General features: G+C 31.0%; 6 protein-coding genes and 1 non-coding gene across 8 annotated transcripts in view; 2 read left to right on the forward strand and 5 right to left on the reverse strand.

Moving 5' to 3' along the window:
- Positions 1–4,317: 4,317 nt before the first annotated feature.
- Positions 4,318–5,108, forward strand: LOC149498188 (uncharacterized). Its single transcript, XM_089717606.1, has 2 exons — positions 4,318–4,825; positions 5,062–5,108. The coding sequence occupies exons 1-2, from the start codon at positions 4,318–4,320 to the stop codon at positions 5,106–5,108; spliced, it is 555 nt and encodes a 184-aa protein (XP_089573732.1).
- A 10,708-nt stretch (positions 5,109–15,816) lies between these two features.
- Positions 15,817–18,381, reverse strand: LOC105629477 (GDSL esterase/lipase At5g03610). Its single transcript, XM_012211080.4, has 5 exons — positions 18,222–18,381; positions 17,916–18,113; positions 16,709–16,983; positions 16,287–16,614; positions 15,817–16,189 (listed from the first exon to the last, which is right to left on the reverse strand). The coding sequence occupies exons 1-5, from the start codon at positions 18,277–18,279 to the stop codon at positions 15,984–15,986; spliced, it is 1,065 nt and encodes a 354-aa protein (XP_012066470.1). The 5' UTR covers positions 18,280–18,381; the 3' UTR covers positions 15,817–15,983.
- Positions 18,382–35,323: 16,942 nt separating this feature from the next.
- On the reverse strand, positions 35,324–35,902 carry LOC105629522 (uncharacterized). Its single transcript, XM_012211130.4, has one exon. It carries the CDS (start codon positions 35,793–35,795, stop codon positions 35,475–35,477), a length of 321 nt encoding a protein of 106 aa, XP_012066520.1. The 5' UTR covers positions 35,796–35,902; the 3' UTR covers positions 35,324–35,474.
- Positions 35,903–37,412: 1,510 nt separating this feature from the next.
- Positions 37,413–41,183, reverse strand: URH1 (uridine-ribohydrolase 1). Its single transcript, XM_012211081.3, has 9 exons — positions 40,740–41,183; positions 39,755–39,870; positions 39,593–39,652; positions 38,791–38,973; positions 38,603–38,707; positions 38,213–38,309; positions 38,033–38,140; positions 37,808–37,943; positions 37,413–37,731 (listed from the first exon to the last, which is right to left on the reverse strand). Exons 1-9 carry the CDS (start codon positions 40,840–40,842, stop codon positions 37,623–37,625), a joined length of 1,017 nt encoding a protein of 338 aa, XP_012066471.1. The 5' UTR covers positions 40,843–41,183; the 3' UTR covers positions 37,413–37,622.
- Positions 41,184–53,067: 11,884 nt separating this feature from the next.
- On the reverse strand, positions 53,068–59,446 carry TAF12 (TBP-associated factor 12). Of its 2 annotated transcripts, none has more exons than XM_020677525.3 (8): positions 58,665–59,446; positions 58,327–58,467; positions 57,026–57,529; positions 54,753–54,827; positions 54,450–54,528; positions 54,293–54,357; positions 54,092–54,127; positions 53,068–53,795 (listed from the first exon to the last, which is right to left on the reverse strand). In XM_020677525.3, the coding sequence occupies exons 1-8, from the start codon at positions 59,208–59,210 to the stop codon at positions 53,652–53,654; spliced, it is 1,590 nt and encodes a 529-aa protein (XP_020533184.1). In that variant the 5' UTR covers positions 59,211–59,446; the 3' UTR covers positions 53,068–53,651. The 2 variants fall into 2 exon arrangements, with proteins under 2 accessions (XP_020533184.1, XP_012066476.1); XM_012211086.4 differs by having other exon boundaries at positions 58,327–58,485; positions 58,665–59,443.
- A 9,339-nt stretch (positions 59,447–68,785) lies between these two features.
- On the forward strand, positions 68,786–68,857 carry TRNAD-GUC (transfer RNA aspartic acid (anticodon GUC)). The gene has a single exon. It is a non-coding gene; the product is annotated as a tRNA-Asp (tRNA).
- A 53-nt stretch (positions 68,858–68,910) lies between these two features.
- The window catches only part of LOC105629480 (uncharacterized), a 3,425-nt gene continuing 246 nt past the window's right edge, over positions 68,911–72,089 (reverse strand). Inside the window, exons 1-11 of the mRNA XM_089717874.1 lie at positions 71,880–72,089; positions 71,663–71,757; positions 71,515–71,572; positions 70,838–71,029; positions 70,661–70,737; positions 70,428–70,510; positions 70,288–70,339; positions 70,099–70,167; positions 69,746–69,832; positions 69,365–69,429; positions 68,911–69,255 (exon numbers count right to left, since the gene is read on the reverse strand). The exon at positions 71,880–72,089 is cut by the window's right edge and continues 246 nt beyond it. Coding sequence (XP_089574000.1) covers positions 69,144–69,255; positions 69,365–69,429; positions 69,746–69,832; positions 70,099–70,167; positions 70,288–70,339; positions 70,428–70,510; positions 70,661–70,737; positions 70,838–71,029; positions 71,515–71,572; positions 71,663–71,757; positions 71,880–72,027 — 1,038 coding nt within the window. The 5' untranslated portion in view covers positions 72,028–72,089 and the 3' untranslated portion in view covers positions 68,911–69,143. The remainder of the gene's footprint in view (positions 69,256–69,364; positions 69,430–69,745; positions 69,833–70,098; positions 70,168–70,287; positions 70,340–70,427; positions 70,511–70,660; positions 70,738–70,837; positions 71,030–71,514; positions 71,573–71,662; positions 71,758–71,879) is intronic.

Consider the following 72,089-nt stretch of genomic DNA (forward strand, 5'->3'; position numbering starts at 1 on the left):
CCTAATTGCTTGTAGGATTGTTATGCCACAAAGATTTATTTTCTTTTCACAGTATGATGATTACAATATATTCATGACTTATATAGACACATATAAGTAATTTAATATTTTTTTGTAAATGTTACAAGTTTGTTGCTGTAGTTGTTTTATTTTTGAAGGATATGTTTTAGAGTGATGGTGGTATATGTTTTTCGTTTTATTATTTACTCAATTTATTTAATCTTTAGCGGACATAATTAACTCAAGACTCTTATCATTAAAATTTTGATTGTGATTTCATCATCCATCATAATTATTTTATTCAATCAAATCTTATAAAATGTCTTATACAAACTTGAATTTGTGGCCCTTAATATTATGAAAAGCATTATTTATTTATGATGCTTGATCTGAAATACATCTAGATGCTATGGGTCTTGAAGATACAATCAATGATAGAAATTAAGAATCTAATCAAGATATTACACGGCAATAATTTTTATCTATTGAATATTTGATAATAAATATCAGTTTGTTTTGTTTGGAATAGTTTGAAAGTAAAGTACAATTACCAAAGGCTCATCATGAATGAATGCATTTATCATTACAAAATCGTAAAACTGTAAGTTATTTTGATTTTGCAACATTAAGATTATTGTTTTATTATTATTATTATTATATCTTGATCCTCATAGAAGGTAGTGTGAATTTAAAATTTTAAAAGATAATTCATTTGTAAAATATTGCAAATTAATTGCCAGATGTATTTACTGATCCGAAAGGAGATAATTAAATCCATACTAGCTGCAAATTGCTCATATTATAATTGAAGTCCTGAAGGACAAACTGTCTATGTTAATGAGTCTAAGGCACGCCTAAAGCGTGGTAAACCAATCGGTTTCAAGAATAAAAATCCTAAAAAAAAGAAAAGAAGCAAATATTCAAGATGATCAAGTTCTAGAAAAGTAAATTCTAAAAAAGATCCTAAACATTACTAATAAATTTTTCGAAGAAACTCATGTACCCGAAATCAATAAAAATTATGAGATCTCTATAAATTATGTCATTTCAGGACAAATATATAATTGATATAAAATAAACGTCAATGACAAATAGAACGCTTGAAATTGTGAAAAATGACGAGGATCTTGAGCATAGAGTCTATTAGAGAATATGGACATAAAATTAATTGAATAGAACGACGCATGGACATTTAATTTACTTGAAAAATAATTTTTGAAATTTTAATATGGGCATCAAGAGATGTCAAGCCAATAAAATACAAATATGTATTTGTGCGAAATTGAAATAGGGCCATGAGATATAAAGCAAACTTGTTGCATAAGTTTTTTTTTTTTTTTTTTTTTTTTCGCAAAGAACTAGTATTGATTATGAGGATAAATACCCTCATGTGGTGGATGCAATAATAATTTGATATTTTATTAGTCGACAATTTATGAAATTTCGAAATGCGTCTAATAAATTAATGGTTGTCTATTTATATGGATATCTATATGAAAATTCCTAAAGGATTTAAGTTGCTTTAAGCATAAAGTTAAATTTTCGATAAATTTATTCAACTAATATTATAGGGGCTCTATATGAATTAATGGATAATGATACCCATTAAATATTAAAAAAAAAAAACTTGAAGCAATCAAATCAAGACCCAAGAAATATATTCAAGATTTCTATATGGAATAAATAAATCTTAATACATATAGTATAATCGCCTTAAAAATATTTATCGCTGAGGAAATATTATTTTATGATTGTATTGTATTTATAATATTCTTTTATTGAAAGTCACATGCTTTCATATTTTTGATATTTGTTTTATATAATATCATGAGTAATGTGATCTTTTAATTAATGAATATTTGTTGAAAGAATATTATAATAATATTATTATATGTTCATGAATTTTTTTTATATAAAGAGATTTGAATATGAATTTATTAACATTTGGTTCATGAACATTATTGGAACTTCTAAAGAGCTTCCAAAGTTATAAATTCCTTAAGGGAAGAGTTTGAGATGAAAGATATTAGAAAGATAAAGTTTTGTCTCCGCCTGAAATTCGAGCATTTCATAAATGAAATGTTTGTCTATGAATCCACATGTATGACTAAGTTATTAAAATGATTTTATGTGGATGTCAATGGCTAGGAGGTTACTTGCTGAGAAAATGACTATTTTTCAACTATGCGAAAATTATGAAGAACTTATTGATCCTGAAGTACAATTTCTTAGTTTGATAAAGGCGCTAATGTATCTTGCTAGCATATGACTTGATATAAGCATTTTTAAATTTTATTTGCAAGATATAGTTCTTCTTGAATATGAAGAAATTAAATGGAGTAAAATATATATTTTGAGATCTCCATATTATATGATGGGTATGAGTTACATTATAACTAACATGTCAAAATCAGTTTTGATTGGCTATGAAAATGTAGGTTATTTGTCTAATCCACATTGTGTTAGATCATAAACAAGTCATTCATTCTCATGTAAAGGTACAATTATTTCATGACATTCAAGAAATGAAGTATTCCTACTACTTCTTTTAGCTATGAAAATTTTAGCAACTCATGACGAAAGACAAGAATGTGTTTATTCAAAGTACGTACAGTCTACTTGTCCAGAGAGAATTTCTACAATATTATATGGAGAATTGTGATATTGAAATTCAATCACTCAAGCGATGATATTGTTGATTTGCTCATCAAACACTTTCTACTACAAGCTTTCTATCATAAGTTTTGAAGGATTATTGTACAAAAATTGGAATGCATAAACTCAAAGATCTCAAGATTTATCTTCATCATGGGGAGTAAATAAGCATTGTACTTTTTTTTCCTTTAACCAAGATTTTTCCCGGTGGGTTTTTCTGGCAAAAATTTTTAATGAGACAGTATTTTAATGCGTATTTAATAAAAGAATAATGTACTTTTTTTTTCTTTCACTAAGATTTTTTTCTCACAGGGTTTTTTCTTAGAAAAGTTTTAATAAGGCATATTCTTTAAAGAATGGACATCCAAGAGGGAGTGTTACGAAATAAGTGGATGTCCTATATGGACTATAAATCTGTATTCTTAATTATTGCAAACTTTATCTTCTGATTTGTGAAGGATTCTACTAAAGTTCCACTTATGTAACTATATATGTGTGGTTTTTCATCAATAATAAATACACTATCATATTCTCTCCCTATTTACAAATTCTCTTTTTACTTCTCTTTCTATTTTCTATTATTTCATAATCATCGCTAAAAAATGAGTTTATACATGTCCTACATGTCAATTTCGATAAGAGACAACTTGTGAATTGGTGGATACCATTTACCAAAACTTCCCATGATGTAAGTGTTAGCAATCACAGCTGATATAAGGTGTTAAGTGTGATTATGCAAATTAAATAAAACCTGTTAACGGAAAATATGGTGGTATAAGGTTGTCAAAGGGGTTATAAGGTTGACTAATATTTTCCTGTTTTTCACAACAAGAATATATTTGGTTATCTGATATCTTTGTGCAGCAGGTTCTTGACTTGGTAATAGTTCATACTTTAACCAAATAATCTGGCTTCTGTTGCTATTTTGAATAATTGCATTATTATAGGGATTTAGTGGATTGTATTTGTAAAGGGCTCTCTATATAAAGAGCACTGCGTGTATTGATCATTAATCATATAAAAAAGATAACTGCTCTTTATTAAAAGCATTTTCATTTCATCTGTTCTTTAAAACAGCTTTTTCTATCTTGGTTTCAGAGCATTACGTCCAGGAATTTTATGGCCTTAACAGCCTCTTCATCCCTATCACTGAATGTAGGTAACTTTGTTACCCTTAAATTAACTCCAAATAACTACCTCCTATGGCGTGAGCAAGTCCTTGGGCTAGCCGAAAGCCAAGATCTCTTAGACCACCTTACAAATCCACCACAAACCAATCCAGCCAACTCCGACAAAGCTACGGATCAGGCTATACAAAATTATACTATCTGGCAGAAAGCAGATCGCTTGCTTCGCGGATGGATTATTGGCACATTATCTGAAGAGTCCCTTGGACTCGTTATTGGCCAAGACACAGCATATGCTGTTTGGGAAGCGCTAAAAGAGTCTTATGCCCAAGACTCGCAGGAACGTGAATTTACCCTCCGCCAACAATTGACGTATCTGCGCAAAGAAGACAACGTGGATATCAATACTCATATCCGCAAATTCAAAAATATATGTGACAGCTTGGCTGCCATTGGACGCCCAGTTTTAGAAAAAGAGAAAGTTTACAGTTTATTGACAAGTTTAGGTCCCCAATATGAGACCTTCACAACCACAATGTTGAAACCTCCAAGACCCACATACTCAGAGTTGATTTCGCACCTTCAAAATCATGATCAAAGACGGAATTGGTTTGCCAATTCTGGAAATTCCTCATTTACAGTGCACTCACCACACTTGGCTTTTTACACGCAGCAGAAAAAAACCCCTCAATCTAGCGGGTCTCAAATGGTGTTCGAGAACAAATCCTCTCGGTCACCTTTCTCTTCTGCAGGACGTGGCTTCCAAGCACAGAGTCAAAACAATTATGGCGGCCAACAACATCGTCCCGCCCCTCCTGGCAAACGACGGATGACTGCAACAGAGCGGGAACTGTACCAAAATGAGATATGTCAAATCTGTTACAAGAAAGGGCATATTGCCAAAATATGCTGGTGGTATTCACCTTCTTCCCCGTCAAATGATCTTCCACAAGCCTTGGCGACATTGACATTGGATAACAGTGTAGCTGACCATGATTGGACCTCGGATACCGCTGCCACAAATCATATGGCTGGAAATGGAGGTATGGTGTCAAATTTACAAAATTACAAAGGTAGTGATGAGGTTATTATAGGTGATGGATCTTCAATTCCTATTGTTGGTATTGGTACTTCTCAAATTAAGAAAAATAATCATGTGTTGCCTTTGTCTAATGTGTTATATGTTCCTAGTTTAAAGAAAAATTTGTTATCGGTAAGTCAGTTAACCTCTCACTTTCCTGTCAATTGTGAATTTACTGACAAATCTTTTATTGTGAAGGAACGGAAAACAGGTGCAATGATAATGCAGGGACCAAAGAAGGGTGATTTATACACTATTTCAAGCAATCCAGAAGCACATTTTTCTTTTCGCTTTAAGTCATGCAGTGCCGATGTCTGGCACCAACGGCTTGGACATCCGCAAGTTTCAGCTTTAAATAATTTACATAATAAGGGCCTCATTTCTATTAATGGTCCTTTAAAAATAAAAAATTTGTGTGATAGTTGTCAACTAGGAAAGCTTAGTCGATTTCCATTTTCAAATAGTTCTCACTCTACATCTGCTCCGTTTGAAAAAATTCATTGTGATTTATGGGGACCGACTCCGGTTTTATCTCTTGAAAATTTTAAATTCTATGCTTGCTTGGTAGATGACTGCACTAAATATGTTTGGCTAATTCCATTGCGTATGAAATCAGATTTTTATTCTACTTTTATTGCTTTCGAAAAATTTATTCAGCGTCAATATAATGCTGTAATTAAAATTTTTCACTCAGATGGAGGAGGTGAATTTGTTAATAATGCCTTAACTACACACTTTCTTGAAACTGGAATAATGCATCAAATCTCCTGCCCATATACGCCTGAACAAACTGGTGCGGTAGAACGTCGTCATCGCATAATTCGTGAATTAGGAATGTCTACGTTATTTCATAGTCGTGTTCCTTTGTCGTTATGGATGGATGCTTTTGCAACAGCTGTTTTTCTTATCAATCGGTTACCGTCGTCGTCTCTTTCCTTTAAGTCACCGTATTTTGCCTTACATAAAAAACATCCTGATTACTCCGTTCTACGTGTCTTTGGGTGTAAATGCTTTCCGTATATTTGGGACTCAAAAAAAAAATAAGTTTGATCCTAAATCTGTTGTCTGTATTTTTGCAGGTTACAGTGAGAAATATAAGGGGTACAGGTGCTTTGACATTCATAATCGAAAATATATAATATCCAGGAATGTTGCTTTTGATGAAGAATGTTTTCCTTACAAGTCCAGTATAGGTACAGATGTCATTAATCAAGCTGGTAAAATTATAGACTACTGGACAACTACCCCAAAAACTACTGAGCCACACACAGAGCAACCCATCTCAACAACACCTCTGCCTACACCTGGTATTTTATCACTCGCCACCATCCCACCTCAATTAACACATATGAATTCAGCAAATAGCCCGATTTCATCTCAACCATCGCCTACGTCGCCGTCGAATTCACCACCACAGTCCCTAAATTCACCGGCTGACGTCATATTTGCCCCTCAATCCCAATCGGAATCTAGTGCAACCCCAGCGGATTCAATTTCTTCTCACAATATGCTGATGTTTTCAGATACAACACCACCCAATTCACCTGCAGCTCCTAGTCCGTTCGACGGTTCACAGTCACCCACATCAGGTGGTTCTATTCAGTCCGTACATCAAGAGGAAGTTCGGCAAGCTGGAGTTGTGGCAGAAAACTTACACAATGATCCTTCTGTCTCACAACATTCGATGATGACGCGATCAAAATCAGGCATTGTTAAACCGAATCCCAGGTATGCTCTTCTTACAACTGTCGATTCATCCATTCCAAAAGAACCTCGAACAGTCAGACAAGCTCTGGCACATCCTGGTTGGAAGCATGCTATGGAGGAGGAGATAGATGCTCTTCATAAAAATGAAACCTGGACTTTGGTTCCAAGGCATCCAAACATGAATGTCATCGGGTCCAAATGGGTCTTCAAGGCTAAGCACAAATCAGATGGTACCATAGATCGGTTGAAAGCACGGCTGGTAGCGAAAGGTTTTCATCAAGTTGATGGTCAAGATTTTACAGAAACGTTCTCTCCAGTAATAAAACCAGGTACAATACGTCTTGTTTTGTCTATTGCTTTGGTTCGTAAATGGCAGATTAGGCAATTAGATGTGAAAAATGCATTCCTGCATGGACATATTACAGAGGATTTGTACATGGCTCAACCTTCAGGTATGATAGATTCTCAGTTTCCAAATTATGTCTGTAAACTGAAAAGAGCATTGTATGGTTTGAAACAAGCTCCGCGAGCTTGGTTTGATCGGTTGAGTAGGTTTTTGGTTTCGTATGGGTTTGTGTGCAGCTTAGCTGATCCGTCTCTGTTCATATTTCAGTCCTCCAAAGGAATGATTGCATTGTTAATTTATGTCGATGATATGTTGCTAACAGGTTCTTCCGCTGTTTTACTTGATGGGTTTGTTCAGTTATTATGTAAGGAATTTGCCATGAAAGATTTAGGACAGTTGCATCATTTTTTAGGCATTGAAGTTACTCATACGTCTGATGGTTTACTCTTGAATCAGTTTCACTATGCATTAACGTTACTTGACAGATTTGGTATGATCGATAGTAAGCCCAAGTCGACACCCTTGGAGCTTCAACCGCCAGTTACCAAGGCTGCTGCTTCAGTTGATGCCACTTTATATCGTAGCATTGTTGGTGCTTTACAATATCTCACTCTAACACGTCCTGACATTGCTTTCAGTGTTAACTTTGTTTCGCAGTTTATGCACGATCCGACGGTCATTCATATGAAGTTTGTGCACCGCATTCTCCGCTATGTGAAAGGCACTCTCGATCATGGATTACATTTTACTTCCAATTCCACCTTAACGCTTCAAGGATTTGCTGATGCTGATTGGGCTGGCTGTCCGGTCACTAGACGATCCACCACAGGCTACTGCACTTTCCTCGGCTCCAATTTGATTTCTTGGTGTGCAAAAAAACAACACACGGTCTCCCGATCGAGTACGGAGGCAGAGTATAGAGCCATGGCGCACACGACCGCTGAGCTTACCTGGCTTACATATTTGCTCAAAGAATTCTCGATTCCCATTACAGTTCCTCCAATTTTGTTTTGTGATAATCTTAGTGCTCTCTATCTCACTATCAATCCCGTTTTCCATGCACGAAGCAAACACATCGAGTTGGACCATCACTTTGTTCGAGAACGTGTTGCACAAGGACTTCTTGTAACTAAGTACATTCCTACAACTCAACAGGTAGCTGACATCTTCACTAAACCAATTCATAAATCTGCCCTTGCAAATTTTCGAAGCAAACTTCGCCTCAAACCCCGGCCAAGTTTGAGGGGGGATGTTAGCAATCACAGCTGATATAAGGTGTTAAGTGTGATTATGCAAATTAAATAAAACCTGTTAATGGAAAATATGGTGGTATAAGGTTGTCAAAGGGGTTATAAGGTTGACTAATATTTTCCTGTTTTTCACAACAAGAATATATTTGGTTATCTGATATCTTTGTGCAGCAGGTTCTTGACTTGGTAATAGTTCATACTTTAACCAAATAATCTGGCTTCTGTTGCTATTTTGAATAATTGCATTATTATAGGGATTTAGTGGATTGTATTTGTAAAGGGCTCTCTATATAAAGAGCACTGCGTGTATTGATCATTAATCATATAAAAAAGATAACTGCTCTTTATTAAAAGCATTTTCATTTCATCTGTTCTTTAAAACAGCTTTTTCTATCTGTAAGCAGATATTTTTATGGGTCACTTTTATCCCTATTTTCCTTTTGCAAAAAGTAGACAAATTAATGGAGGATTCAGTGCTTCATTTCCTCAAAACTGCTTTTCAGGGTTTGCATCCCAATATTTCACATTAGTAAATGATAGTTTTGTTAATAAAAATAGATTTTTTTTTTTAATGGCGAAATACTTTAATTTAACCTATGAACTTTAAAAAAAAAAAAAAAAAACAATTGTGGCCCTGAACTTTTAAGTTAACACGATCACATGAACTTCACTTTCTATGTATTTATAACTCTTGAAGTTGATTTACTTTTCAATGTAAAAGATGTAAGATTATTATAAAAAGTAAAACTCACGGAGGCTCTAAAATCAAAAAATGAAGTTTAAGAGATACCATAAAGTCATCTTCAAATTTCATGAAACCATAATGATAAATTTTGTAAGTTTAGAAGATTACATTATGTATTCGGCATTTTTTTTTTAATTCTTTGATAAGATAAGAAGGAAAACACAATATAACAGATATTTTCTATCAAATGTTGCCTACCTCACTAAAAAAAGGTGATAAAAGGGGACGAGAATTAGAGAAAATGAATATTATTTTACCCCTAAAAGTCATAATTCCTTGGAATTATGAGACAATTTTAAAAATTGTCCCTTTTATGATAATAAGATACAAAGGAGATAATCTAAGTTTATTATGATAACTTATTAATATTTTAATTAGAAATTGGGATAACAGTTGCGCTAATAATAAACGACAATTTACATCTCCAATACTAAGGACAAATATTATCCTTAATTTTGGGAACGACTGATGTCCCATATGGGAGATGGGACGGCTGGTGTCTCCATTACTAATGATAACTATTGTCATAAATTTTGGAGATGACTGACGTTCTGTATATGAGATACATCTTACGTCTCGTATACTAAGGAAAATTATCGTTATCAATTTTGGGAACGATTGACATCCTGTATGTATGGGATACAATTCACATCTCGTATACTGAAAACAATTACTGCCATTAATTTTGGAAATTGACGTCCCATATAGAGGGATAACATCTGTCTCCTACACTAATAATAAGTATGCCATATATTAAAAAGAGGGAAATTAATTATCAAAGACATTTTTTGGTGGAATGGTCTACAGTTGGAAGACCTCTTGATTTAAGCGTGTTTGCTTAAGAAAAATCTTAAAATGAGTGATCTCCTAAGAATTTTTTTATTTCATCTAAAATATTGACCATGTTTTTAGATACAATTTTCGTCTAAAATTGAAGGAATGAAATATGGCTTTTAAATTGAAGATAATTATCGTCCACCGGAAAAGGGGACGATTTATTAAAATCGTCTCCTTAATGAGCGTACCCTATTCTATAGTATTGGGAAAGATGTTAATTGTCCCCTGTAGAATAGGGCACACTCGTTAAGAGGACGCTCACAAAGGGACGATGTTGATTGCTCCCAAAAGTATCGGGAATGATGTTAATTGTCCCCAAAAGTATTGGGACAATTTTATTAACTTAAGGAGACGATTTTTAACGTCCTCTAATATATATATATATATATATATATATTGTAGTACCTGATGTATACCTTCAGCCACATGGTCATATATATTAGATCAATTAAAGTAAAAATATTTAAATAAATGATGGTATCGGTATTTTTCATTGGTAAAAAATATTAAAATAATAATAAAGAGTGATAATTTTTGTTTTAAAAAATAGCAAATACTCAAGTCTGTTTACATCAACATAGTTCTTTCCCTTGTTTGGGACACGGGGGAAAATTTTGAAAAAAGGAAAATTTAAAAAATCCTTCCATTCTCCCTTAAATCCTTTATAGGGTGAAAAACAATCAGCAAAAATGAATAGTACAATCATTTTTTATTTTTCTCTTTTAATTTCTTTACTCCTTTATTTTCTTTTGCCTCCTTCCCAAACATAGTGTTAGTTTTACTGCATGAAAATTGAAATAATAGTACGCTTATTTTTTGTGATCGTTAATAATAGCTCAAGCTGCTTGAAATAGAGTTGGTGGATGAAGCTAGAGCTCTGACTACCACTGCCTTGAAGGGCTGCTTACTTGATATTGTAGTTCTCACCTACCGTCTGGATATTATAGATGCTCGTTATTCAACTACCACTTTATACATCAAAATCAACCTGTTAGTTGTCCCATTATTTTCAATCTTTATCATTAATTAATCAAATTAATAACAAAGCACTAACAAAAAATAAAATAAAATAAAAAGCCATGTCAGAAAATTTTGAGCTTTTTGTCTTTCTTTCTATACCTAGACTATGCACATGCTCTCGAGTAGAAAATTAAGGAGCATTTTATATTTACACAATTGATTATTAATGAGAACAGATATAGGTGGATACGCTATAGCATATGCCTAAATTTGAAACATTTTCAACGTGCATGGAACTTGAAAACTGTGCATGGAAGTTCGAATTTTTATGGTAAGCTCTTCTTTTTTCTTTTGTTTTTTTTTAAAAAGAACAAATCTGAAACATGCAAACAAAAATAAATTCGGTGGCAGTATGGCTTTGAGTTGCCATCTTTAGCTGTACCCTTTGTCCAAAAGCAGAAACTTTCTGTTTCCCATCCCTCTTAGTCTTAACAGATATAAATGATTGTAACAAACAATAACTTTCATAATCAATATAATGAAAAATCAAAGGTTTACATTTAACAAAAGACAATAATATTTGTAAATTTATTGTTTTACTTGCAGCCGTCTCTCTTTCATCTCCAAACCTAAAAGCTCTATTGTCTTTTTTTTTTTTTTCACAGGCGGTCACCGGTGAACTCTCACCAATGCTCATCCATTTTTCTTGTTTTGTTTTTATTTTTCAAATAATTCTCAGATTTATATCTTTTGATATAAATCTTGAGTTCTTATTGCTCAAATATTGAGATTTATTGTTGTTCGTATCTTGAGATTTTATTCTCAAATCTAGTTCTGAGTTATTGTTATCACCATTATAACGATTTTATTTACAGTATTTTGTTATTTGGACAGTTACACAGAAAGAAATGCAGATGTTGACATTAAAAGGAATAAATTTGCATGTGATCAGATCAGACTTAAAGAAATATTATAAAGTCGAACAATAGTCATAAATAACTACAAAGTGGAGCAAACGATTATCTATGGCACAAATATTATACTTTATCAACTCAATCAGATACTTCAAATCAAAATTGTGTTTTTTATTTTTTGTATAACGGGTTTATTATTAGACTTCATATACAAAAATATAGAAACATATTGATTTATATCCTATGTCTCTATATAGTTTCCTAAAAAAGGTTTACATTTAGATAAAAAAATATTTTTCTAGTTTGATTTCTTCTAAAAAAAGTTTACATTTAGATGAAAAAAATATTTTTCTAGTTTGATTTCTTCTAAAAAAAGTTTACATTTAGATAAAAGAACATATTTCTGCAATATTATTATTATTATTATTATTTAAGAATTAGAGAAAGAGAACTCCAACTTGAATCTATTGTCAAATCGTATATATATTTTACCACTAGACTATGTCTTGGTGTACTTCGTAAGATACTTTTCCCTCATTGGCTGGGTATCTAAAATCTATGCTTATTCTTAACCGTGGTAAAAACTTTTCTTCACATAATGGCAAGAGAAGAAAAAACTTTTTATCTTACATCTGTTGGGTGTAAATCAATCATTAAATGTATAAATCAACTGAAATAATACTCTCATGAGTCACACCAATATTCAAATTCTATTTTCTATTTTTTATTTTTTATTGGTGAGGTATGGTGTTGGGTTTTTAAGGAACTTGGGGCTAATTTGGAAACTATTTATCTATATTTACAGTTTAATTTTGAATATATTTTTGTCCTTAATTTACAGTCCAAAAAGAAAAAAATAAATTGCAAATTAAGTGTGGTTTGGTTGGTCTTCTCACTTCTATATGGAGTGAAAGGTCTCGAGTTTGAGTTATCTAGACCAAAAGTGTTGTTACCAATTTGGTAAATTTAGGGGATAACTATATTTATTGTATAGGTCGTAATATTATTTCAACTTACCCGTCCTTCCACTATTTATTTTGCATTACAATTTACTGGCAAGCAAAGTTGATTAAGAAGCCAAAAATTTAACATAGAGAGATTAATTCTTCACATGTGCAATATATGCATGCCCAAAAGGGAATTCCAAATTATTTTTTAAAATAAATGATACTACTAAATTTTTAGGACAATTCACATGTAGTATTATTTTTCATTAGGACTATCACTTCGAGAAATTCTTCTGTTTAGTTTGATTGGTAGGAAAGAATATGAATTAAATGATTTACCAGAAAAAAAAAAAAGGGAATGAACTAAATAAAGAATTGGAATTAATTTGAGTTAATTAATAACACATGCCATTTAAGTTGACAACTGAACGATTTTCGATGTGAACTAAAAATATAAAAAAAGAAAAGTCGTGGGCAGTATCAGTATGGATTATACTAATTTTCTTTGTTATTCCTTTAGAAGTCTAATCAACCAAAATAAATTACATCATGTCAATACCGTTAGCACTATTATACTCATTCCATTCAATGATAATTGTCATATTTATATATTTTTTTTCTTTAATAAATTATTAAGTAAATTAATTATATTATTTTTATTTAGAATATTTAAACCTCAAATTTGATTTTTTTATTAATTAAATTCATAGAGATTTTGCATACCAAACATATTTTAGCGGTAAGTATATATAAAACACCTGGTCGTAAACCCAAATTCGAATCCTCTTTCCAATATTCAAAAAAATGCGGAGAGATTTTGGTAACAAAAATAGTAACAGTAAATAAAGTGAGTTATTTTTAGGAATTATAGCAATTGTTGTTGACCATTTGCAAGGGGTAAAAATGAGACAAAATTTATTATTTTTTAAAAGTCACTTATTTATGGATAAAGGGAATAAATTGGTATAATGTTATTAGTGACATCTCTCTCTCTCTTTATTAATAACAAAATCAACCAATGTGAAAAAAAAAAAAAAAAACAACAAAATCAACCAAATCACGGTTGATATAAATTACTTTTTTTAATGATTAAAAAAGTAAAATGGATGATATAAATTTGTTAAGGAATAAAGGTGAATATAGCATTTGAATTTGATTAGCGGGATAAAAAGGTCAGATTTAACCTTTTCGGCTAATTTAACCCCTCAATTTGCTTAAAATGATTAAAAAGATCATATTTAAAATTTTGGGTCAATTTACATCCTAAACTTATTTAAAATGATTAAAAAGGTAGGGTTAATATTTTGGATTAGTTAAGCCGTAAAAAAAAAACTTATTTTCATTGACAAATAATTTTGAGTTCATAAATATATATTAATTTAAATATTTTAAAATTAACATGAAATCCATATATTTTTCATGTTAATCAGATTAAGGTTAGACTACATGTTTTATAAATTTACTATGTTACAAAAATGACTCTTTTATGAATTTAAACTTCAATTCAAAAGTATCGAAAAAATTTGATATGGCATTTTTAGCACAAAACAAGAGTGGAGAAAAGTAATCACTGCTAAATTGAATCAATTTATTAATTTGCAAAAATTTTAAAACAAGTTTAAGGATTAAATTGATCTAAAATGTTAAATATGATCTTTTTTTTAATCATTTAAAATAAGTTTAGAGACTTAATTGGCATAAATTTCAAATCTGACCTTTTTATCCCACAAAATAAATTAAGGGACCAAATTGCCCTTTATTCCATTTGTTAATAATAATTTAAAAATTTTTGACGAAAAATAAGTACTATTAATTGGAATTTGGATATCAAATACCAGCTAATTATATATTAGTCTCTGTATGGTTCTTGAGGCGTGCACGTGATTCTCCTAGCTAGAGATTTTGACAACTTGAAATATCTTCAAAATCAGAGTAATCCTTGTTTAACAGTATATATTATTTATGAGAAATTAAAAGAATATATATAGATAGATAGATACAAATTACGTATGGAATGATGCAACATGGAACAAGAGTTGCTTTCTTACAATGACACTTTCTTGGGACTTTCTAGTGAAGCAAGATCGTGCTCAACAGTTTTTTGTGGTGCCTACTTCCTCACAGTTCAACAAGAGACAACCCTTGCTTGTTTTTTGATCTGTATCTCACATGAGGCCATGCTCCCTTGCTCAGGGGCCAATCCCCATCCCAGGAGGGGATTGGGAGAGCACAGGACCTACCAAACTTTTTTTTTTATTATTATTTAAAAAAAAAAAACAAAAACTCTCTATATAATAATGTAAATATTCTTTTTTTTTTTTTTATGGTAGCTTCCTTAATTAGAGTATTAAATTTTTTTTTTAAAGATAAACTCCATATGTTTATAAAATTCATTATGTAACAACTCTTTAAAATTTTTCTTTCATCCAAAATTATTTTATTATTAATATTATTATTATTATTATTATTATGAAAATTTTAACATCATCACAAACCACTCTTTGTTTGCATGCATGATGCTAGCAGGGGTGGAGTTAGGATAATTATTTTAAAGGGTTAAATAAAATTTTTTTAAAACTTTTAAGGAGCCAAGTGTAATTTTTGTATATTTTGAAAGATTAAAATCATTTTCATAAGAAAATTTTAAAAAAAAAAAATTGTTTGGGGCCACGGCGCTAAGGGAGCTCCGCCCCTGGATGCAAGGATATTTATTGTAACCTTTTCATTATCTAGTTAGGAAAAAAATAACTTACGCTATAATTATAAATATTAAATTAAATATTTGACCACTGAATCAGTAGTCTAATAAATTTTTAACATTTTAAAAAAACTTTATTTCACATTTCACAAAAGAGAGAGAAAAAAGATATAAATAAATAATTTTACTTTTCATATGGTGAGGAAAAGTAAGAGATGGGCCTTTCATTAGTCCAAGTTAACCCAAATTCTAACATGTTAGATCCAGTAATTTTAAGACTTCAAACTGTTTGAGAAGTACTGAATGTCAGTAGTAAGTGGGGTTAGAAACGATTGTATGTCCATAACATAATGGACCTCGAAGCCCAAATCCTCTGCTACCAATATAATTGAAGCTTCAGTAATGAACTTCAGCCCAGATTCAAAGGTTTCATTTCTTATACAATTAGGAGGTTTAAATTGTAATTTAAACATTGCTTTTAAGTACTATAAGAGAAATTAAATATTACCAATATTTCAGAAATAACAATTAAGTAAAAAGAAAAATAAATTTAATTCTTTAAACCACGAAATAAGATCAATTTATTATGCTAACATAAAAAGGAAATTACAAAAACGAATTAAGAATGAAAGAAATGCAAAATGCACTAACATTCACAGATTAACTAGAAAAAAAATAAAAATAAAAATTCTTCTTCTAATATTGTGGTTGTCTAATCAAAGTTTATGAAGATCTGATTGCATAGCCATGTACAAAGTTCTCCATCCTTCTTGTGTAGGGTGCACATAGTCCCAGAAGAAAGCAGCATCAGGGTTATCACAAATTGTATACATCTTTTTCCCGTCTACTACATCACCACAAGAATAAGTACTGTTCGTACCCTTGCAACATGGTATCAATGGAGTTGCAAACTTTGTAGTTCCTGAGGATCAAACCGGTTTCATTTAAGGGATACAGAGTGCCGAACCGACACAAAATAGATAGTTATAATAATAATAATAATAAGAAATTGTGGTTACCTGCAGGCTGCTCTCCATTCAACACATTCTTGAAAGCAACATAAAGATCAAGAGTGACAAAAGCGTCACGATTCGCTGTCTGATTTAACTTAGCATTTGTTTCATTGTTCAACTTAGCCACAAGAGTCTCCAACACCATGTTGTGGTAGCTGACAAGTCCATTTCGGGTTTCGTCGCACTCTTTGAAGGAGCCGTCCATGGTGCTTTGAGGAAGACAACCTAAGGGGGCTAACTCGTTCACGGCAACTCTCCTAACTCCCAGTTCATAGATTCTCTTCATGTTCAGAGCAAGCTGATCCACCACTTTGTTAATGAAATCCATAATACCCTATTGATCACATCAATTAATTAATAATTTATTCTCTAATACCACGCATCAAAATAACACTGGGTTATGCATATTATATATATATGTATCTTACATCAGTATTTCCACCATGGTCGATAAGGTAAGTAGAGTAATCATTGCCTGCAAGAGACAAAATGGCTAAAGAGTTGTTTAGATCTCTTTGGGAGTAAATTTTTTCGTTGATCAATTGCTGGAAAAAATCAATTTGGGTAGTCATGTTTGGTTCTGGGAACACTGTATCAAATACTCCTGTGCCTCCATATGCAAAATTAGCTCCAAATATCAATCTATCCATAGCATATTTTCTGAACTTGAATGGAATTGGTGATCTTATCCCAAGAAACCTAGCTGCACATGCAAAAAAATTATTTATTAGGATTGCTTTAATTTCAATAAATATATATTTTATTTGATAGTTTTTGATGAAATAATAATAATAATAACAATAATTTTGCTTATCAAGAAAGAGTAAAGGTGCTTGTGTGAGCTGTTGATTGTTCCAAGTGGCTTTAGGCACTAAAATCTCAAAAATGCTTTCGTAGGAAAGCATTAGCATTTAGCACTAAAGTTGGTGGATTATAACATGTTGAATTGTTACTTTATAAAAAGAGATCACCACTAAAGACTTTTTATAGTCATTATTTTACTATTAAATTTAATAGAGAAAGACTTAGGGATTAGGAGGAAAGCTTTATTAATTAATTAATTAATTAATGTCTCAAATTAATGTTAAAAAAAGTGAGGAAACTTCTACAATCTTTAATTTATTTATTTTTGAAAAGAAACTTCCATTATCTTATGCTTCAAAAACCAAGAAAAATCAAAGAATGAAGTGGTGTGTGTTGTGCGGTAAAAGTAGCTTAGAGCAAAAGAATATTCCATTAAAAAAAAGAAATAAAGAACACTGAAACTTAGCTACAATTACTAATAAATTAACAAAAATGTAGAATCTTTAGGCCATGTGAGGAAGTAATATTAATACTGTAAAGAAAGACTGAAAAAAAAAAAGAAAAGAAAGAAGAAGAAAAAGAAAGTTGGTCCTCAACGTATAATATACGATTTTGCAAGAAAAGCAAAGTGCAAGACTCAGTAGTAATCATCAAAAGTCGGGCAAGCCTGCTTACAAGAGGAACCCACCAGTTGTTACTTGCTTATATCTTTATATATATATATATATATATATATATAAATATATATATTATTTATCGAAACAAAATAAATAAATAAAGTTTAAAAAAAATTAAATCAGATTATTGAAAAAGAGAATGAGAGAGACCCACCCAAAAAATCAGTAAAGACGCGGCCATTGGAGTACCGGCCGGTGGGTTTTCCGGGGTAGGTGATGCCATAAGGTTCTTGCCAAGAACTTGCTAAGGCTTTCATGTTGTTGCCTGTGTCTACGTATGAATCTCCGAAAACAAAGAGCTTTCTTGGCTTGGGGCTAAAGCAGTCGAGACCACCATGCACTCCTCCTATCACTATCACAAACAAAATTTTAAACTTTCTTGAATCAAATTAATTAAGAACCAAGAAAATAAAATGATCGAAATTAATTATTAGTTGTAATTAAATGTACTTATAGAAACCTGATAATAGAAGGAGAAGGAGAGAGCTGGAGAAGAGTAAGGTCTGAACAGTGGCCATAAGGGAGGAATTTGTGGTGTTTAGCGGTGGAGAGAGGGAGGAAATGGTGACAGGTGAAGAGAAAGGGTTGAGCTTACTGTTTTCATATATAGTTGTGAGGTCAGATGCGGTGTGCGTTTTAAAGTACGCTAGGAAATCGGAAGGGTAGGACGTTTTGGACTTGGTAAAAATATTGAAATTATTTTCAATATTTTTTTATTCTGCTATTATTCTAGAATATTAACTGCCTTTGAAATCAAATCTCATGTTTCAAATTAAGATAGATATCATCAATATCTATAATATCAAATTTTCAAATATTCACTCCTTTATTTGAATGGATAATTAAATTATTTTTTCAAATAAGAATTTCAATTTTTAGTTAACAACTAATTATTTTTTAATTGAAAAATATTATTATTGTTATAAAATAATAGGAAAACAGGGAGATAAGTAGAGAGAGAATAGGAAAAGAACACGCAAGTGTATTTATTATTAATGAAAAGTCACACACATATATATATATATAGTCACGACGTAGAACCCTAATAGAGTTTTACACAAATCAGTAAGATAAAGCTCGCAATAATTAAAAATACAGACTTCTAGCCCATATGAGATACTCACTTATTTCATAGTACTCCCATTGGATGTCTATTTTTTGTTGGCTCAAGGGTCAATTTTTAATCTCGGATTTTGATGATTAATACAAAACGAATAAATTTGAAATTATGTTATTTGTGCTAATTTTATTTTATGCAGAATTTCTATGGAAAGGAATCATACAAGGCAAGTCCTACATTGAGTGTGAAGTTTTCGAAGAACCTAGTAGCTAGGAATTTAGGAAACTATGTAGGATAGAGAGAAAATCCATATATGGGCACAAAAATCTTTTTCTCTCAAAAATATTTTTCGGAAAATTAGTTTTCTTCAAAATAATTTATTTTCGAAAATATTCCTTTAAATCAAAAAGATTTATTTTCCTAAAACTAAAGAGATTTCTTCTCTAATGTTTTTGGTAATACAAATCACTCTCTTTTTGGAAATATATTTTGAAAGATCTAATGCATTTAAAATTATTTTCTTACCTTAAAAACGAAAGAGAATCTCTTTGGTTTTAGTAAGAATATCCTTCCGCAAAAATATCTTTCCAAAATAAGCGCTGTCGAAAATCTTTTCTAAAGGAAAGTGAAAATCGAGTTTTATTTTCTTACCAAAAAGGGATGAAATAACTTTTGGTAACAAAGATTTTCAAATCTTCTAAATAAAGGAAAGAAGATATTCTGATTTCAATCTCTTTCCAAAAGGCAACAGCTACTTTGCTTCCTATATAAAGGAACGTTCACGCCTTAAATATTTGGTGAAGTAAAAGTTTTTGTTTTAAAAGCACTCTCTCATTGAACGATTTCTTATCTCTCAAAACTTACTCTCTATCCCCATTTTCTATTCATCTCTACTCTTAACGTTTTCAATATTTGAAGTGAAAAGAATTTTTTACAATTACTTTTGAAAAACAATTCTGTGTTCTAATCGATCTTCTAATCTGATAAAATTGTTTTTCCTGTGCTTATATTATACATCACTCTTATTTTTCAGCAAATATAACCATGTAAATCGAGAAAAATCATCGATAAACAAAAGAACATACTTATGACCTAGGCTAGAAACAATAGGTGCAGGACCCCAGACATCAGAGTGGATTATTTGAAAAGGAGCCATGCTTTTATGTTCAACAGAAGCTAAAGGCATTCTAGATAATTTTCCTAAATTACAAGTAGAACAAGGAGTAAAATCAAAACTAGAACAAGGTAATTTGAAGTCTTTTATTATTTTGGAGACAGTCCTACGATGAGGATGACCCAAGGCAGAATGCCAATCAGAAAACGAAGGGACAATGGCTGTGAGAGCAGATTTGAGAGGTGATCTGAGGGAGTAGATACCATCTTCACTTGGGCCCTGCAGAAGAATTCTCCTGGTAACCTGATCCTTAACAAAGAAACAGTGAGGCCAAAATTCAAAAAAACAACAATTATCAGTGGTGAATTTTGGTACAGATAAAATTTTTTGACAATTTTGGGAACACATAAAGTATCTTTCAGGAGAAGTGGACCATGAGAAGGGATAGTAACTGTACCAGTATGTGAGATTGGAATCCAACACCATTTCCAACATGAAGATTATTAGAACCTTGATACTCTGCAGGGGTGCTTAATGATTGAATGTCCGGGGTGACCTGGTAATTAGCAGCAGTGTCAGGGTGCCAATTAATTTCTGACAAGGAGGTGTTGGAATAATTTGCTAAAGGTGGTGGTGGTTGTGGTAGTACTTGATCATGGGGTAGTAGGGAGAAGGTGGTGGCGGATATGATGCAGGTGGTGGGCAGTTATATGAATAGTTGGCCATTGGTTGTTGACTGGTTCGATTTTGAATGGACTTTTGATATTGCCGTTTATAACGGTGATGACATTTGTCTGCAGTGTGGTTTCTTAAGCCACATATTTGACAAGGGCCTTTGGATTTGGAATTATAATTTTTTTGCCAATTGGAATTAGAATTTGGCAATGGGAGCAGAGGTGGGAGGGAGTTGTTGTTGAATTGGCGAGACACCATATTTGCTTGAGGTGGTTCATGACAGCTTTTTAGAAGGATTTCATGAGCAACATGCTGTCCATGAAGCTCATGGAATGGAATGGGGACGAAGATTCAATGCAGTAATGATATTATGATACTCAAGGCCAATATTTCTATAGATGATGGCATTGAATTCAGCTGTTGAAAGGGGTCGGCCAGCAGCATGTAACTCATCTTTAAGTGCCTTGGCACGTTGGAGATAGGTAGAAATAGATAGGTCATTTTTCTTGAGCTCTTGTAGCTCAATGTGAATTTGAAGTTGTCGGTTTTGAGAGACAGAACCAAAGGCTTTTGCTAAAGCTTGCCAGACATCCTGAGGGGAACTTAACCCAACAATATATGGGAAGACTTCTTCAGAAAGAGAGGAGTGAAGCCAAGAGTGTAAGAGTTGATCTTGTTTGAACCAAGTTGTGTATTCCGGATTAGGAATATCAATAGCTGGGTTGGATGGAGATTTAATTATTTTTGAGGGTGGGGAAGAGCCATCAATAAGATGGTTGAGATTATGATAGTTGAGAAGAGGTTGAAACTGCGTTTTCCATGATAGGTAGTTTGATGATTTTAATTTGACTGAGAACGAATGCTGTGCATTAGTGGGATTAGAAGAAATTTGGTTTGATGAATCAACCATGGTGCTCTGATACCATGTAAATTCAGAATGGAGAAAGAATCTTTTTTTTTTTATGTTTGATTAATGCTTTTTCCACGAAGTATCGTGACTATTAAATAGTCAATTACAAAGGATTACAGCAGCTACAAATTAGGAAGATTATATTCAAAAACAAATCACAGGACTAGCAGGAATCAAGGAAATAACAAATTACAAAAACAGAAAATATTTACAGCATTTGAACAAGTGTATGTGATCACTGAGAGCTGACTAGTTCTCAAATATCTTAACAATAAGTACAATATAATTATAATATAATATAATATTTTCTCAGCCATAAATATCATTAAGGCAATTATACTGTATGTATTGAGATTTCTTTATTCCATATTGAAATCTTAAATATATTTCTCGGGGATTAATTTGCTAGCTTCGAGCATTTTTCAATATTTCATTGATATCATTATCCACCAATCCATATAGAACTCTATAATATTAGTTGAATAAATTTCTCGAGAATTTAACGTTATGCTTCAAGCAACTAAAATCCTTCAGGGATTTTCATAGAAATATCTACATCAAGTCAGTATATAAATAGGCAGCCATTAATTCATTAGACGCATTTAAAATTTTCATAAATTGACATAGTAGTCAAATATCAAGTTATAATTGCATCCACCATATAAAGGTATTTATCCCTATAATCAATGCTAGTTCTTTGCAAAAAACTTGTGCAACAAGTTTGCTTTATATTTTATGATCCCATTTCAATTTCCCACAGATTCATATTTGTATTCTATTGGCTTGACATATCTTGATGCCCATATTAAAATTCAAAGTTTATTTTTTAAGTAAATCAAATGCCGCATGCGTCGTTCTATTTTGCTAATCAATTTTATCTCTATATTCTCTAATAGACAGTACTCAAGATCCTCATTTTTTTCACAATTTCAAGCGCTATATTATATCATCGACATTTATTTTATATTGGTTTTATATTTTTCTTGACATGATATAATTTGTAGACATCTTATAATCTTTATTGATTTCAGGTACTTGAATTTCTTTGGAAAATTTATTAGTCATGTCTAGAAATTTCTTCCACAATATGCTTTTCTAAAGCTTGACTATCTTGAATATTTATTCCTTTTCTTTTTCTAGGATTTTTATCCTTGGAATTGATTGGTCTACTACGCTTCAAGCGTTCCTTTGACTCATTAGCATAGGCAGTTTGTCCTTCAAAGACTTTAATTCTAATAGGAGTATTTACAACTAGTATATGAGATTTAGTTATCTCCTTTTGGATCAATAAATATATCTAGCAACTAATTTGCAATATTTCGCAAATGAATTATCTTTTAAACTTTTAAAATTGCTTGTATAAGGATCAAGATATAATAATGATAAATCTTTTCCAATCAATTATTCTTCTAGCTACTTATTTTCTCCCCCAAATGTCAGGATCCATAACAATTAGCAAATTTGGCCATAAATAACTTCATTATTTTGAAAGTTCTAGATAGATAGATATAAATTCATACCCGACTTATTTTCTAACCTCTTTTGAGGACTCATCTTAGTGCGTTGTGGTGGAACAAATAAAATATATGCCGGACATTCAAAAATCCATGGATGGGTAATATTTGGTTCCTGATCTAAAATCAATTATAAATGGGATAACTTATAATAACTTATTGACCTAATACGAGTAAGTGCTACCACATATAATAGTATGCTGCTCTACAAAAATAGAGAGCTCTGTTTTCATAATAATTGCCTTAAAATTAATTGCAACCATTTAAAAAATAATTCTACTAAATCATTTTTGAGCATAATAAAAGCAATAATTGGTTGCCCTATAATTATTTCAATCGACACATACTATAATCATTAAAGGTCTGATGTTTAAATTCATCATCGTTCTTAAGATAAATTTTCTTGATAGTATAATCTAGAAATTATGTGCTTAATCAAATTATTTGCACAAATAATCTTGCAAACTTCAGATTGCAAGCTAACAATAATATTTACAAACTTCAGGTTGTAAGTTAATAATCATGTAACTATCTTTTGGATACACCTATCATATGTCCAAATAAAGTGATCAATAATTTTCCTTTATATATTGCAAAAAACACAAACACTTCAATTTAAACTCTTGGTGATCGCTCAATAATTAATTTACTTTGAGAACAAACCAAGTATGAAAAATTCATTGGATTTAAAGAAACTTCTGATTCTTCAATAAATATCTATATAATGATTAAATTTTTTCTTTTTAGCATCATCATTGATCGGGATGGTCCTACTGATCATGCCAAATAATAAAGTACTTGAATTTGTAAACTTCCGATTTACAACCATATTTATTTCAATCATTATCTTCATATGATATACATTTTAATAAATATCTTTGCAATAATACATTATGCATAAAATTCATTCCTTTAAGTAATAATATTTGCTCTTCTAGAGTCTTTAAATATTTTTTTTACTACCAAAGCCAAATTTACCTTTCAATATTTTTGGTGTACAACAAGTACATAATCAATATTCATATATGTCATATTATTTGTCCACTTCTAGTGGTAAAATTTAGTCTGAATTATGTGACCACAATAATTGCTAAGATCATTACTTTAAATGTAATCTTATTAATATTCTCAATGACAAATATACATTTGTCATTATTCACACCCAATATAATATATTATTACATTCACTTCAGAGAATGCATCAAATCTAGTTGGATAGACATCGCTACATCCATATATATGTTATTTCATTCACTTCAGGGAATGGAGCAAAATCCAGTTGGGCGGCCTCGTGATCTTTATTAAGATCTCTTTATTTTGCTCAATGATAAAAAAATATGAAATAAATCCAAAATTTATATTAAAATCTTCTCTCTCGATATTGTTATTTCAAGAGCATATTCAAGTTATAAATATCATTGGCAATTCTGGATCAAGGGATAATATAACTCCAAATATCAAGAATATTTTAATTGTATTTAAAATAAATCAATTCTCAAAATTTGTAGCATATGAAAAATATATACTAATATGTAACAATAATAAAATACCATATGAATAATATATATCAATATATAACAACAATTATAATAATAAAATAATAACCTTAATACTACAAAATTATAATCACTTATAGTTTTAGAAGCTTTGCATCAATAAATACATCCATTCATGATGAGACTTTAGTAATTTTACCTTTCTTTTTAAATCATTCTAAAGAACAAACAAATATTTAATTATCAAATATTCAATAGAAGAGAATTATTTCCTTTGGAACTATTTCAATTAGATTCTCAATTAAGTCTCCAAAATCTATTGCATTCAAATATATTCTATTACTTTATATTCATGATAAATAATGCTTGCCCATATAAACTCAAATCATGAAATTAAAAATCAACAATGGAATGACATATATAGCACAAAATACTTACAATAAAATATATGTACTGAGAAATACGAGAATGAAAAAAACCCATATAATAAACTTCTTTTTAGAAGGAAACCCGTGTAATAAACTTTGATGCTATATATTGGATTAACAAATTTAAAAAAAATATTATGGTTACAATAACGTAAATTAATGATTCAAATACATATAGTTGCCAAATAATTGTTGGCCAAGAAAAAGTGTACTTTGTGGCACTATATAGTTTAGTCTAAAAACAAAATAAATTCATAAGTTTAGATAGGACATGGCTATGTAAAGTGGTTTTCTATTCGGCCTATAAAAATCAATGGTTAATCTTTGTTTTCTCGCCTATAAAGTGATGTGAAATATAGTTGTATCTTTTTCCTGAACTAACAAAGCAATGACTGTGAAATAATATATCAAATTGTTTATAGCTAAATAATTTATGTTATTTTATAAAGCCAAAAACAAAGATAAAAAAAATCGTGACTGCTTTCCTTAATATAAAATTATTAGCAGAATAACATCACATATATTTAGGAAGAAAATCAGCAACTAAATCAGCAACAATATCTTTCATCATAATTAGTTTATTTGTTACCATAATTAGATATGCCTTTTACTATATTAGACTATGATGTATACAGAATTCATATATGAAAAATAATATTCTTCTTGATTCTTCTTAGCAAACATGGTATCAGGGCAGTGTTATGATCTGGGACCAATAACTTAGTGCTCATCATCTACCCTTTACCTGTAAAAGCCACAACCGATTTCCAAACCCCAATTCCTTAACCTGAAAAAAAAAAAAAACCAAGAACAATGTCAGAAAAATCAGAAACCTCAAATTACACAGGAAATCAGACACCACCTGATGATTAAATCCTCCAGTTAGCCAGTCTTCTACGAAATGGACTGGGTAATCAACAAGCCATTGAATCTAATTCTGGCAATCTGTCAATTGGATTCAAACTCAAAGGTGATAATTATCCGTTATCGGCACGTCTCATGCAGATGGTAATTGGTGGGAGAGGAAGAGCACATCATCTCATCGGAATGCCACTAGAAACTTCTGATCCAACATTTGAGAGATGGGAATAATTGGATTAGAATGTTTTTATGTGGATTATTCAGAACATCGAATCCAACTTAATCAACAATGTTGCACAATATCCAATAGCCAAATCCCTGTGGAATGGGTTAGCAATAACATATGGAAGTGGTGTAGATTCTCTTCAAACATATGATCTACACCGAAAAGCAAGCACAATCCGGCAAGGTCAGGAAACTCTAGAAAATCTTTGGAACAAACTACAAAGCATGTGGATGAGTATAGACCGAAAACAACCAAATCCTATGAAGGATCCAAAAGACATCATCAAATTCAATAAATTTATTGGAGAACAGAGACTATACCAGTTCCTTACTGCCATTGATGATAAATATGTAGCTATCAGGAGAGATATCTTGAAGTAGGAACCTCTTCCCTTAATAGAGTTTGCCTACGCCATTGTTCGTAGAGAGGCCGTTAGGCTCCAGATTCTGAAACCGGCAACCACCAGCGACGTAGACACATCATCGGGAGGCATAGGGATGGGACTGGCTGTCAAAATAATAGGGGACCGAAGCAGATTTGGATCGCTTGTGGGACGGGATCGCGACCACTCAGATTCCACCGAAAAACAGTGGAAACAATACTCCAGTGCACACATTGTGGGATGAAAAAACATACCCGAGAAACATGTTTCCAGTTGGTGGGTTATCCTGATTGGTGGGAGGATAATCACAAACCGAATAAAGGTAAGCGGAGCAAGGCGGTTGCCACTGTGGGCATCCCGGAGGCCACCGTCAACAACGGCAGCGGCCAAGAGAGAGATAAAGGGATCAGCAGTTCTGGGCAGCAAGGGTTTGCTACAATGGGAGGCGGTGTGAACCCTAGCAGAGAAGAGAAACTAGGTCAAGGAGAGAAAGGAAAAATAACGGACTGGATTTTTGGTTGCGGGTCTACCAACACAATGGCACATGATCCATCAGATATTATTGGTCCAGTTTTGCCCTCAAAAACTCATGTTCAAACTGCAAATGGGGATTTGTCAGAAGTTAAAGGAGAAGGATCAATTGTTATTAGCCCTACATTAAAATTAAAAAATTGCCTCTATGTTCCATCATTGTCTTGCAAGCTTTTGTCTATAAGTCATGTGACTCAAGAATTAAATTGTGTGGTCCTAATGTGCCCACATTTTTGCCTTTAGCAGGACATTCATACGGGGGAGATCATTGGGCGTGGTACTGAGTACGGAGGTCTCTACTATGTTGATGAAGTGGATCACAAGAGTACTGTTTTGATGGCTCATGGGACTAATGATCGCCAAATTTGGCTATGGCATCATCGGCTATGTCATTCATCCCTTAGTTATCTTCGTTTTTTGTTTCCTGCACTTTTTAAGAATAAAGATACTCATTTATCATGTGAGACTTGCATTTTGGCAAAAAGTCATCAGGTATCATTTAGCCCACGTAACACTAGAGTTAAACCAATTTTTTCCTTGATACATTCTGATGTATGGGGACTGCTTCATACCCAAATAATAGTGGTTTTCAGTACTTTGCGTTGTTTGTTGATGATTATTCTCGCATGACTTAGGTATATTTTATGAAACAAAAGTCTGAAGTGCATGACAAATTTGTTGCCTTTTTTCGAATGATACAAACTCAGTTTAATCGACAAATTCAAATTCTTCGTTCGGATAATGGTGGAGAATATGTGAATGGTGGCATGAAAACTTTTTTCCACGAAAATGGTCTAATCCACCAAACCTCCTATCCTCACACGCCTCAACAAAATGGAGTTGCAGAACATAGGAATCGCACCCTTCTTGAAATGACCCGAGCAATGATGATTGAATCCAAGCTACCCAAGTATTTCTAGCCAGAAGCTCTTGCCACATCAGCCTATCTGCTTAACTGCCTGCCTACAAAAATTCTTGATCACAAAACACCACTTTAAGTTCTTGAAACCCAAACCGACATCCCACAAGCCTTAACCCTACCACCACGAGTATTTGGATGTTCAGTTTTTGTCCACATTCTAAAAACGAAACGGACTAAGCTAGATCCCTATGTTGTTAAATGTATTTTTGTGGGATATGCACTTCATCAGAAGGGGTACCGGTGCTATAATCCTGATAATCGGCGCATTTATGTAACCATAGATTGTGACTTTCTTGAGACAGAATATTACTACCTTACCCAACCTAGTGCTCAGGGGAAGAACAATAGTGACCCACTAAGTTGGCTAAGTGGTGTGACTCTATCAAACAATTCAGATGCAGAGGTTTTAGATACTTTGGAGATTCCTTTTGAGCCACTCATCAACCAGGAACAGACCAATGTCAACATGCCCCCTAGTGATACTCCTTCGAATGATGTTCAACAAGAGGTAAGTGAATCACCTGTCTCAACTGTACCTACTTTTGTTTATAATGATGTTTTACAAAATGTTAATCCCATCATGGAAGAATTAGAGGAAGATAGTAGACGTGTTCTGCCCCACAAAAGTACTAGAGGTATTCGACCAAGACGATACTCACCAGAACATGTTTCAAGAACTGCTAGATATCCTGTGGGAAATTTAGTAAGGGGATTATCTCAGAAGCAGCAAAAGTCTTTACTGCAACATTGTACAACGAAGAAATTCCAAGAACCACGCAAGAGGCCAAACAAAAAAAAGGAGTGGTGGTTAGCAATGAACGCAGAAATGGATGCTCTTGAAAAAAATGGTACATGGGAAAAGTGTAAGCTTCTAGCAGGAAAAAAAACCAGTTGGGTGAAGATGGGTCTTCATCATCAAACATAAAGCTGACGAAACCATAGAAAGATATAAAGCTCGACTTGTGGCAAAAGGATATACACAGATGTATGGAATAGACTATTCTGAAACTTTTTCTCCAATGGAAAAATTTGATACAATTCGAGTTTTATTCTCAATAGCAGCAAACAATGACTAGCCTCTTCATCAGTTTGATGTAAAGAATGCCTTTCTTCATGGAGATTTGAAAGAAGAGGTGTACATGGAAGCTCCACCAGCTTTCTCTAGTGAATTTAAGGGAAATGAAGTTTGTAGACTTTGGAAGGCAATTTATGGACTTAAACAGTCTCCACGGGCCTGGTTTGGGAGATTCATAGTAGCAATGAAGCAGTATAGTTATAAGCAGAGTAACTCAGATCATACTCTTTTCTTGAAGAAGAGAGGGACCCTAATCACATGTCTGATAATTTATGTTGATGATATGATCATAACAGGGAGTGATGTGGAAGAAATTGCAAAACTTCATCAAAACCTATTCAAAGAGTTTGAGATGAAAGACTTAGGTGGGTTGAAATATTTCTTGGGAATAGAGGTTTTGCGGTCTGACAAAGGAATCTTTATATCTCAAAGAAAATATGTTCTTGACTTACTTACAGAAATTGGGATGGTCGATTGCAAACCAGCGGATACCCCAATACAAGTCAACCATGGGCTTCGAAGTGTAACAAATGGAAAATTGGCAAATAAAGAACGGTACCAATGATTAGTTGGAAAGTTAATTTATTTATCTCATACTAGACCAGATATAGCTTATGTTGTGGGAGTTGTAAGTCAATTTATGCACCAACCACAGGAGGATCATATGGAGGCAGTCATGAGGATTATGCGATATTTGAAGGGCACACCGGGAAATGGGATCATATTTAAGAAAAATGGACATCTGGATATTGAAGCGTACACTGATGCAGATTGGGCAGGAAATCCAAATGATAGAAGATCTACTTCAGGATACTTTACTCTGGTCGGTGGGAATCTAGTAACTTGGAGGAGTAAGAAACAAAAGGTGGTGGCGCTCTCCAGTGCTAAAGCAGAATTCAGGGGAGTTGCTAAGGGATTGCAGAAATTTTGTGGATTAAGAAGCTGATGACTGAAATTGGTTTTCCCCCAAAACTTCCAAATATGCTAAAATGTAATAACAGGGTAGCAATAAGCATCTTCGAGAACCCTATACAACATGACAGAACAAAACATGTGGAAGTGGATCGACACTTTATTAAGGAAATTGAAGGTGGCATCATAGAACTTCCATTTGTTAGATCAGAAGACCAACTAGCAGATATTCTTACAAAAGTTGTGACAGGGCTAGTGTTCAATGAAGTGTTGTGCAAGTTGAATATCGGGAATCCCACTATTCAACTTGAGGGGGGAGTATTAGCAAAATAAAATCACATATATTTAGGAAGAAAATCAGAAACTAAATCAGCAACAATATCTTTCATCATATTTAGTTTATTTGTTACCATAATTAGATATGCCTTGTACTATATTAGACTATGATGTATACATAATTCATATATGAAAAATAATATTCTTCTTGATTCTTCTTGGCAAACAAAAATAGCCATATACATACATATAAAATTAAAATTATTTATTTTCGTTCAATAACGGATCTATCTATTATAAATTAATTATAGTAATTATTTTTCAAAAATATATAAAATTACCTCATGAAGTCCAACAATCTTGTATATACGAATCTTGACTTTGGTTGTCGCAAACCATAAGTTATCCTGCGATTTGATCAAAAGAGCGATGCAACGAAAATCGAACTGATAGAACGAAATTGTGCTGATAACTTGTTATAAAATCTTTATCGTCAAATAAAATTTTTCTCGCAAATTACACTTTTAACTCTATCCATAAAATTAATTATTCTAATAGTTGTAAACTGTTTTTTTGCCAGCAACTTTTCATCAAATGTTAAAGGAGCAATGTTATGCCACCAAACTTTATAAATAATAGGAATAATATTTTGACCAAATTATAACACTAAATCCAATTTGAAAAGTTATTTTTCAAACATGGTCTTTATATTTTGATTGACATTTCACAATTTATGAATAAAATGTTTTGGTATTTAGCTGATCTAGGTTTTATTTGTTTCCGTAAAATAACTTGTAGGAAAATATTTTTTACAATTTTCCTTTGTTTTGGGCGATTCAGGTAAATAACTTCTCATCTTAAAGAGCGTAAAACATTTTTCGGACTTTGACAAACTTATTATAACCTTATAAATCCATATTTTGTTAATTTATTAATCATCGGTAGCCACTACCACCACTCACCGTTCACTACCACTGGCCACCTTCAACCACCACAACCGGCCATCACCCACAACCGGCCATCACCCACCACCACCACCGGTCGCTTACGACTTTCATAATTTATCTTTTCTTTTTTTGCATTATTCTTATATTTAATAATAAAATTTATAAAATATGAAATTTATATTACTAGTATTTTTATTTTTATTATCTTATGAGTTAACAATCTTAATATTTTTAATTAATTTTCAAATTGCAACCAAACAATGGAAAATAAGTCATTTACTATTTTTCTTGAAAAATATATTTCAAATGTAAGTTATTTTCTGGAAATAAATGGATGCCTAATTGCAAAAGAAAACTTTGGTGTTTTTCTGTTCATTTCTATTAAAAGCTATATACCATTGTTAAATAAAAACAAATGTTGGATTTTTTTTTATTATTCATTAACTATGCAATTGACTATAAATGAACTTATATATTTTCTTAACCCTAAACTTAGTTTTATACAAAAACATATCCTAAAATATTCATTTGCCTAATCTTATTTTTCTTTTGTGCAGGGTATTTCTTTTATCAATAATATGAAGTGAAAATTATGAAGTAGCAAACTTTGTATGGAAACAAATCTATTGTGATTTTACTCAATAATATGAGGAGCAAAAAAACTTGCTAACTTGTGAGATATTGGAGAAAAATTAATTATTATGTATGAAAATTTTAAGATATTACATAAAAACATTAATTATTTTAGTTAAGCCTAGCAATGGAGAATATTATAGCACATCTTTTTGTTAATATTTTCAAAGCTAACTGGTTAAAGCATTGGGAGTGTTATACATGGTTAACCTATCTTCTGGCTTGGTTCACAATAGGAGTGTTAAAACTGAATTTTTTTACAAATTAGAAAAAATAAAAAAAAATTACAATGCAAACAAAGTCTATATCGGGATCCAAACAAAAAAAGTTTCGTTAGTATATTTATAATTTGAAAATATTACAGGGTTATGAAAATTAAAATAAAACATAAAATAACAACAAGAAGTAAATTTTTTTTTTTCATATTTATTTATATTCCTTCTTATACCCCAAACTAGTCATAGTACCACGCTTCCCGCACAGGTATTTATAAATTGCTTGAATTACTTTTCATTATATGATGTAATATTTTGAAAAATTTTTAATTTGTAGCTTCATGTTAAAATCTAATTGAAAGTGTTTTTGATAAAATGCTAGGAAATAATAATAAATAAAATTTACTTTTACCATTTATTTCAAATTTTATTATAATCATGTGATATATTAAAAGATCAGCAATATTTTGGATCAATATTTTCGTTAGCTTAATAGTGTCTCGTGATGGAAAAGAATATTAAGAAAATAGATTATGAATTTTTTATATTTTATATATTATTTTAAATTGCCAAAAAAACACAGTTTTTTATGTGAAAGAATTCAATTGCTACTGTCTTTTTATGCTAAATTACTCTTTTATTAATTCTTTAAATAACAATGCTTACGCAATGGAAGTAAGAGTAAAGTTAAAAAATATATATACTCCTAAAATTTTTTAAAATAAAAAAATAAAGTAGAAAAAAATAAAATTTTTGAAAGGAGTAATATATATCTATGATTAGGATTGGGTGAAATGCTTGAATTCAATTCAAGTTCAAACTTTGCATGGTCTACTAGCATATGTTTGAATGATTATTTTATAGTTAGTCTAGGATGTGGAAGGTCAAGAGCCTTCAACTTTAAAAAAAAAAAAAAAAAAAAAAAAAAAAAAGAATTTTAGATATATTTTAATTGATCAATATGCAAGTAGATTAGTAAAAGTAAACAAATCTATATATATACACACGAAAGCTGAAATAAATAGAAGGTTTAAGGCATTCTTTTTATTAAGCATTTTATTTTAATTTTTTTTTTTTAGAAAATTTATAATTTTTTTTTATTTTTCTATATTTTGATTGGTCAACTTAATTTTTCAATTTAATATGTAGTGTTGGTAATTAATAACTTTTTGAATCTATAATCTTATCAAACTATCTCACCTAATCAAACTAGAACTGTAAAATCTAGCTAAATTTTTTTTAATTGAATGCATTATATAATCTAATCTCTACCTCTTAAGTAATTCACAAATAATTACCTACTGCCATACTGCGAGATGGGCCATCTCCTTGGCACTTTTCATTCTTTTACGCATTCTTGGTGTTTGATTGATTAAAATTTGGATGGCTATTAATTCTACACTAATGTAATGTAATTTTTATAATGATGACAGTTTAACTAATGGGTATTAATCTTAGTTTTAGACGTTTTTTAAACTTACAAGTATTGTTTCTATTGGTGAAAAATTCTACTGGTACACTGAGAAGAAATTTATCAAGTCCATTCAACTACAATAGCCAGAAATTAAGGTAGAAAAGTTGATAAATCGATTCAAGCCAAACTGTATGTTTTCACACTAAACTCTTTCGTCTGCTTCTTGCTGGCTTTTGCAGATGAGCTTCTCAACCATGCTATGTCTCTCTTGCCAAAACCAGCTTCTGTGATGTTGACGTTATTTAATGCTTATGCATCATCAGTAACTATTTGTCTATCAATAGCCCTTTTTTATATTATTTGTCAACAAATCAATTATATGTACTTATTTTATCTCCCTAATTTTCTCCCCTTCCATCTTTTTTTCTATATATATCACTTATTATGTCCACGTTTCTTTGAAACCTATACTTATATTAATTACAATAATTTTTAAACTCACCAAATTTAAATTTAAATATCATTAGTTCAATTGGAGTTTAACATTATTTGTGAGTATTATACAATGATATAAATTGGTGTAGTTTTGGGTGAACATAAATTAATTTGAGAATCCTTCCAATCATAATTTTTTTAATTTATTAATTTATTTTATTGTTCTATAATTTGATTCAATGTTAAATATATTTTTAAAGTTTATTTATGATGAAGATATTTTATAGTTTATTATGAGTTTGAAATTTTTAAAAATTTATTTTTATTTTTATTTTTATTTTTATTGCACTTGATTGGGTATACTTTTTTTTATAATTAATTTATAATTAATAGATATATATAATTATAAATTTGAAATTAAACTAATTTATAATTAATAATTACATAGATAATCATAACTTTAAAATTTTTTATTTTTGATCTGCTGTTGAGTGTTTTTAATTAATAGTATACATATAGATAGCTGACTTCAAAATTAATTTACTCAAAAATACATATAGAAATAAATTTTACTCAAAATACTTCCAATCATTTTTATTGTTAGTCTTAATTTAAAGATATAAATTAAAAATCCTAACAACATAATTCAATAAAAGTAATTATTCAAATGATTTATAATATTTTCGCACGAAACGCAAAATCACGATTAGTTTTATTTATAAAGATCAAGGATTTGAAACTGAGAATCTCTATAATTTGGAAAGACTTTTTCTAAACATTATCCTCAATCCGAGCATGAAAACAGTTGAAACAAATTGAGTGATAGACATATTTTTTTTTCTTAATAAAAAAGTATCTACAACATATGTTAGTTTAAGAGTGAGCATTCTGCCGATTCGGCCGATTTGAATAATATTTTTAATTGAAATTTTTTTTGCTTTAACCGGATTTAACTGAATCGTTTTAACCGAATTAATTTTGATCATTAATCGAATCGAAGTTAAGGAAATTGAAAAATCTAATTAACTCAACTAATTTAACTGAAGTTTGTGATTAACCGACTTCAACCGTATTACAAATTAATCTGAATTACTAATCACTACTTAATCAAAATAAACATTGAAATATTTTTAATTTTTAATTTTATTATCTAATTAATCAAAATGACATAGTTTTGAGAGTTGGTTAATTTGATTAATTCGGTTTGATTAATTTTTAACCAGACTTTTAACCGACCACTGAAAATTTAATTTTTTTAATCGAACATTTATTCACCAAATCAAATTAGTTGAATTAGCCGAACCGAATACTCACCCCTACGTTAGTTACTGTATTTGGCTTGAAATAATTTTTTTTTTCTTTTCTTCTATATTAGTTATTTATTTTTTTTCAATTTTCAGTCGATAGATATTTTTAAAGAATTTAAAGGAAAAATTATCATTGGTAAAGTTCAATTATGACGTGGAAAATATGAATGAGATTTGGGATTTGATATCTGTGAGTTCATGTGCATGGAGATAAACAAACATTATAAAGTTCCACAAATTAAGAGGAAAATGGTATTAAAACATAAATCTAATGATAAAACAACGTATAATTTATGTGTACATCGAGTGATTAATTAATTTTGCTTCCAATAAAATACAATTTCATTGAAAATACAAAGAAAAGAAATACAAAATAAAAATTAATTAAAATACCTATTATTGAAAGGGGTAATCTTAATAACAAGGCCAGGGAAAACATCATCTGGGTCATGAATGTGAGGATTTTCTTCAACGATGTATGGATCTCCACATTTTTCACTAATGGAATGCAATGTTTCTCCTTCTCTTACCACATATATCTCATCACAACCCTTATTTACAACAAAGCCATTCTGGTTTTTCATCACAAATTCACTTTCACTAACTTCACAGCAACTCAAAATCATCAGTATTGCCATTAACAAAGCACAGTACCAAGAAATCTTCTCTGCCAATATAGTTGATGAAGAAACACCCACCATTTTCTTGATTCTTGGTTTTGGTTTTAACTTTTAGAAGCTTTTGCTTAAAGAAATATTTATATGAGGGTATTGAGGTTTCTTGGTAGATATCGGTGAAGGAAAAAAGGGATAATGATTGGTTTTTGAAGTGGGAGGTATAAGCTTCTGGCGGGAGTTGAGAGGAGTACTTCAGTGTGGTTGGTGATTCAAAATAAGAAGAGGAAAGAGTTGGTTAACTGCTTTTATTTAATGGGTTTGGTTCTTGGTTCCTTTCTCTCATCTTCAAGTTTCAACAATATTGCCTCCATAACTTTGACCTTCTAACTTTCATGTATAACAGAAAAAAAATAAATCTCCAGATTAATGGTGTTAAAGTCATCAGCGAGGGCTATAAAATTTTTATGTTTAGACTTAAAAGTCCAGTCAACCAATAATAAAAATAATAAGAAGAAGAAGAAGAAGAAGAAGGTTCTTCTTATATATAAAGATTTATAAACAGAATGATATTTTGATTGATAAAAATATAAAAAGATTGGGAAAATTGAGTGTATTTATTACTCATATATAGTTTAAAAAAAAAAAAAGTTAATAGTAGTTGATTGTTATTTTAAAAAAGTTAATAATAGTAATTTTCTCAAATTCTCGCACACCAAATTATTGCTTGAATTTGTGCTTTAGGGTAAATTGATCGTGAATTATAAGTTCATGGGATAAATTGAACCAAAAAATTAATTTCATAGCTTTTTGTTCTTGAATAATAAATTTAGGAAAGCAAATTAGGTTTTATTCCTTGATTTATTTAAGAAAAAATATAGGGATTTTGCTTATCTTAGATATGAATTGTGTCGATTTATTGAAAATATGATTTTATTTTTGTTTAAAAAAGAAAAGAGAAAAGAATAAAAAAAAAGTTTTATGTGTTGATTAACAATTCAAGGTAATAATATAAAATAATGAAGTTAATGAATAATTTTAATTATTTTGGTGAGCGGTATGCATGAATCAAAGTCAATCTGAGGGTTACACTTCAACATAAAAGTAAGTAAGGATAAGGACACCATAGTAATTATCTTGGTGAGTTTGTTTACGTTACCGCGGTGAATTTTTGTATTATTGGTTTTGCATTTTGGTTGAAGAAGGTGGGCCATCTACGGATTGGTTATTCGGTTTTATCCCTAAGGAATTGAGGCTTTTTTGTGTTTTTTTAGGGTGTTTCCGACGCGTGGATAGTGATTTCACGATTCTACCCTTAGGACATGTATTGACAGTTTTAACCTGTCAGATCTCATTTGGAACCATTTTACCCTTATTATTATGAAGTTGGAGAAATTAAAATGTGAAGAAAGCAATTACCACCATGGAACCATGCACCATCATTTCCGTTGTAAAGCTTCATCTTTATTGTAACTGTGTACTGCTGAGTTTATACATAGGGCTGAGCCCAATGACCAATCGAACAATCGACACTGTTTGGTCCGGTTAGGTTAGCTTGCTCGCAAGTAGTCCTGCTCTAGGTTTACTTCAGTCCAAATCAAAGTTTCAAGGTAGTTCGACTCAGTTTTATAAAATTCAATCAGTTATGCTTAAAACTGAATCAATTCTATTAACAAGAATCAGAAATTATAGAAGAGACCATGATTAGAAAAACAGAATGTAACTTGCATTGAATTTAAAAAGTTAAACATTAATAAAGTGAAATGTTTTCGCGCACACAGGTAAAGCGTTTGAAATGATTACATAAATGGAATTGTTAGCCTTTTTCCCCAACACCACCAGAAGGTAAGACAAGATAACAGAGGGCACCTTCGACACTACATTTTCGATGTCTAGCATCTTCAAATAATTCTCTCATGGTTTCATTACAAGGTTCCTGATGTAATTGAGGACCTCATCCACGTCAACTGTCCAAGCAACTGCAACTGGGGAATATCCCGACCATGGGTTGCTCGTATTCCATCTACATCATAATTAAAGAAAATGTGAGGCAACCCAATAGTAAAACACATCAATGAGCATCATAAGTTTGAATGTACTTTTTAAGTCCTTGGTCCATTAGTGTATGTCCTTCGCAGATGCCCTGTGTCTCGACTCTCACAACTCCCTTCTTGTATGTGAAGAGATCAGGGCGAGCTAGTGCCACGAAACTCACAGGGTCATGAAGAAAAATGCCTGGAACAACAAGCAGAGAGTAATTTCATTAAAATACACAAATTGGCAACAAAACATGAGATAGAAGAATTACAGAATTGGAAAGTTACCATATACACCATCAGACTTCACATGCCAATCTCTATAGAATTTGCACATGTCACATAGTATTTGAGCATGCTTCCCTTTTGATTGCCTCAATTCACTAAGATCATCATCTGCAATATAAAGAAATTATCACAAAGAAAAGCTTCAGCTTGAACAGAGATGCGAAGAAGCTGATATTAGACCTGTAAATTTAACTTGGGTTGTGATATTGATTCCAACAACAACAATGTTTGCTCCGGATGTAAAGACCACATCTGCTGCTTCTGGGTCACCATAAATCTGCAAGTCACACAAGTGTCAGATTTGATGCACATTTTTTAGTAAAAAGGTTGTTCAAGTTAGCTAAATAGAGTAACCAAACAACAAGTTGCACAAAGCAAAAAGTTGAAGTCCAATTGCTCCTCTCAAGCAATGAGTGCTCTTCTATCTTAAGAGGCAAGTGATAGGAGAAGTAAATTTATCAACTATGACTGACTGAAGGAAGAGGCCAAGTCATAGAAATAATTGCTTCCTACCCAAGCTCATAATAGTTGCAAATATCAGAGAGATATCTATTCTATATTAGCACTTACATTTGCTTCAGCAGCAGGATTTACATTTCCAAGTGCGAAGAAAGCACCTCCAAGTACAACTATCTTTTTCACTTTGCTCGCAAAGGAGGAGTCCCTTTTTATGGCCTAGCACCAAACATGACAGTTAGGGTTCATATTTGTGGGATCCTGAGGGGTGAAGCTGGCAAGAATGGATAATTTAAGCTTACCAGAGCCAAGTTAGTAAGTGGTCCAAGTGCAAGTATACACACTTCACCAGGGTACTCAGAGACCTTATCAACTAAAAATTCAGAAGCAGTCTTCTCAATCTTTGTTGCTTTTGGAGAAGGTAAAAAAATTTCCCCCAGTCCATCAGAACCATGAACAAAGTCAGCAACTCGTGGTGTTCCCCCCTTTTAATAAGAAAGCACGGTTAGGAAATATGAAATAATTACAAGTAAAAATGGAAGGGTCAACAAGGTATGCACTATTATTCACGAGATATAAGCTGAATTATTTTCCAAGATGACTGATGCATAATTTTTCTTTTTGCAACCACTGAAGACAAAACAAACAGGGTGTCTAGGAATATAAAAGTTGTTGAAATATGTATAAATAAGTTGGTAGTAAAACTCTTTCCTACACCGAGAGCATGTATATGGCCTCTCACATGGCGTAAACTCCACTTATATGGTAGGACCCCTTCATGTGAAAGGAGGTGGACAGACACATGGTGTAGTCAAGAAAATTCCCAAATTGTATGCACTATAGAAAATGAAAATTTTCATTAACTTAAAAGTAATAGATAACTAGCAACTAATGAAGTCCCACAACACATATGGACTGAAAATGCAAATTCCCACAAAGATACAATAACTTGGTCTGACAAAGAAAAACAGAATAACACATTATATAGAAGGAAAAACAAAATCAGATCAAGTCTAATTCCAGATGTACCATATCTAGTCACAATTAGTTATGAAATTGAGATGGTTGACAGAGTATAAGCCGATGATGCATTTAAATAGTTACCTTTAGAGGCTCAGGGCTGCCTTCTGCCACTGGAACTCCTGGACACCCTGCGATCTCACACTATCCTTTTGCACATTAAAAAAAGGAATTGATCATGAACATGTTTCGAACATATGAAACGTCTGGAAGATGGTAAGATGGAACTAATTGAAGTACACATACCAGAAGTAAAGCATTTCGTGTGGCGTCTGTTGTTGTAACATTACCAAATATTGTTGTCAAGCCCAAGATCTCCAACTTTGGAGATTGAAATGCCATTAAGATTGCCATACTATCATCTGCAGATCAATTCTTACAAATTACATAACCAACTCAACCACCTATATCAGTTTGTAGAGATAGGATACTTTCTAATGTATGCCAACCGATGGCTCATTAATAAAGAAACAAGTTAATAAAAGGGAGTCTCGTTGTTCAAAGGATTACAAGTTACAACCTTTCGGAACCCCTTATCCTCTCGCAACAAAAAATATCTACGTATCTAATTTCATCCTTTTGATTCTGGTTCTGCTTAAACAGTTTCTGCACATTATGCATTTGTAATTATGACTTCAATTTTTAGGAACAAATTTCTAATCCCATCAAAATTTTCATCCTAACATCTCCTTACAAATTTGTAAATAAAAAAAAAAAAAACAAAAAAAAGTAAAACTAAAGAAACTAGAAAAAATAGAATACTGAATTTCCACTCAACAAGAAAAAGTTTTTTTCTTAAAAGAGAATCAGCCAAATTTGAACCTTTTCTTTTTCTTTTTACATCTAAAATTCAACTCTGAAAATCAAAAAATTCAAAATTCTTCTAATTTTACTTTTCCAGCAACCAAACATAGATTAACTCAATTACAACTCTCTTCTCCAGAAAATCCCTAGTTTCACACCTAAAAACACAAAGAACCAGAAAATGCCAAATTAAGAAAAAAAGAAAGAAAAGAAGCGAAACAATCACATTGAGAACTTAAAATGCTAAACTCCATAGACGAAGTCTATAAATTACAACGATATAATCAGAAGAAAAAATAATAAAAAAAGATCAATAGATGGGTACTTTACAGGCTAATTAATATCATTTTCATCTCTGCATTCTCGAAATTCCCAGAAAACAAAGTTTCCAAAAATTTTTCAAAAAAAAAAGAAAGTAGAAGCTTACCGATCCCGGGGTCAGTATCGATAATGAGCTTTTCAGGCAGAGAAGCAGAGCCAGAGAAAACGCCGTCGTTTTCACCATTGAATTTCTCTGTCAAACCATCCATATTACTATTCTCTCCAACAAACAGACTATGGCTGCTTCTCCTTACACAATGAAGTACCAAGCAATCAAAGCTTCACCTGCAACTATATATCACTGTACATAAACATAAAAATTAAATTGAAAAAAAGAAAATTGTCAAGTTCCAGGCGACGATAAGTTTGATGGAAAACTGGGCAGGCACCTAACTAGAAGACGGGACTTTTGAGCTCTGAAAGTTGGTTTCGTAGAGGAATATATATCTCTCTGTGGAACAGCTAATAAAAAAGTGACAGGCGTCTGGCGTGATATTCCTTTTGGATCTGAATCTTCTACTTCATTTTCTCCTCGATTGCCTTTTCGGGTTCGAAATTACAATTTGTATATTGTAAGGCAAAATACAGTTCCGAAAAACCGAACCACCAAACCGAATCAATATGGTTCCGTTGGATTTTTTTATTTCAGATTTACTTGATTCAATTTCTAATAAATTTAAAAATAAACTAAATTTATCAAAAATAGTGATTCAATTTCCGTTCAATTTATATCTAATAAATTTTCAATCCCTTTGATTTGTATTCATGAATTTAGTCAAAATAGTTGAATATTCACCCATTAAATTGCAATTTTATTTTTATTTTAGGTGGATAGTTAATTGATTATTGAAATTATAGATTATGTGTAAATCACCTATCACCGTCCTTTTTATAGAGAAAAGCTTTATGAGTTAAGTATTAATTTTTGAAAATTAACTCTCTCTATTCCATTTTGTTTGCTTGTTATTCTTTAATTAGATATTTATTTGTAAAGTTTCTAAATTTATATATATATATATATATATATATATATATATATATATATAATTAATTTTTTTATAATAATTTTTATAATTATTAATTAAATTAAAATTTTTTATTAATATCTTAATAAATTAAAGATAAAAAAAATTAATTTTAATTGAACTAATTATTAATATATGTATTTTATTAAAACTCCGGGAAGAAGTTAACAATAGAATGAATCGTACAATTTCAATGAATTAATTGATGGACAACTGAATTTTCAAGACTTTTTGTTTGACCAGCCGACCGAAGGAAGAGTCGCCAAGAATACGGCAGCCCGCTGCTTTGGACCACCAGGGAGAAGGGATAGATGATTTTAGATGTGGAAAAGACCGTTTATGATTAATGATACCAAAATTATTATAATATTTAAATTAGTATTGACTTATATGTTTGTTAGTTTTATTATTATTAAATATTTTCTGCATTGCACATCATTATTATTGATTGTTTACTCATTATTTATACTCATTAATTTATTCTTATATAATATAAAGTATGGTTTATAATTTTCTTATAGGAAAATTATAGCCATACCCTTTTATTTTACCTAAAGAAACTACTTTACCTTTATATTTTTAGAAATAAACTACTATATTCTTATATTTTGAACCCGTTATATTAAATTATCATTATGTCTAATATTTGCAATTTTATAGTACAAGTCAAAGGAAAATTTAACGGTCTAAAGAAAGAGAAGGAAATTCTTTCCCGAAATACTCTCTTCCTCGTCTGCTGGTTCTCAAATGTCATTCATATCGTTTTTCAGTTAATTACAATTCTTCGATTAATTACAAAAGCAGATAAAAAAAACTTGTGTCTTTTACCTTCCTAAAGCAAATATAAAACCAATAACCATAAACAAGCACCAATTTCAGAATTGAAAAAAAAAAAATAAAAAAGCAAAAAAAGAAAACAAAGCATCAGATTAATAAAAAATGAAAAAGATAAAAATTCATAAAAATAAAAAAAAAATTCATGAAGACGCCATGGAAGCACCGGTGGCGACAACAAAGGAACTGGATTTTTCACACTTAATGGATTTAAGTTTTGTCCATCAAATCTAGATGATGAAGAAGAAATCTTTTTGGAACGCTTCCAAGAGAATTAAAATCGCTTTTAATTTAATGATTTCAGTTTTGATGTTCTTCTTCCTTTCAATTGCATTTGTGATTATTGATTAATGGGTGGCTGTTTAAGTGATGGGTTTGGATTGAAATAGAAAAAGAAATATAAAGAGATAGTTTGAGAGATTAGAGCAAAATGTTTGAAATCGATAATCTTGAAAATCGATATGGAGATTAGGCTTTGAGGAAGTTTTGAAGGATGAGAAAAGTTAGAGATTCAGATAGGTTGAATTAAGGTTAAAACAGAATCCTAAGAATCATATCTGTTATATGATTCGTCCTTCATTCTAGGCTTTTTATAACTTTGTTATTTATTTGTTATTAGTTAGGATTTGTTTAGTTTGTTGAGGTTTATAAGGCCACTGCTGCTGTATATATATTGTACCTTCATGATAGCAATAGGATCAGATTACAATTCATATTGTTCAATATTTCTTTATGGTATCAGAGCTTTAAAGTGCTCTCACAAGCCAAAGTTTTTTTTTTCTTTTTCCTCTCCTCTTTGCCATGGCTGCTCCAGTTATCAATGCTGATTCTTCATCCCAATATCAGTCTATTTTTCAATTCAATCCCACTGCTCAATTACCTATCAAATTGAGTGGAAGTTCCAATTTCACTATTTGGAAAGCTCAAATTGAGATGCTCATGTATGGTCACAACTTATACGGACATCTTGATGGATCAACTGCAGCCCCAACACAAACTCTTTCCACTACTAATCAACCAAACCCAGCTTATCATCAATGGTTTCGTCAAGATAAGCTCATCCATAATGCACTTTTGGCATCTGTTGATCCTACTATTGCATCACCTGTTGCTCTTTCACTTACTGCTCATAAAGCATGGCAATCTTTACATACAGCTTTTGCTAACAAATCTCAAACCAGAATTCTCAGGCATCTCTTCCATCTCAATTTTGGAGTTTTGCTTGTACCCACGCTGTTTATATCATCAACAAGTTACCCACCCCTGTTTTAAATGGAAAATCTCCGCATCAGCTTTTATTCTAAGCAATCCCAAATCTAGCCTCACTTCGTACCTTTGGTTCATTGTGTTATCCGTGGCTCCGGCCGTATACCAAACATAAACTAGAAGCTCAGTCCACACCATGTGTTTATTTAGGTTTTTCAACAAAATATTATTGTCATCAGTGTTATGATCCGATTTCATCTAAAATATACCTCTCTCGTGATGTCTTATTTTTTGAGAATAATTTTCCTTTTAGTAATATTTTCTCTCATTTAAAATCAAATTTTCAGCTTTGTAAATGGGAGAATCTTACTGAACATAATTCTGTCACAAACACTGCATTACCTCAATCTACTGAATTATTGCCTGCTATTATTTCGATGCCGTCTGCTCCTGTTTCTGCTGCTCCAATCAGGTCTGTACTTCCAGTGTCAGGTACTTCTACTTCTTCTTCTGAAACTACACACACTCACAGCCCTCAACCCGCCTCACCCAATGAAACACCAAACGTTCAAAGTCATCATCCAGCCCCACCTGTTGTTCCTCCCACCATTACAAATTTTCATCCTATGGTTACCCGTGCTAAAAATAATATCATTAAACCTAAATTGGTTCATTCTCTTCTTGCTTCTAGTATGATTCTCATACCTCCTACTACCTATAAACAAGCACAGAAATATTCTCACTGGAATACAGCAATGAAAGAAGAATTTGATGCTTTACGTCGTAACCAGACTTGGGATCTTGTGCCTGCTCAATCCTCTCTGAATATTGTTGATTGCAAATGGTTATATCGCATAAAATATAAATCGGATGGATCAATTGACAGATTCAAAGCCTGGTTAGTTGCCAAGGGCTTTACTCAGAGACCAGGTATTGATTTTCATTCCACTTTCAGTCCTGTGATTAAGCCAACAATTGTCCGTCTTGTTCTTGCTCTGGCCACTCAAAATAATTGGCCCCTTCATCAACTGGATGTCAATAACGCCTTTCTTCAAGGCACACTAGATGAAGATGTGTATATGAGACAGCCACCTGGGTTTGAAGATTCTCTTCGACCTTCTTATGTTTGTAAGTTAAAAAAGGCTATTTATGGTTTAAGGCAAGCTCCAAGAGCATGGTACACTACTTTCACCAATTATCTTCTATCTGTGGGTTTTAATCGGTCTAAGTCGGACTCATCTTTATTTATCAGGCACAACTCTAGTGTTCTTGTTTATGTTCTTGTTTATATGGATGACATTATTGTCACTGGCAATAATATAAAAGGTGTTCAACATGTGATTAATGGTCTTTCAAATCAGTTTTCTCTAAAAGATCTTGGTAGTTTGCATTACTTTCTCAGTGTTGAGGTCATTCCTTCACCAAAGGGGTTGTTTCTCTCTCAACAGAAATATGTTTTGGACTTATTGCTAGAGACTAATATGCAGAATTCCAAAGGGGTTTCTACACCTATGAGCTCCAATATTGTTCTCACAGTGTCTCTTCCAGAAGATATTGTTGATGCTTCTTTCTATCGGCACATTGTAGGTAAACTTCAATATTTGTCCTTTACCAGGGCAGATATTGCTTTTTCTGTTAATAAACTTGCCCAGTTTATGCATTGTCCTTCTAATGATCATTGGCGGGCTCTCAAGCGTTTACTACGGTATCTCCAACAAACTGCTCATTATGCTCTGTTTTTATCTCGACAAAGTGACAACAAACTTCGCACTTATTCCGACTCTGACTGGGCTGGGGATCCTGTTGATCGTACCTCTACAACTGGTTATGTTGTCTATATTGGTTCCAGCCTCATTTCCTGGTCTTCTAAGAAGCAACGGGCAGTGTCACTATCTTCGACAGAAGCTGAATATCGTGCCATTGCTGCTGCCTTGGCTGAAACAAATTGGATTACGAATTTATTACAAGAACTGCAGTTTCCTCTAGCTGCAATACCGCATATCTTCTGTGATAATATTGGTACTACCTTTCTTTGTGAAAATCCTGTTTTTCATAGCAAAATGAAGCATATTGCTATTGATTTTCACTTTGTTCGTGACCAAGTTCAAGCCAAGAAAGTTCATGTTTGTCATCTTCATGCTGCTGATCAGGTTGCAGACTTGCTCACTAAGCCTTTGCCGCGTCGGGCCTTTGATCAGCTTTTTACCAAGTTATCAGTTGTTGCACTTCCTGACAACTTGAGGGGGTGTAAAACAGAATCCTAAGAATCATATCTGTTATATGATTCGTCCTTCATTCTAGGCTTTTTATAACTTTGTTATTTATTTGTTATTAGTTAGGATTTGTTTAGTTTGTTGAGGTTTATAAGGCCATTGCTGCTGTATATATATTGTACCTTCATGATAGCAATAGGATCATATTACAATTCATATTCTTCAATATTTCTTTAAAGGTCAGTTGTGACATTTCGCATGGATTTAACATTTTAAAATTGCAAATATTCAACGGACGGGCAATCTAGTAGAATGATCTCAAAATACAAGGGTATAGTAGTATATTTTAAAAAAATAAGAGTAAAGTAGTTTTTTTTAGCAAAAATATATGGGTACGATTATAATTTTTCCTTTTTTTATTATATTGTCGAGATTTTTATAATTTTAAAAAATAACTTCATGTATAATAATTTTAAACTAAAATTTATCTCTATTTAAATAATATCCATATTATAAGCGAATAATAATATTTTAAATTAATTTTTGCAGGATAGGGCGATATTAAAAGTTAAATATATTTAATAAAATAATTATAGATTATAAAATAAAAAAAGTTATTATTAATTTAGGATTAAACTTCAATTATCATCTCAAATTTTATTAAAAAAATGTTTGGGTAGAAATAAGCAAATATTTATGTATGGAATTTGAGCGTTTCATTCATTTTAACGAAATCAAAAAAGGTAGGTATATTTATATAGAGTTACTTTACTAATAGAAGACTATTTTAAAAAATAGATTAGACAACATAAACTAATAAATATTAAAATTTCTTAATATATGTATGTATGAGAACTATTTAAAATTTTAAAAGTTGTAATTATGTGTTTGTACATTATTTATTAATTAGTTATAAATAAAATTAAAACTAAATTAACAAAAAAAAATCTCTAAAATTCAATAACTTAAAAGTTATAAATATCTTTTTACATATTAATTATTTAAATATTATATATTTTTAAATTAAATTTTTTTGATTGACTATAACTAAAGTATTTTACGGTATCTCCAATTTTGTTAAGAATATTTTAGTAAATTATATTATTCATCTTCATCCCCACTTTTATATATAGTTTTGATTGATAGTATAAATATTAAACATATAACATTTATGTAAGTGATACATAATTTAAAAAAATTGAAATTATAGATAAAAATTTGAAGATGAATTATTTGAAAAATAATTCTACACTTATAATTATATCATTAATTTTCATTATATGATGAATACAATTGTTTAAATTTTTATAAATAATTGTAAAATATAAAAAATAAAATAATTTAATCGAATCGAGTTGACTTGGTCTGACTACGATTTAAACATCAAACCGATTTAATATCCTATCCGATTTTGATTTAAAAAACTTTACCTTGTAATTAAAAAGAATATTCATATGATCATACTTTTTTTTTTTTTTTGGGAATAGATCATACAATGATTTTAAACACTTGGGTTGATCTTCAGTGTCTATTAATCTTTTGATTATTTAATTTAAGGCAACTACTTAAGATTTGGACAAAGTATATTACGTTGATAAGACTAAGATGAATTTTTAGAATACATAAATGGATATGCGTTGCGTGGATAATCCTAATAAGTCAAACTAAATGAAAGTCATCGTCGGTTGGTCATTGGAAGTCACCTTTTTTTTTTTCGGAATAATTTTTAAATTTATATCTTTCGATGTGGATTTAAATTATTATTGTCCTTCTATTAAGATCATAATTGAATTTACAAAAAGAATATGGAGCCGAACAATGACTATAAATAATCACTAAGTGGAGCGAGCAGTCACTTATTCCATATATATTATATTCTGTCAATTCAATGGGATACTTCGAAGAATATTGTATCTTTTATTCTTTATATAAGTGGTTTATTATTAGATCTTTTATACAAAAATATAGATGCATGTTGATTTATATTGCATATTTGAATATAATTTCCTCTTAAAAAAATTTTCAGACCGACCAAAATAACATTGTTGGTCAAACAACGGTCTTTTCCTTTGAATAACATTTATTGAATTGGTGATAATTTTTATAATAAAGAAAATTCAAACTTAGAGATCTCGCACTTTCTATATTTTCCATAAAATGTGAAAAAATTAACCGGACTATATTTAATTGACAAGTGAATTACTATCGAGTCTCCCATTATAATCTAATACATTAATTAGGATCGTATTCTCTATTAACCATATGATTTATTTAAGAATGTCGTTATTATCTTTAATGTATACATATGGGCTGTAAAATTGCCTAAAAAGGTTAATTATTATTTATTATTTTATTATATTCAAATACACTAGCCAGGGCTCTGTATTTTAATATATTAATTTTCTCGAATATTGGTTGCACATTTTTCTTTGATTTTCATACGTTGTAAGTAAACATAATTTCATATATATATATATATATATATATATATATATGAAACTTTTGCTATTATAATATCATGAAATAACTTATATTACTAAAAATCTAATAGCATTCACAACATTGAAAAAAAATATTTAATAAAATAATAAAAGAAAAATTCAATAATTAAATAATTTATTAATAAAATAACATATTTATAATAATAAAATATTATTATAATTTTATAACCAAATTTTTATAAAAACATAATTACTTATCAACCAATTTGAATTTAATTTTTTTATATAATATAATCCTATAAACTATCTATATTACTAAAATATAAGAAAACAGTATTAGCTGTTAAAATAATTAATATATTAATCATTTTTGAAACATCATTTACTTTTGATATTTTTTAATTTTTGCTAAAGTTTACGAGTTATAATTAATTTTACTTGCTTTTTAAGGTAATAATTTTTTCAATCTATAATATTGTTTGCTAATATAATGAGTTTATAATTTTATATTTTATTATATATTTTTAGTGAGTCTTGTTTTTTATTTTATATTAATCAATACTTTTATAAAATATTTCTTAATAAATTACATTTAAGTTACTTGTAAGGAATAATTATAACCAATCAAATTAAACATTTATTAAAATTAATAATTAAACATATCATATTCCTATTATATTTAATATGTACCTTATATAGTATAATATAACCGATCAAAACTAAATTACTTTTATTTTTCAACCAATAAAATTAAAATTCTTAAATATATTATATTCTTATCATATTTTGTTTTTAGTGTTTTGACCAAGTCAAAACTCTATTCTATTAATTGGAGGTAACAGGTCCGTTCGGCAAAATTAGTTGTTTTAGTAGCATTTAATTATTAGCTGTTTGAGTAGCTTTTCATGAAACGTTAAAAATTAAACATTACATGAGTTAACTTTTCACAAAACGCTACCTTAACTTTTAAAAGTTAATTCAAACGTTATGTTATCGAACACTGTAAAAAGTAGCACTTAGTATTTTGATTTTTTAAAACACTAAAAGCTACTTCAAAAGCTGTTACCAAACACAGCTAACATAAACATAGTATTTATATTAGCTTTTAGAGGTTGATAGTATTTTTTATGAAACGTTAAATACTCTAATGTTTAGCTTTTAATTAAATTTTTTTTAAACCATACCATTGTTTTTTTTCTTGGAATTTGGCAAATTAAACAATTAGTGTCGTTTTTGTCATTTTAACTTAAACAGTTAATTTTACTAAACACTTCTAATTTAAATTACTATATAAACAGCTACCAGATAAAAGTGTGTTCGACAACGACTTTTTAAGTAGCTTTTAGCTTTTTAACTGGTCAAAATACTATATGCTATTCTTTATAGTATTCGGTTACATAACGTTTCAACTAATTTTTAGAGGTTAAAAGCAGTGTTTTATAAAAGTTGACTAATGTAATATTTAGCTTTTAACATTTTATGAAAAACTATTCGAATAACTAACAGTTAGACAATACTAAAACAGCTAATAAATACCAAAATAACTAATTTTACCGAACTGACCCAAAAGCTTATAGCTAACAGCAGCTAACAGTTATTAAAACAACTAAAACATTGCCGAATATATCCATGACTTATTTCATTTTGAATTCATATTATAAATATTATTTATTATAGATAGATAGCTATATGATATTTAATATATTAATCAATATTTTAGAGCATTATTTATAATTTTGGCATTTTTTTTTACTCTTTACTAAAATCTCCAAGTATATAATTAATTTTATGGTTATATTTTTTGAGAAAAAAATTTCTTCCAACGTGTTATATTGATTTAATATAACATGTTATATCAAAATTTTATATTTTCTATATATTTGTAATGAGTTTTATTTTCTATTTTATATTAAATAATAAATTTTATAATATATTCTTTAATAAATAAATAATAAATTGTATATAAAATGAAGTGCAAATCAACAAGTTTATATATTTTTACATAGTAAATCTAATAATAAACCACTTGTACAAATAATAAGAAGTTAAAATCTTATGAAGTATTTGATCAAGTTGACAGAGCACGATAATTTAGATTTGTATCAAAAGAAACAAAAGAAAGACAAAGGATGACCACATAACTCAGTAGTGGCGCCTGCGGAAAAAAAAAAAAAAAAAAAGAGGGGTTTTTAAATTTTTTAGAGAGGGAGGTAAAAACGGCTTTATCTCTCTTTCTCTTTCAAAGATTTGCAGGAATTAATTGTAGTCAATCAAATTAAGAATTTATTAAAAATAATAATTAGGTATATTATGTCCTTACATATTTAATATGTACTCTCTCCGTCTTATATATATAGGCTCACTTTCCTTTTTCATCTGTTTCAAAAGTGAGGTCCTATTTTTTTTTTTTAAAAACATCATTTATGATCCAATTTCTTAACATATCCCTATTTAATGTACTACATTCCCGATTCATACCCATCATTTAATATTATAAAGAGATGTTTTGAAAAAAAAACTAAACAAAAGATATAATTCAACCATATTAATGAATTTTTCTTAATCAATGTGAACGTCAAACTAAACTATATATACGGAATGGAGGGAGTATCTTATATAGTATAAAATAATCAATCGAAATTAAATTACATTTTATTCTAAAAAAAGATCAAATTACATTTATTTTTTCAATCAATAAAATAATAATGTTTGAGATTTTATTCTTATTATATTTAGTATATATATCATATAATTTCATATAATTTCTTATTTTATGTAATAGAAGTTAAATTTAAATAGAAAATAATTATGACCAATAAAATTAAAATTTTTAATGATATTTTTGTCGATCCATAAATTCAGCAGGATTATTGTTTGGTAATCCTACTATTTCCTCTCCTCATCCTAATCCATAAATGTTCTCCCTATTACTCTATTACTGATTAATTTTAACAGAAAAATTCAGTAGTGTGATGAGAATAAAATTGAAAAATTATATAATGAAATTTAAAAATAGGGGTAGTAAGTATTTTCTATTTTACTGATTAATATTTTAATTTTCAAACTAGGCTTTAGCGAGTCTTTGATTGGAAATCTTTTAGCATTGGTATAAAGAATCTACTTTTAATAGAACAGAAGAAAACATATGAAGTATTATTCTATTTAAATAAAGACAAATTGGCCCTTAAAAATCTTATTCAATGCGTGATAACAAAGTGAAATATTTGTTAATTAACACAGTTTTTTAGATTTATTCCAAAATAAAGTCAATACAAATATTAAAATTAAAGTTGAAGATTTTTTTTTTATAATTAAGCCAAAAAGAAAAAAAAAAAAAAAAAAAAAAAGAATTCAACTCTAATCTAAAATGCCGAAAGTAGCAATTTTGAAGTAGAGGAGTAGTTAAAGCAGATTCATTGAAGAGACCACGTAAGATCCACATTGTCCCGCTTATCCAATCAAAAAACCATGTGCATACACATGACAATTTTACTATTATATTTTAAGTTTTTTGTTTCTTAGCAACGAATACTGCCATTATTGGACAATAAAATATGAGCAGATCCAAATAAAGAGATTTAACACCATCATCCAGTCTTATCAATTATTATTATTATTATTATTTTTTTCTTTAAATTAAAGAGAACGTGATCCAGTAGAGCAAGTTTCAATATTTCATCCTTAAATAACAAGTTCTATTAATTTCACTCTTCAATGTTGTTTGAATTCACGTATTTAAATTTTTAAATGTACAACATAATCGAAATGATTTAAGATCTATAATGTTTAAAACTTCATATGAATTTCATTTTAATCCAAATTAATCAAAGTTAAGTTCATACACTAAGATAGATGAATTCAAGCACAACTTGAAGATTTTCTAATCAAGAAAGGAGGCTTCACCATCATGGCCAAAAGTTTAATGGAATAATTAATTCGTTCATTCTCTATATTGGATAGCATTTAGTCATAAGGAAAATTAATATTTAATTACAACCAAAAAGTTTGAACAAATTTCCCATTTAGAGAATATGTAATTTCTTTTTCTAGTATCATACCGTAAAATTTTAGACTTTTTTATATGTTTGTGTGTATATATATAACAAATACATAAATTCTCCATTGAATTTTATTACTTAATTACATAAATTCAGCTATGAGGGAAACAAATTGTACCACTAAAATTATAATTTTGGTAAAACTAAATTTTTCACATTAATCACAATAATATTTAGGTTTGTCAGCTTTTATACGAAATATATTGATTTAATATGTGGTCAGCACAACTTTTGAAATAATAATTTTCATATATTTCAACCATCTAATTAATATTTAATTGATATAATTTTTGCAAATTGAGGTGCTTAATAAGTATAATTTTATAAGTTAAAATGCACAATAAATTTGTTTAATAGTTGAAGATGCCACAAGATTAAAATAACAAAATTAATAAAATTCAAGGGTGAATTTTAAGTGTTCAGCCTCTCTCTTCTCTATATATATCACACCTTAATCGATAAGATGGACCCTTGGGGCTACATCCTAGGCTGAAAGGGGTGTAGCAAACTAGCAACTTAAGTTCTATCAAAATGCTAAGCAAGCGTACAGAGTTACAACCATAAAGACAAACTCTTTACCGTGTTTATTTGATCCTTCTTGACTTCAAATTCAACTAATAAATATTACTAATAAAATAATTTTCAAGTTTAAGGGTGTAACTGCAATAACTTCTCTCTTTCATTTTCTTTTAAATAATCCAAAACAATGTACAAATTCCTTGCTAGCTACTGCAAAACCAAAACCTTATAAGCAAGCGTGCCTAATATATAGCACACAGCTCAAAAGTAGAAGAAAAAAGGGCAACTGATGAGAGATCCGCCATGCAAACTTCCTGCTCCCACTCAAAAAGTTGGTAGCTAAGAAGTAATTCAGTAATTGATTTGGACAATTTTACATTTTCACGTTCTCATCCTTGTGGCAGTTTTGATGGGATAAAGAAAGGATACACATCCCTTGTTTCAAACAAAGCAGACAAAAATGCATGGTGATATCTTATCCTGGATTCTCTCAGGCCAAAATTCTACCTGCCAAACTTCAGATAACTAGACCTACATGCTAGAGACAGCAACATTTGCAAAAATTGAAGACACCATCACTTGGAACACATTATAAAAAATGTGAAACTATCCAAATCATGGTCAAATACACAGCGTTGTGTAGGTGTTATCACATAACCAAAAGATTTACCTGACCTCTCTCGGCAAAAAGTACCTTGTAGGCAGCACCAACAGCGAACCTTTCATGTCACTTCACGGGTTTTTAGGTTAGGGGTGGGCACTGCATTTGCAGGTGTCTTTGTCAGGTTACTCTTTGCATTTCCAGTAGTTTGTCCACCAGAGTTTTTAACATTTCCTATCTCAGATGCCAAGATCGATTTCTTTATCTGCCAAAATAACATCGAAAAAGATTAAGTAAAATAATGACTGTGAAAGAATGTAAGATTCAGAAATTTCATCTTTTCTACATATACTAAACAATAAACTCTTCTCCATCCACCATGCAGTCGAAGATAGACTTGTCAGTCTATGCATAGCATAAATATGCAGATATTCATACACACACGTATGAATGTATTGATGTATATTGATTCATACAAACACTGTAATGTGTGGATGCATAAATATTAACAAAACTACACCTTTATCTACATTAGCAAAAGAATGGTAAGAAAAAACTTACAACTCCAAGTCGTTCCTTGTGGATATCACTTGTAAGCTGTAAAACCACCAAAAATAGTAATCAACAAAATGCAAAAATTGAGAATTGCTTGTTCATCAAAAACATTTTCAATTCTCTTCAATTCATCAGTGGAACCCAAAGATACATTCTCATGCCACATTTCCACTTCCAATGACAACACAGACCCAAGTAAGTTCTTACCGGCTTTCGGTAAGTTTTAATCTCATCACCACTAAATCCTGGAAGTGTTATATTCCAATTTCTTTCTGTAGCAAAATGTAAGAATGTCAAATGGTTAGCACTAAAAGTAAATGAAATTAATATATAAATAATAGAAGACTCTTCCTGTATAACTAACCAAGATGTAGAAGTATGTCCTTTGCTTCCAATGTATCAGATTTTCGATGCTTGGCTAAGGAGCAACCAAATGTTGTGATCTGGAAAGAAAATTTAAGTGGTAGTTTAGGTGTGATCTAAAGAATGAAAAACAGTTTGAACAAGATTAGAGTGGCAAGGATAAGGAGTTCTACGAATGGTGAAATTCAAAAAATCAACCTGTAATTGCTAAAAACTTATTTTGGATTTTTTTAATTCCTTCCTTAGTAATGCAATGTATTTCATAATTCTACCAAAAGTTTAAATGCAATCACTCATGACTCACCGACTCAACAAATTCATCAGCTATATCAGCAAGAATGTCCTCAACTTCAGGATCCAACTTCTCAGATGGATCAATCTATCAAAGAAGCAAGAAGGATCATATTAACAACAGAACAAAATTTCACAAAATGACATATAAATTCTACATGAGAAAAAACATTAATAGTCACATTCTAAGTAGAAAGCAAGTTCATTTTGAGGTTTTGCATGGCACAAATTAACCAATGCCTCAGTGTAACATCAAGCTTTTAAACAAGACCAATGGAACTTTATCCTTCGGTACAAAACCTAAGACACAAAATGTTTTACTAGATCACTCCAGTCTCATATTTAGAATTCTTGTATTATGTCCCCTGATATTATATCCTTATACCTTATGTAACTTCCTATTTAGTACTACTTACAGTCTAATCCTAATAGAACACGACAGAGTCTTTAGGTCTCTATAGACATTTATTTATACCTAGAAATTTCCTAAAGTTCTGATTAATGGATTTATGAGTATTTGATTTCAAAGGCCTGTATGCCTAGTTTTGCTCCGTGCCTTTCTATTCTCTTGGTTGCATTCTTTCCCTCTGATACTACAACACATTAAATACAGTTCACAATACTCTGAACCACCATGGATTTCTCTATTATTCTTATTGTAATCAGTTCTAACTCAAATTCTTTACCTAATCTACCTTTTTCTTCAAATCTTGCACATGAAATTCATCACTGGCTGGTAGAGGTATAAATGAATCAAGTCGAGTTTGAGGTCTTGTGAGACACAGATTAGAGTTCGAGATCTACTTGAGCATGATTCAAGCTTGAAAAGTCAAGCTCGGGCTCCATTGTTAAAAAAGAGCCAAGCGCGAGCGAGCTCAACAAGGTTTGTAATGCAAATAATTTGGCAAATAGAAAAAACAAAAAGGAATAAAGAAGGCTTTGGTCCACAATTGCTTTTTTTTTTTTTTAAAAAAAAAAGCAACATAAAGAAATCACCTCAACAGGTACTACCAATTAATTAACCACACAACCATCTGGGAGGTGGTGGTGTTTTTTTTTTTTTTTTTTTTTTTTTTTTTTTTTTTTTTGAAATAATGAATTTTATTAAAGAAGAAAAACTGAGCACACCAAGTACAAGCAACTGGAATACAAAATAACCACAAACACAAAGCTATGGGAAAGCAATAAAAATAAACCGCTTAGTTAATCCTAGTCCAGCAAGGCAAAGAGCCTGGCCACAAAATCAGAAGTTTCATGACAGCAGATCTGGAAAGAGAGTCTGCAAAGCTGTTAGTGCTTCTGGATATAAGAGTGAGAGAGAGACTGAAAGTGCTTAAGTAATTCATCAATATTCAGCAGTCTGTCAGTATTTCCATGGCCTTTCTGATTTATTGAGAACACACGAAATAACAGAAGCATTCAAGGTTTAACAACAGAAATGATATCCACAACAGCTTTTGGGAGCAGCTATTTGGAAGGAGAGAAATATTTGATATGTTGAAGAAAATTAAAAATAGATCCATGAAATAAAGCCAACGCAAATCCCAAATCGCACCTAACGAATTCAGCAAAACAAAAACCTAAACAAAGGCCAAAATTTCCACAGAAACGAAACGTGAAAACCTCAAAATCCATAAAGTCAAAATTTACAAAAAAAAGTACCAGAAATTCATGGGGTTTTAATTGTTCATTGCAATGACTAATGGACCGATTAGGGATTGAACTGAGAGACTGAGCTCACGTTTCGCATAAACCGTGCCACGGAGAGATTGAGCTTTGGAATATGGCAAATGGCAAAGAGGCAAGTGTGGAAATGATGCCAGGGTGTTTATGGTTGAGAATGAAATTGAGAACCCTACTTCAAGACAACAGAGTTTTGATGTAGGTTCACTTAAAAGAACTAGCTTGCAAGCCAGATTCCAAAGATCGAACTTGGCTTGACAGGCTTATCAAACGAGCTTTTTCTGAGCCTAACAGAGGCTCAAACAGCTTGGTCCACTTACACCCTAACAACTGGAGATACTCCTATCACAAAAGATCCAAATTTTTATGCAAAACTACTATAACAGTGCAACTGAGGCAAAGTTTAACAACTAAAACTACAAGCAATCTAATGGGGATGCTAAAAATTGATAAGAAAACTCTAGTTAATGCGAGGCTCTAACACTGTAAAGAAATCTTTTTTGTGGATCATATTAGAGCATCATAATCCTTAAAACATAATCACAACAATTTGGAAAAAGCAGCATGGATTCTTTATAATTTGATATAACCAAGCTTGTTCACCTGGCTAACTAGCTCATGGATACTTCTTTTGCTAAGTATCCGATTACCAGATTCCTCACTTTCCATATTAGTTGTACGACTCTGGGCCACTGGCTGTACATTGTTAGGCTGTACTACTGCTAAGGAAGATGGCTTCAGGTTTGCTGAACCTTGAAGAGTGAGCTGTTGTGTTATGGACCGTGGACCCCTTGATGGTGGAAGATGTTGCCCAAAATGTTCTGATGGTTGATGGGATGGCAAAGGCTGCTGTGGCTGTGCAGGTGACATGTGCTGCTGCTGTGAAGTGGCAGGCAGGGAATGGTGTTGCTGAGGAATATGTGACCTTTGTTGCGGCACAGATGGGGAGCTTATTTGTGGTCTATATGAAGGTGAAGGCAATGGAGGCTTGCCTTGAGATCCAGATAACCATGGCTGATTAGAGGACTGCATATTTTGAGATGCAGTTGATGCTGGGGAACCAGAAGTAACTACTGAAGGCCTCATAAAACCATGCCCTTGCAAATTCTAGACAAATTAGTAACCATTAGAAAAAAGTTGAAAAACCTAACTCTCATCCTTTTTTCGTAAAAGCAAGAAACATAAAATCAGTCAATAGATACTACTGTTGCCATCATGATTTAAGTGAAGTACAACAGGGATGTTTTCATCCATCCCAAAGCTTTCCATGACACCTTTCACATACCTAAGACTTTAAATCAATGAAAAGAGAAGCAGTGAACTAAAGATAGCAACTTTAGCACAAAATGTCACATCATTGATAATTTCATTCCAATTTCAAACCAACAACAATTATTGACAACAAAGCATCTATAAGTTATTAAAAGATATGAAGATAAGAATCCAAACGGCAGTGAAGCTACACCTAATTTGTACGGTGGGGAGCTGATCAAGCTTTTTGGTATGACCTGTGAAATTCAGACACAAACTTCACATCTGCTAACCAAATGCAAACGCTGAAAATATTGTAATATCATTTCTTAGTAAGGCATAAATGAGGCTCATTGTATTTGGTTAATAAAGAAAAACCTAAGTAAGTAAATTGCCAGGCCTAAGCCAAATTCAAATAGCAAATTATTTGATTATTTCTTTTAGCAACTCAACTAATTATAAAATCTGACCAACATGCATAGACTCACTAAATTTAAGGGCAAAAAAAAAAAAAAAAAAAAAAAAATCAACGTCTTAAAATAAAAGGCAACTAAATTTTATATAAAAAAATTAGATACTAAATAGAACCACCATTCAACAAATATTAAGTGAAAAAAAGAGGTCAAACAAAATCCTCTGACATGGGTACTAACTTGAGCAGAAGGGGACTGGTTATTTGGGGAAGAAGTTGGCGGTCTAATAGATGATTGAACAGGTCTCTGTTGATGATGTGCAGGAATACCAACTGGCCGAATCTGAGAACCCGAACTCATTGATCCTGTCATTCCCATTCCCTGCATCCCATGCCTCACCTAAATAACTCAAAGAACACAATAATAAACTAACCAACCAAAATCACACGTTGATAAATTAACCATGATGAAATGTAATCTAATAAATGCATTTTCAAGTGTAATCGTTTACACTAAAAATGCATTTGCTTACAAGCTTGCCAAACACAGCCTAAATCAATAACTTATTACTATCTCACCTGTGAATTGCTAGCATTAGCAACAGATTCAGGCACATTGACAGTGCCGCGAGTCAATGCACCAAACTGCTGACCAAAAGAAGACGAGAAAGGAGCGGGAGAAGGGGTAGGGTGAGACGCGGGAACACCAATAGCAACACCGCCTCTTTGTTGTTGAGAAGCAGAGGATGATAAAGAGGACACGGACGAAGACGGAAGAGAAGGAGACGGAGAAGCAGCAATCGAAGAGAAATGCGAGAAATGTGAATGTGGATGAGGATGATGCCATTGTCTATGACTATGTAGGGTTTGGGGCCTTGTAGTTGGCTGGTTAAGAGAATTAGACGTTGAAGGTCTTAATGAAGGATTAGGGTTAGGGTTTGTAATGGGAGTTGTGGTTGGGGCTGGAGTTGTGGTGGACGAAGGTGGTTGTTGTGATGCTGGTTGTTGTGGTTGTGGAAGTGCCGATGATGGCAGTTGCTGTGGTGGTGGTGGGTCGGTAGGCTGTGAAGCTGTGGCTGTGGTGGCGGTGGTGGTGGTGGAAGGAGTAGGGGTTGGTTGGTCCATGAAGATTTTGCTATAGTGGAGGGAAATAAGGCTAAAAACTAATAAGAATGTCGTGTAGCTTAATTTTTTATCAGAATTAGCTTAATCTGGATTTTTGAATTGAGGCATTAATAGGGTACTGTATCTGGATTTGGAATTTAACCTTCTCGGCGGGTTTTTCGCCTACAAGCAGTGTGACTGTGAGCCCGGACAAGTTATGCACTGCACTGGGATGATGACTTTGGGCAAGCATAATTGGATAAAATTGAAAAATCTAATTGATCTGAGGCAAAAATCTAAATTCGGGTTTTGCGTTTAATAATTTTATTTTCATTTTGTTTTCCAACCAATATTTATTTGGTTTAATTTCAAAAAAAAGGCTTCAAATATATATCCAATCAATTTATATTTTAAAAATACCTAAACTCTTATATTTATAACAATAAAATGTTTTTTTTTTATGCAATTCATCATTTTCGATCCTTAGATTGCCACCTATTTAACACGTGGCTTTTCTTTTAAATGAAAAAAATACAATTTTTCTCTCTCTTTCCATGTCAGTCCTTAAGGTCCCCCCTCTCTCTCTCACTTTTCTTTTGGGATAATCCGTATTAAAATCAATCTCAGTATCTACATCTCTAAGCTTATTTTCTTGCAATTTTTGATTAGCATACAAAAATGAGATATAGGCTTCCACAATGAAAGATGCATTAAAGCTTTTGACTTTACAACAAATCTAAAAGAGAATCCAAAAATACAATCCCAAGATTCAAGAAAATAGTTGAGTTTAGACGTTTAGCCTGTATACAAGGAACTGAGGAGGATCCAATTTCAAACCTTAGCTGCAATAACAACAAAGAAAAAGGCTTGACTCCAAAACCAAATCAAGATAGCTCTAAATCAAGGATTTCTTCAACAAAGAACCCAAAAAAATAAATAAAAATAAAACAAAAAATTTATAAAAAATTAGAAGGAAAGATGTTGTCTTAACTTCAAAAGAAATTTCAAGTGAAAATCCAAAGAAATTAAAAACTCGAAATATAAAACTCAAATGTCAGCTTAGCTTCCAGGAAAGATGTTGATTTTGTGTACTTGCCCCATTTCCAAAAAAATCTGAGTGCAGGCTTTAGCTACCTGTGTCTAGAAGTGAAGGCGAAGAAATCAAGTGGGAGGTCACGACAAATCCTTGATCGGCAAAGCCAGAGTTGCTAGAATTTTGGAAAGTAACAATGAAAGATGAGAAAGATACATTAAAAAAAAAAAAAAAAGAAAAAAGAAAGGGAAAGTTAGTGTATAAGAGAGAGAAAGGGACCCTAAGGGCTAACATGGAAAGAGAGGGAAAAAAGTAGTATTTTTTTCATTTAAAAAGAGCAACGTGTTAAATACGTGGCAATCCGTCGATCAGAAATTGAGAATTATGTGAAAAGTCCTTTATTGTTACAAATGTGAGAGTTTAGATATTTTTTAAGTGCTAAACCTATAAAAAATACTCTCAACTTTTCAATTCGTTACGAAATTATTTTAATTTGACCTTTGTATTTTGGACACCTGCAATTTTAAAACTTAGATATATTAGCACTCTATTTTGAGATTAGAATTAGAAATTGAAATAAAATAATATAAATGTGGGACTCACAATATGAATTGGTTAACTTAACCCAAACTCAAAACTCCCCGTTTTGAGCTAACCTAATTTATCGTAGCACGTTCTCTACCCCAACTTCATCTCCCTCAAAGTGAAGCTTCTCTTAGAACAAGTTCTCCATTAAATTAAAGCTCAAACAAGAATAAAATAGGTAAGGGTTGAGTCCAAAATAAAAGAAAAAATAGGTCAGACCTCTGTCAACCTAGAAAAGCTTATTAATTGGAGAGAGAAGCGTCAAGAGATTCAAAATTTGAGATTGAAGCTTGATGATGAGATTATCTCAGCGAACTCAGCACGTAGAGCAGACGTCTCATATTCAAGGTAGGAGACTCGCGTGAAAAGGACGATGAATGTAATTTTATGGGTTACACCAAGCTTTTCAAATGAATCGGATGGTACCACTTCTAATACTTCCTCAAGAAGATTGAAGGTGGAACAATCGAAGATCTAATACCATCTGTTTTCTATCCTCTCCTTTGTTTTTGCTTTTTAATTTTGCGTTTTAGCACTTGTATTTTTTTTTAATTATTATTGATGCATGTTGTATTGTAAAATGCATTACAGTCGTAGCAGACGGAGTGGTTGGAAAAAGATACGGATGGGAAGCATTTTTTGTTTATATTTTTATTTTGTCAACAAATTAAAATTTATCAATAATTAAAATTTACGAATAATTAGGTTGTTCAAATAGGGAGTTTTGAGTCATTGGATTAAGTTAACCAAAGTCATATTGTGGTCCCATATTTACATTATTTTAGTTCAATTTCTAGTTCTAATCTCTAATAGGATGCTAATATATCTAAATTTCAAAATGAGGATGTCCAAAGTATAAAGGTCAAATTAGAGTGATCTTACAATAAGTCGAAAAGTTAAGGGTATTTTTGTAGATTTAACTATTTTTAAGATACAAATTAAAGTTGATACCGAATTAAGTGATTATGTATATATTTCTAGCCCTTCCAGTGAAATTAACCCATAGTTATTTATATTCTACTTCCTTGATAATTTTTGATGAAGTCTAAATTATAAGTTTTTCAAGTAAATTTAATTATTTAATTGTATTATGTTTTAATTGTGGCACTTCATTTTAGTCAATTATTTTTATGTTTATATTCTTCAATAAACTTAAATGCAAGGTACTCATCATCTTTCATAATATTAAGCATTATATTATATTCCCTCTTTCTCATAGTTTTTATCCTGATTTAACTTGCAATTAAAAAAATTTAATTAATATAGTTAAATTATAATTTTTGCTTTAACTTTTCTTAATATGCCTTTATGCTAATATCCATTAGAATTAAAACCTTGATTAAATAGAGTTTTCTTTGAAGATTAGAGGTTGATATTTTAATTTTCTTTATATCAAGATTTTTTTTTTTTTTTGGGTAAAATGGAGAGCAAGAGCCAAAAAAACTTGCAAGCATAATCTATAGGCTACATCATGGGTGAGCCAACAAGCCGTCCCCAGAGGGAGGTCTAATAAAACATGAATGCCCAAAGGGTCTTTTCTAACTAGCTTAGAGAGGAAATCAACACTAAAATTTGCCTCTCGATACACATGTTAAACAGAAGAAACACAATTCTAATGCAAAACACTTCTTATAGGTAATACCAATTAATGATATTGCGAAGACAAAATGCCATTGATGAATGATACAGTTACAAGGTTATCACATTCAACCATCAAATGGCTAATATGAAGTTGTGTCGCAAGTTTTAGGTCCTCCAATACTAGCCACAACTCGCACTAGGTAGAAAGCAAGTACCAATCTTCGTAACAAAACCTTAACACCAGTTTCTTGTTGCATCCCTTATAAGACCCCTGCCACAAGCTATGTTGTCCACTAAGGATCCATCTGTATTAAGTTTGAAATAAGGAGGAAGGGGAATAGACCAATTAATCCATCTAATCTGCCTAACCAACCGATCTTGAGCCATTCAGTTGAAAATAATTTATAACTTGGTATATTTTGAGGCACAGAAAAGAATATCCTACACAATCACTTCAACAAGGGGTGAGCACAATTTTGGTTCTATATGAAAAGTTTAAATATGGAAAGTTGAAGGTTATATAGATTTGAGTTTTCAACTTTAACTATTAATTTTTGGGATATGACTCTTAAAATTATTTAGTGGCTCTCCCAAAAAAAATTATATCAACATCGATACTGTTTTGTCTTGCATTCATTCCACTTGAGCGCTTCAGAAGTGAGTGTTTTGAATAATCTGTATTCTGTTATGCATCAACTATGATACCAATATAGTAATATTACTCTAATAAATATTTTATTGCTATTTTTTAATTAGTTAAATAAAAAATGTGGTGCATCTTATAATTATTTAGTGGCTCTTCGAAAAATTATATCAACATTAGACTATTTGTCTTACATTCATCCCACTTGAGCACTTCACAATACTCTTAAAAAATGAGTATTGTATTATGCTATAGTATATGCAGAGTGATGTATCCTGCTGGTGTATTGCATATGATACTAATATAGTAACATAACTCTCATAAATAATTTATTATTATTTTTTAATTGGTTAAATAAGAAAAATATCATGCACATGCTCTGAGGATTGATAATTCTCTTTTTGTGAAGACCATAACAATGTAATGACCTCCTTTCTTCATTAACGTTTTATTTTCAATTATTTTCTTTCAACCTATCTATATTTATTTATTAATTTATATCTTCATCTATCTATATAAATATATAAAAACAGAGGTATGGAAGCTGACATGACATAAAATTAGATAATTAAAGTGATGCTTGACATCTAACTTGACATTATTTTTTTATATTTTTAATTTAATTAATTTTTTAATTGTTTTGCATATGCATTATGTTAAATAATTGCTACAATTAAAATAGTGATATTAAATAAAATCTTGGGCGATTGTATTAGAGACATCAAAATCAATAGTAAGGGTTTAAAAAGGCAATCTTCAGTCAAGAAATTTCTATAATCTTTCCTTTTCAATATAAAGGTTTTATTGTTTAGAATCATCGTTTATTACTTTATGCTTTATATTTACCTTTACTTTAGTTTCTTTTTCTTCCTATCATGTTTGTTTTAATTCTTGGTTTAGATTATAAGATTTCAAATATAGAACTCATGTTTTATAACTTGCATTGCATTAAAAGTATTATAAATTTTATTGCATTTAAAATTCTCAAATTCATCTTATATGTCAATCAAATTTAAAATAAAAATTTTTCGTAAATTTAAAATATGCACAAATTAGATTTCACCTTTCGTAGTTCAATCAAATTACTTAAAAGGATTATTTAAATGACAAAAAAAAAAAAAAAAACCTAAGATCCTTCCTAAATTTTTTATCAAAAGCAATATTTCACAACTTGTACATCGCATGGGCTGATGGCTAGTTTTAAATATAAAAATACATTTCGTTAACTCCTACCAAATATACACTCTAGCGGTGTGCATGGGTCGAATTGGGATGAAAATTCTTAATTTTCAATCCCTCCCAAAATATCGGGGCGTAAAAAAGGGTGTCCTAATAGATATGTAGTCTCTTCTCATCTTGTCTCATTTTTTGGAACATGATGGAAATTCGGGTCTGTGGGACATGATGGAATGGGTCAGGTCGGAAATCAATTGGGATTTTCCATTTTACTAAATTAATTTTCATCAAAAAAAGATGAAAAAATTACTACATTCATCAATTTACAATCAAACAAAATTAATTATATAAGTTTGAGTTTAAAAAAAATAATAATAAATCAAATGATTAATTTAATCATTGATTATCTACCACCAAAGTTATACTAGAAGATTTTTAAGTAATTATTTTTTAGTTAATAAAAGTGTTAAATATAATAAAATAAAATAATGCAAAAATTATATACAATTTAATTTTATATGTATTTTATGAATTTTAATTCGTCATTGTTTTTGTCACTCTTGTCTTTAAGTTGATTTAAATTCAATACTACGTAATTTAATCTTGAATATCATTTGAAAAATAAATAATGATAGCATCAAGCATAACCAATAATCCAATAATCAGATTAATTGAAGTTAATATTTTCTCTTGTATTAATTAATCTTTTCATTTTTTGTTTAATAGAAAAAGTTAATTAAAAAAGATTTACTGAACATATACTGTGGAATATCAGAGGAAAAATCAATGTTGAAAATTATGTTTAATTACTTGATTTATTTTATATTTAGAAAATGTATATTATTATTACTTTAGTAGTAATTGGTATCATAAAAAATTAAAGTAAAAAAGGATGAAATGATTTTTAGGGGCATAATTTGAAATTTCATATAAAAAGACAACTAGAATTTTAAAGAAAAAATGGGACCAAAATTCTAGATTTTTAGGTTAGGACAAAACTTGGATCAATTTTAATCAAAGAACCAGTCCCATCTCATAAATACTTTTAAGATCGGACTATCAAATTAATATCGAGTTTTTTGGGAATGAAAAATTCATGATAATTTTCGAAAACGTATCGAAATTCTCGCGGTCCCGTGCATACCCCTAATACCCTCAATTGACAATATTCACACTGGACATGTGACACCTCACCTAGTAGTAAGCGCCAATTCATTTACAGAAACAATTCAATTTTTAAACGTTTGTAGTATAGTTGTGTATTCTGCTAGGGATGGCCAAGTTACAGTTCCTGGAACCGAAATCGGTGGGAACCGAAACTCGAACTGGAACTGGAACCGGTGGCCTATGGTTCGATTTGGGTTCCACCATTTTTGGAATTGTGAACCGATGGTTCCACGAACTAGCTGGAATCATCTGGAATCGCCGGTTTTTCCAGCCGATTCAAACTGACGGTTCCAAGAATATTTGAATTCCGTTTGAAACGGCTAGAACCGGCGGTTCTAGCCGATTCCAGCAGCTTTTTTGTTTTTTTTTTAATTTTTATGAAATCCCCAAATTACCCTTCCTAACAACTATAAACGGCTACATAACGGCTAGTTTCCAGAGCATTTGTGAAAAACTAATTTTTTGGATTAATTATAAATACCTCATTCCATTTGCAATCCCCTCATACAAAATTATCTCTACTCTCTCTACTCTATATTATTCTTCTCTACTCTACAATCTCTCTGATTTTCATTCATAAATTATTGTCCAAAATATTGCAAGATAATTTCTTTAAAGTCCAATCTCCAATTATTTGTCCAAATTATTGTGAATTAATTTCTTCAAATTTCAATCTCTAATTATTCTCTCTAAATTTTTTTATTCAATTTTCTAAATTACATATTATTTTCCTATGATGGCAAGTAGAGGAAACTCAAGTTTCGCTAAGGGCAAGGGAAAGATTGGAGAAACACAATATTCATTTATCCCTACAAACGACATCTTTGATTTCACTCTTGACCAATATAATCTTGAGGGATATCCAAATGAAAATTTGGAAATTTCAACTCAAGAATCTGAATTTAATGATGAGCAACTACAACAAGAGGAAGAGCAAGAGCAAGAGTAAGGTACACAAGTTTTTCGAAGAGCAAGATAAAGTTCCGACATATTCGTTATTCATTTCACGAAGAAATTCAAAGGGGATAAAATGTTCGATGTAATTTGTAATTATTGTGGAAAATCTTATAAATTCAAACAAGCGGGTGGTTATGGATCATTTTGGAAGCATTGGAGGCAAAACATCCAACAAAAATAGGAGTTGATCTGTCTCAAACACAAATTTCCAGGTGCGCATCTTCTAACATTTTTTATTTCAATATTCTGAAAAACAACAAAAAGAAGAATTAGCTAGAATTATTTCTATGGAACATTTATCTTTTAGCTTTGGTGAAAAAATAGATTTTAATCAATATTGTCAAAAAGCTTTAAATCCTTTTGCTAAAAGAGTGCTAAGAAATATTATAAAACAAACTATTATTTCTTTATATAAAAAAGGAAAAAAAGAGTTTAACTTTTATTTTCTGAAATGATAATTCGTATTTTAATTTGTTATGATATTTGGAGTGATCATTGATAAATACATTCTTATATGGGTATTACATGTTATTGGATTGATGATGATTGGAAAATTCGAAAAAGAATTATCGCATGTCGTGCTTTTGAGGATAAATATAGTGCAAATAATATTTATAGAATAATTGTTTCAATTTTAGATGAATATAAATTAACCAAAAAAATTTTTTTAATTTCATTTGATAATGTTTACCCCAACACTAAATCAATTATTGAACTTAAATCAATTTGTTGACCAAATATTGGTGGAAAATTTTTTCATATTAGATGTGCATGCCATGTTTTAAATTTATGTGTACAAGATGATTTAAAAGTTCTTGAATATTTTATTTCTCCAATTAGAAAAGCTATATCATATTTATGGGGACATCCCCGAGTGATAAAAAAGTTGGGCTAAATTTTGTAAGAAAAATAAAAAAAAGACCAAAATATTTTTTAAGGGATGTCCTAACTCGTTCGAATTCAACATATGAATTATTAAACGAGTCTTTTTCATATAAAGAATTATTGTGTATTTTTGTTACTAACAATATTGAAAAAATTAATTTATATCCACAAAATTGGGAGATTTGTGCAAAACTTTTGGATATTTTAAAAATTTTTAATGATGCTACGTATAAATTTAGTATGGTTTATTATCTCACATCTTATTTATTTTTACCTATATGCATTAATATTGTTAGTGCACTTCAAGAATTTGAAAATGATATTTTATTACAAAATTGTGTTTTATCAATAAAAAAAATGGTTATCTTATTTTAAAAATATACCACCCATTTTTCTTGTTGCTTATGTATTTTATTCTAGATGTAAATTTGAAATTTTATCTGAATATTTGACTCTTTATTATGAAATATTAAATCTTGATATATAAGATAGTGTTAATATAAATGTAGTATTGCATAAAGTTAGACAAAATATTATAAAATTATATACTGAATTTGTTGAATGTTCTAGTTCATCTACTTCTAATTTTTCTCAATTTAATAATCAATCATTCTCAACTGAAAGGATAAGTGTTGGTGTTGTTGAACGTATATTACTACAAAGATAAAAAAGACTCAGGGAATCCGATTCTTTTTTCGAATTTGATAATTATCTTACCACTTTTTTTGAGTTTGGTGCTAGTTTTGCAGACAATAAATTTCCAATTCTAGATTGGTGGAGTCGTCATGCCAATACATTCCTAGCCATTTCACTAATTATAAAATAAGTTTTAGCAGCTCCGGTCTCCACTGTTACTGTTGAATAAGCTTTTAGTTAAGGAGGAAATATACTTGATAAAACACGATCTCATATGACACCTGATTCACTAGAAGCAAAAACATGCGTGGATGATTAGAGTAAAGCCGATCTAAGAGCACAATAGAATATAAAACAATGAAGATGTTTATGATCTTTACAATGGATCCTCAACGGGAACATCAACCTGTGGTGGAAAAGCAACTAAGGTAAAGGGATGAAATTGGTACAAGGTAAGTAAGAACTACGTCGGTTTTTATTTCTCTAAACCCCAAAAGGATACGTAAAGTCCTGCTTTTTTTTTTTTTTAAATTAAGTTCCAACTTTTTTAAACAAAAAATAAATTTATTTAAAGACTTTTTAAAAAAAATAAATTAAATTCAATCATTTTTATATTTTTTATTATATTTTTTTCAGAAATTATTTCACAAAATTTTAAATTTTAAATTTTGAAGAAAAATATTCTGTACTTTCTTATTTTACAATTATGTTGTTCACCGGAAAACTTACTGAAACCGTCGGTTTTAGAACCGTTAAGGAATTAAAACCGGTTCGATTTCAAAACTGTGGCAGTGTCTGATTCCTGCCTCTCAGGCGAGTGACTCACATTCGATCCCGCAACGGCGACTTCTTTTTATCCCTTCAGGAACGTTGACTTTTTTGTTACAGTTAATAATTTATGTTACAATAAAATTTCTGCTAGCAACCAGTCAGGTCGTTGTAGTATAGTGGTAAGTATTCCCGCCTGTCACGCGGGTAACCCGGGTTCGATCCCCGGCAACGGCGATATCTTTTTTATCTCCTCGAAACTGTGCGCTTGTTTGGTTGCAGAGAGAGTGTTCTTTACTTGATAGCTCAAGTATTCAGTAATATATTGACTGTTTTATATTTTCTACACTTATTTTTAGAAAGAAAATCAGTTGAATTTTTCATTATTAGAGGATGGAATCTAATTCATTAGAGTTAGATATGGTCCGGTCTCGATTTTAACTCCAGGGAAAAAAAGAAAAAGGACAACAACGCAGATTAGAGGGTCCAAGCATATCAGAAGTAATGAAAACTGATCCGATTTTCAAGAAAGTAAAGACTCATTTCCTGTTGCTGCATTGTCATCAATAAGAACTTGATACTGTCCATTGGAGTTTCCATCTTCTAGAGTAGGTGTAGGAGCTTCATTCTTGTCACTGTTAAAGAAACCAATCATTTCTTTAGTAAAAAATAAAGAATGGACAAATTCTTTTTATTCAAATCTTCTTCAAAAGGAGATATAACATCACAAGAATTGAAGCATACGTTGTTGAATAAATTATCAGTCCAACTGCTACAAGTGCAAAAGCAAGAAAGTATAGCCAGTCAACCTGCAATTGAACCCAAAATTTGGTCAGTGCAACTGTTAGGGTTTTTCCCCAACTATTTTGGGATTAAGACTTAATTTTTGTTCTGTTGTTGTATTCCCATAATTTTTTCCTCTTTGATGGTTGTCATACTCCATAAGTGTTTTTTTAACGATCGAATCTGGTAAACTTAAGTGTGCCTTACCACTTGAACTTAAAAATTGAAAAAGCACTCAAGCCATGCTTCTAATTAAGGTGTTTTGTTTTTTTTTCTAGCGGAAGCTTAAATCTGCTCATTGGAAAAAAACAATCAACCAAAATGCCAAACAAAATGTACTACCTGCTGGTGATAGAAGAAGATGCGAAAAACAACTGCCCACATATCAGACGTGAGGATAGAGAGATTGAACATTGTGGTTCCACCCATCTGTACATGCATGTGCAAAATACTTTCATTAGAGAGTAATCATGAAAATGTCTAACTATAGATGGATCCATTTTTCTACTTGCAGAACTACAACGTAAAACTAAAATAAAAAATTTAGACACAAATTATAGTCTTTCTTTATGTCACTCAATGTTATAACTAGTTCTGCCTTGCATAGGATATTTGCAGGGCATCAAAGGGAAATCAGTAATTTTTCCAATTAGAAAAGCGATTAACAATTTGGCAAAACAAGAATAGATATTTACCTTTAGAACATAAGGAGCAAGGGTATAGAACAAAAATAGTGACACATTATACCCTGCGATAGCTATTATCTGAAAGTAAAGAGTAGAAAACATAAATTATCAGTTACATAAAGTAACCAAATCATATTTGAATTTCTCAGCACTGATAGAAAGCCATGAGAAAGATTATATAAGAATAGTATCACTTACAATATCTGCAGACCATTCGACTGATTCAAGACTCTTCACCTCTAATATAGATCTATAAAAAGGTTATGGAACTTAAGCAAATCATTATGATATAATTACCGAAAGAGGAGAATAGTATTTGTTGCCCCTGAAAAGGATACAACTCAAGTACACTCACTAGAAATCCATAAAAACCAATCATCGCCACAACTTCAACTCGGTCTTTCTTCTTAACACAAAATTCCTGCATTGAAGAGAGAAATTACAAGTTAAGAAACTCTAGAAGGTTGAAATACTAATAACAATGGTGAAAATCTTATAGATGTAAAAATTTGTCTTGAAAATTTGAGCATCAGATTTGCATAGACAGAGTTGAATAGGATTGATCACCTACCTCACCAACATTACTAAAGGCAAAGAAAATTGTCCCACCAATAACAAGTGAATCACCCCAAAGAGGCTTTGAACCACCTGAAACATATTACTAATATGTAATGTTTGTGGACTTAGAAACTATAATACGACTATAAAAAAGTTGATAGTAATTCTAAGACAAGAAAAGAACAGTCACCTCCGCCACCCACCCCAGCATCAGAGAGAAGAACCAAACCAAGGCCCAAAACACATATGACTGCACCAAATAACTGCCATATCGAGTAGCGAGTGCCAAGGAAGAACCAGGTAAGAACTATGGCCCATGCTACTGTGAAGCAATCCAATAATGTTACACTAGTAATTGATGAAAATTGGTATGCCTTATTAACTGCATCAAAGCATCAAGAAGTTAATATGGTTCTTGAAATCCAAAGATATCAAATAGTGATAAATGTCAATTGGACATTGGGAAATATATTTCAAACTTCATATTTTCTTGGTGTGCAAGTGTTATTAACAGTTTGCAAGTTATTCACAACAAATGCTAGAAATATTTCTACACAAATTTCAAAATACATGTCTGAGATTATCTGTTTTGGAGCTTTAAAGTTTTTATAATTACAACATAACAAATCACCATAAAAACATGCTTATTGACCCCTATTCTATATTTTCTACATAGTATTTTTTTCAACAGCAATTCACATACCAATGCCAAACGAAACCCAAATCATTTTACAGATCAGAAATTTCCCAAAATCAAATTTGCAATAGTTCTTGTACATTTTGCATCCAATACAACCCAATCCATGGCTTAGAAAAGAAATGTTAAATAAAGCTAATTAGCCCCTCAAATCTTGAAGCATTACTTACCAAGATAATTGCCTTGAACATCAACAAATCCTAGCAGCAGATACCAGTACCAAGAAAGCTACAAAACCCCAGAAAACATGATATGTCAATATTCTCAAACCCCGCGAGAGCAAATTTAAAAAGAAAAAAAAAGGAACAGAATAAATACCCTTAATTTTTGGCGTCTGTAAAGCAAAAAACTCCCATAAACCACAGCCAAAGCAAAGTAATTGAAGATGCCCTGAGTAATGGGTGCATCAACACCTAGAAAAAACCACAGGAACATATATAACATAAAATAAAAATATAAAAACGAAAAAAGGTTGAACTAAATATCAATATAAAATCAGAAATGTTTAAAGGGGTTTGTGTTTGTCAATGTTTACCAAGATCCGCGACTAGAGAAGAATTGAAGCTGGCGAGTGCAAGTGAAAAAGAAACCAGCTGACCCAAGAAGAGCAAGTACAGAGTCCTCAAGGTAGCTTGGTTTCTCCACCAGCTATTGCTGCTGTTAACGCCACACAAGTCCATCATTAGGCTATAATAACCAAAATAGGACCCAAAAAGTCAAACCTGCTACTACTTTTATGAGAAAA

Source organism: Jatropha curcas, chromosome 2, assembly GCF_041381405.1.
Source record: "Jatropha curcas cultivar XTBG-Jc1 chromosome 2, XTBG_Jcur_1.0, whole genome shotgun sequence".
NCBI lineage: Eukaryota > Viridiplantae > Streptophyta > Magnoliopsida > Malpighiales > Euphorbiaceae > Jatropha > Jatropha curcas.

What these genes read in the sequence shown, in the direction of transcription:
- URH1 (XM_012211081.3), bottom strand. Translation starts at nt 40,842, where the DNA reads ATGGATGGTTTGACAGAGAAATTCAATGGTGAAAACGACGGCGTTTTC. An exon ending in CGATACTGACCCCGGGATCG is followed by an intron (nt 39,871 to 40,739) that starts GTAAGCTTCTAC and finishes ATTGATCTGCAG; the next exon opens with ATGATAGTATGGCAATCTTA. An exon ending in CACTTACTAACTTGGCTCTG is followed by an intron (nt 38,708 to 38,790) that starts GTAAGCTTAAAT and finishes GTTTGGTGCTAG; the next exon opens with GCCATAAAAAGGGACTCCTC.
- LOC105629522 (XM_012211130.4), bottom strand. Translation starts at nt 35,795, where the DNA reads ATGGTGGGTGTTTCTTCATCAACTATATTGGCAGAGAAGATTTCTTGG.
- TAF12 (XM_012211086.4), bottom strand. Translation starts at nt 59,210, where the DNA reads ATGGACCAACCAACCCCTACTCCTTCCACCACCACCACCGCCACCACA. An exon ending in ACCAGTCCCCTTCTGCTCAA is followed by an intron (nt 57,530 to 58,326) that starts GTTAGTACCCAT and finishes TAATTTGTCTAG; the next exon opens with AATTTGCAAGGGCATGGTTT. An exon ending in CTGATGAATTTGTTGAGTCG is followed by an intron (nt 54,529 to 54,752) that starts GTGAGTCATGAG and finishes TTTTCTTTCCAG; the next exon opens with ATCACAACATTTGGTTGCTC.
- LOC149498188 (XM_089717606.1), top strand. Translation starts at nt 4,318, where the DNA reads ATGTTGAAACCTCCAAGACCCACATACTCAGAGTTGATTTCGCACCTT. An exon ending in TCATATGGCTGGAAATGGAG is followed by an intron (nt 4,826 to 5,061) that starts GTATGGTGTCAA and finishes TTTATTGTGAAG; the next exon opens with GAACGGAAAACAGGTGCAAT.
- LOC105629477 (XM_012211080.4), bottom strand. Translation starts at nt 18,279, where the DNA reads ATGGCCACTGTTCAGACCTTACTCTTCTCCAGCTCTCTCCTTCTCCTT. An exon ending in CCTTCTCCTTCTATTATCAG is followed by an intron (nt 18,114 to 18,221) that starts GTTTCTATAAGT and finishes TGTTTGTGATAG; the next exon opens with TGATAGGAGGAGTGCATGGT. An exon ending in ACCATGGTGGAAATACTGAT is followed by an intron (nt 16,615 to 16,708) that starts GTAAGATACATA and finishes TGTGATCAATAG; the next exon opens with GGTATTATGGATTTCATTAA.